This window comes from Pygocentrus nattereri, chromosome 6 (assembly GCF_015220715.1).
Source record: "Pygocentrus nattereri isolate fPygNat1 chromosome 6, fPygNat1.pri, whole genome shotgun sequence".
Lineage (NCBI taxonomy): Eukaryota > Metazoa > Chordata > Actinopteri > Characiformes > Serrasalmidae > Pygocentrus > Pygocentrus nattereri.
The window spans coordinates 27,018,058-27,079,869 of record NC_051216.1 but is presented as its reverse complement, the minus strand read 5'-3'; the positions used below and the strand labels follow the sequence as shown (position 1 = coordinate 27,079,869).

The window sequence follows — 61,812 nt, the reverse complement described above, 5'->3', positions numbered from 1 at the left end:
TGCACCTTTACACTGTAAACAAAACTTATTTAAAATACTCAGTTGGACCTTAAAGTCACTGTTGTACCTGTGAGGGAACATTTACGTTGTTTGTACCTTGATGGACTGTGCTGTAAGAAAGTCTCAGTAACACTAGCAGAGTGGTAGATACATAGAATGCCCATGACTTCTCTGGCTACACATTGGCCTAACACTTTAACCGAGTGCAAAAAGGCTTTTTACTGTGATCCACTGGCTTAGGAAGAGCAGTTATCCTCTTCACTGGGCACAGAACTCTTATTTTCTAATAGCTTTAGCAGCTGGTGGCATGGATAATAAGACCGTTTCTGAACACCACCGTCATGCCTAATGTGATTTAACTCTTATGGACTCAATGGTAAACCCCAACACAGACAGAGCACTGTTATGTAGCTTAAAGAGCCCACAGTTTAGTCACAATTTAGAAATGACCAGATGAAAATATCATTTGACATCATTAAGATAAAACTTGAAGCTACAATGAAAGCCAACAAGACCTCTGGACAAAAGCATGAGGGTGAGCTGATATCAGATAGTTTATCTCTGGTCTCAGCATTTGTTAAAGGTCTTTGGACATAACGTATTCCTGAAAGAAAATCTCAGATGTCATTTCTTTAATTCATTACTTCTCTAACTTTACACCCAATAAGTGTGACAATAAAATTTTATAAATGGAATAGAATTTCAAACATAGCAAGGTTATCCTTAAAGATACTGTCTACTGCTCAGCATTTGTGAAAGACTTTTTTTCTGAAAGAGCAGTAGGGGGCAGTGCTAATTAATATGAAAAATAGAGCCTACCTCTCACAAAGTATAGCAGTGTAGGTTTATGGTCACATGCATTCATCTAGTGTATACTTATAGATTTATGGCATGTGTATATTTCTTGAGGTATATTCCAACACATGATGAAGTACTGTTCAAAAGTCAGATACCATATTCCATTTAATTAATATCCAATCAAAATGGCCATTCAGGAAAATGTTTTCAGGAAAAGTTCCTGACGAGTTCAGATATAAGATAATCCACTTGCATAAGAAAGGGAACAGTCAGTGGAGAATAAGTGAAAAAAATCCAGAAGGTATTAAAAATGTGATTCCTTACAAACATGCTGCTAGCCCACTAAAGCTGACACCATCAGATTACTGGTATTTAGCTGTTGTCTTTGAGAGATCGGGTTTTTCCTTCCATTGTGAGAAGACAATTCAACACTATGAGTCTGAAAGGCTGCATAGCTGTTTAAGAAGCCCTTACTGAGAACAGAAAACCTGCAAATCAAACAAAGAACACAGCAAAAAATCCCATTTTTTCAGTGGACATTTTCTGTATATATATATATATATATATATATATATATATATATATATATATATATATTTCTCCTTTTGTCCTGATACTGAAAAATGAATGGTTTCTACTTAACAGCCATTTTGACTGGAAAGTAAATAAATGAATGGGTGAGTTTTGTACAGAACTGCATACACACGCATGTTACTCCAAGGGCAAAGCTAACAACACACATCAAAAACTGTAAATGAGTGTATGAGTGTAAATGAGACTACAATAACTTCTTTTTTTCTCCTTTTTAGCAGCTAAAAAGGTTTGATTGTAAAGTTAAAGAGATTTATCTATCAGCATTAAAATAAAAAAAACTTCTATAGCAAATGACATCAATAGCACACAATCCTCTCACACTGGCCTGTTAAAAATACTAAGAAATATGGCATATAAAAACTGAAAAAAATGCTCATCGGTGTTCCTTCAGTACAACAGCTTGGAATCGCACTTCAGAGCGTCGGATTGTCTCACAATTATCATCTCTTCCTCATAATCCGATTTTGAATGAATTTAACAAAGTCATTACATTTTTCAAACATAACACCTCATTTGAGCCTTTAAATACTTGTATTAGCCTAAAGCGCATGTATGTCAGACACAAAGAATGAGTATTTAACGCTGATCTGCCTCAGAAGGCATAGAGTTCGATGGGGTAGGACTGCTGGGGTTAGAGGGTGGGAATAGTTTAGCCGTCAACACACTTCAACTGGACTCCAATTCTCAGCAGGCCCAATCACGTTAATCAGTATTTGTTTCCTGTGGAGCTCCAAGCCTGGTTTTACAATGTGGCAATAATTAACCGCAAACACAGGAAAACAGCAACCCCACTGAAATGAATATGCCAAATGACTGAGGATTTATACCAATATGTGTGTTATTATGTTATCCTTTAGCCATATGTGTATGCAAAACGATACATTTACACGGCTATACCGATGTGCAGTTTATACTATACTGTGCTCTACTACAAGTATACTACACATGCATTCATGTTATTTTCTTCCACTGCTGAGTCCTTATCCCACTACTTTAATGACTGAGCCTAAATAGCAGGATTAGCGCATGATGCACAATAACCATCTAGTGTTCATCACTTCTGCACAAGGTTTGGAGAACAATTACCAGCAATTAAACCACCGCCAGTTATTCAAAGAGATAATTATGTCCTTGGTGTATTGCACCAATTAACTACTTTTATTTCAGCCTCCAAACTCTCTGCTTTGCAATGTGTGGCTCGTTTCGAAAAGCTTGAACAACAGGAATTCCTGCACTTATCCCCTTTAAATGCAGATAAGTACAGGGGAATATGATAGCACAGAAACCCAAAAGCATCCTCTTATCTATGAAAGGATTTTGTTGATTTTGTTAGCGTGCCATTTTGTTGTTGTCTAATTATGATGATTATGTTGTCCCAGGAAAAAAAAAAACATCAATGAATTGACATTTTATGTTTATCGTCCCAAATGAATCCTCAATTTTTACAAAGCATGTTTAAGGGCATCTGGTCCATCTTGGTTTGAATCCACTTTGCGATGTTACGTAACGCATGCACAGAATATCCATTCTAGTTTGATCATTAGATTTCCATGGTTCTGCAGCAGACTCAGGCACAGATCTTCTCTCTTTCCATCAGAGAGACGGTGCGGCTGTGTAAACTTAGCAGAAATGTGTATGAGCCCCTCAGGGAAGATGCCCGTACCTCTGATGACCTCAATACAATCTCCACTCCTGTCCCACAGACAAAGATCTGACCTTTGTCCTCACAACAACAACAAAGAGATTCCAATAGAATTTCAACTCTGGCTCAAGTGCATTCGTGGGTGACACATTTGACATTTTTCCGGGAAGATCTGAGACCAGCTGCAGTGTTTTATTTTATAATGCACTTCCAGAATTTCTTTTACTGGAGTATTTGCTTTTGGACAAGGACACATGTTATGGGTCTTCACTGGACGCGTGATACTTCCACACACCTTTTTCTTTTCTCTGTAGGCCTACAGGGTATAATGGCTAACTCCAAATACCTGTGTCCAATTGTAAGTAATCTATTAAACCACTGAGCCCACAGTCTATTTCCTCTGTGCCTCAAATCCTCTGGTTAATGTGATAGCTACAGCAAAAGCAGCAGAACCTTTCACCTCCTGTTCTTTACTTCTCTGCCTTTTATTACTCTACAGCTCTCTTCCTGCTCCATTCTCCCTCACACGTGTGTAGCACATCTACATGTATGCATGATGCTAATATAATGAGTTCAAAACCCAACCATATTCTGGATCTGGTGAAATTAAACATTTAAAAGGCTCTTCAGGCCCCAAGCAGTAATGCGCCTCTCGTGGATTTCATGGATTTATGTACGGACTGGCGGAGTCTCACTGTTAGCAGGGACAAGTTTGTTGCTGAGGATTTGCATGAGTGTTTATGTGCCCATTCCCTGCAGTTCCAGCCAGCGATCAGAGGCAGTGATGCGTTCAGAGTCAGCTCCCAAACTCTGGGCAGGTTTTGACACGCTGTCACCTTGGCTACTGCTGCCGGGGTGAGCAGCCTGCTGGGCTAGCTGACCCGTCCGGGCCTCGTGCCACTGGGTTGCAGCAGGTGTATGACAGAGGTGCCCTGACCACTGAATGAGTGCTTCAGTAACTCCACTAGACTCTCTCTGTCCACAGGTCAATAAACCCACCGGAATTTCTGGACAAATCTGTCATATATGATACAAATCTATAATCTCTTGATATTCTGATTCCCTTTGAGATAAGAAAGATTTTCACTGATCTTTAAATTGAAAGCCTGTTTTTTTCTTCATTTTAACTCATCATAGAGCACATTTTTATCAATTCGTTATGTTTCATTTTCTGTTAAAAACAAGAAGCATTGCACACACTGCACACATCCTTGTCAATATCAGGCGATCGCAAATCATTTTATTTTATAGACACACTGGTGTAAAACAGTAAACTAACAGTCTGCTGAGAGATCATTTATGTCCAAAAGATGGCGCTAAAGAAATAAGAGCAGTACCTTTACACGCGTAAAGACATTATATAATACATCTTATTTTACTGAGTTCTTCATTATCTATATAAAAAGCAGCCAATGGAATAATATGTGATGACCTAGGTTGTCTTTTTACACTGAAATGTGTAGTCCAGGTTTTAGAGTCTAAAGAGGAATGAACATCATTCTCCTTCTGAACTGGGACTTTAAGCGTTTTAACGTTTTAAATACGAACCAAACAAAGAAGCGACGAAAATGGAGGAAAAATGAAATAAACACCTACTTTCCGGTTTGAGTTGGTTTAGTTTAATATGGACTCAAAAACTGAGGCGTAACTATGTTTAATTGACTTTAGAAGAAAGTCAGAAAAATAAAACGCTTTTAAGACGTTTAAGAACAGTTTCAAAACATAGTTTATGGGTTGTTTGATTCTCTGTATTTTTACGGTTATTTTAGCAAAAAGTGCAAGAAAAAAGTTCCCCTATATTACTTAAAGTGTTATTCTCTACAATATCCTTGTAACTACTTATCACTTTAACAACAACAAACAACAACAATAACAATTATAACAATAATAACAACCGCATGCTTTTATTATCGTTGTTATTATTGTTATTGTTGCTGATTCGTTATTATTATTATTATTATTATTATTATTATTATCATTATTATTATTATTATCATTATTATTATTATTGTTGTTGTTGTTGTTGTTGTTGTTGTTACCATTTGTTTTGTGCTGTTACTATTATTATTGTCATTATAAAGCACTCAGACTTAGTGGCTCGAGTTTGTGTTTGTGAAGATCTTCGTTCATTGGTTAATTTCTATGGGACTGAGCTGCTGCGCGTGCGGGTACAGGTTGGGTTTGGTTGCCACGCAACCGGTGGGCAGTAAATCATCCGCGAAATTTAAATCTGTGTGTGTGTGTGTGTGTGTGTGTGGGGGTGGTTGGGGGGGTAGCAGTCAGTCGAAGACAAAAGTTCTTCAAGAAGAAAAAGAAGAAGAAAACAATAAAGGGAGCTGCTGCCTCCCTCCATCCACCGCAGACTGGAGTTCAGCTGCAGCTCCTCTGAGCTGTTTTCCTACATCCTGTTAATAATCTGATGGTGCACTGAGGTCGAGCTGTGTGTGACTGTTCTCAGCGTTCCCGCTTCTCCCCGAGTCCGTCTGATCCGACTCCACTCAACAGCACAGCTGACTCACTGAGCGGGGAGCGGAGCCGCTCACAGGCCGCGGCAGCAGGGCTGGATTCGGGCTGAGGGCCGCTGAGTGTCGGCGCTCCTGCTCGCTCCCACACTGCAATCTGCTGAAGGATCTCGGCCTGCTGCACTCGGCGCGCTACGTGGCCTGAATACGAACACGCACACAGCGGGCACATGACGTCACCACGCCGTGGAGGAACGCGCGTGCTTTTATTCTGCTGCAGCGAGTTAACGCGCGCGCTCTCACAAAACAGGCCATACAGATCAGAGAGACACGGGTAAAGCAAAAACACCCAGAGCAGTCACACACAGCTCGCCCTCAGCGCACCATCATATTATCGCATTATTAGGAAAACAGGTCAGCACCAGATAAACTCGACATTCACCAGATAAACTCGACATTCACCAGATAAACTCAACATTCACCAGTTAAACTCGACATTCACCAGATAAACTCAACATTCACCAGATAAACTCAACATTCACCACATAAACTCAACATTCACCACATAAACTCAACATAACCAGATAAACTCAACATTCACCAGATAAACTCAACATTCACCACATAAACTCGACATTCACCACATAAACTCAACATTCACCACATAAACTCGACATAACCAGATAAACTCAACATTCACCAGATAAACTCAACATTCACCAGATAAACTCGACATTCACCAGATAAACTCAACATTCAACACATAAACTCGACATAACCAGATAAACTCAACATTCACCAGATAAACTCAACATTCACCAGATAAACTCAACATTCACCAGATAAACTCAACATTCACCACATAAACTCGACATTCACCAGATAAACTCAACATTCACCACATAAACTCGACATTCACCAGATAAACTCAACATTCACCAGATAAACTCAACATTCACCAGATAAACTCGACATTCACCACATAAACTCAACATTTACCACATAAACTCCACATTCACCAGATAAACTCGACATTCACCAGTTAAACTCGACATTCACCACATAAACTCAACATTCACCACATAAACTCAACATTCACTGCATAAACACAACATTCACCACATAAACTCAACATTCACCAGTTAAACTCGACATTCACCACATAAACTCGACATTCACCACATAAACTCAACATTCACCACATAAACTCAACATTCACCAGTTAAACTCGACATTCACCACATAAACTCAACATTCACCACATAAACTCGACATTCACCGCATAAACTCAACATTCACCAGTTAAACTCGACATTCACCACATAAACTCGACATTCACCAGATAAACTCGACATTCACCAGATAAACTCAACATTCACCAGTTAAACTCGACATTCACCACATAAACTCGACATTCACCACATAAACTCAACATTCACCACATAAACTCGACATTCACCAGTTAAACTCGACATTCACCACATAAACTCGACATTCACCAGTTAAACTCGACATTCACCACATAAACTCGACATTCACCACATAAACTCGACATTCACCAGATAAACTCAACATTCACCACATAAACTCAACATTCACCAGTTAAACTCAACACGCCGTTAGACAGTGTTCACGCAAAGCTCTGCGGTTGACGAACGAAAGCGTAGCTTCATTCTGAATTAAATAACATGAAAAGCCAAATAAATTAGACCGAAGATCGTAAAATAAGGGGGCTGAATTGCAAACCTTGGGTGGTGGAGGTGGAGGAGTGACCTACACGACACAGCAGCAGCAGCTTATAATGACAGGATTACTTAATTCTGCACGGCACGGTTTATTCTTTCTACAGGACAGTAATAAATAACTACAGACGTTTTTTTTTCATATTGAAATAAATTGATCTACAGCATCTTCTTTACATTAGATCATCTCTGAGGTTTTAGTGCAGGATCAGGACTAAGGCTGGAGGGCGTGCGTTCGCTGGTCACCCTGTAAACACTATTACTCTAATAAATAATGTGGCAGTTTGTAGTGATTTTGATTGAACACCAGAAATGCATAAATAACAAGACAAATCAAAGAACAAAATAAATAAAGTGGGGAAAAGAAATGAAAAAAAACGACATCAACATCGCGCAATGTGCTTTCATTTAAGCCTGGGCCATTCTGAAAATATTTTAAATATAAATGCAGTAGTTCGTTTTCCCCTGGTGTCTCACAACTTTTCTCGTTTTATTTGAATTCTTGAATTGCATTCTAGTGATATTTTGAGGTGGTTCTAGGTCAAAGGTCAACGAGCCCGAGAAAGCGCACCATGAAAACAAATATATAAAAATTTACTTTAAAAATAAATACGACGGGTTGTTGATTTATGTACAGTCTAAATCGAATTAATCGTTTAAATTCGCTCCATGATTTTTTTTTTTGTTGTTGTTTTTCTTTCTTTTTTTGCGTCCCGAGTGAAATGAAACAACACAGAGCTGCGGGTCAGATCTATCAAATTTATTATTCTCAATCACCTCTGACTGACTCAATACTGAACTTAAATAACAACCACAGAAATGAAAATCAAATCAAATAAAAAATGTTTTGACAATGATTTGTCGGCCTATCAGATTTATCAGTGTGCTGCTCTGTAGGCAAATTTAATAACAATTGTGAGCCTACTAAGTGTATAGAATATCATCCAGAATTAAAAGAGGAGAGGGAAACGATGCACATGGAGATGCTACGTCTAAGAGAAAGATCACAGCTCGCCCACAGTTCGGGGAACTTCCGAAAATATTCCAAAGTGGGATTTTAGTGAAAAATATAAAGCAAGTCAATCACCACTGAGAATTCATATTGCCAAATGTACACAGACTTATCAAAATTCGCCAAAACTACTGCGTGGAAATAGCAGTAAGGAAAAGGGACAGAGTCCACGATTATTCAGCCAAAGACATGGAACTAAATAAAATAACCAACAAAAAAGCAAATCAGATGGAAAACAAAAGAAGGAGGGGGGAGTGTTCACAAGAGAGAAGGCTGAAGGATGAATAAGTGCAGTTTTAGAATCCTTGTTTTTCCCCCCCTTAGTGTTTCCCTGTGTGAAAACTATTCACAGAAGTGCGGTCCACAAAAAAACTAGTCTGTAATAGAAAAGCTGAAGTTTGCAGCACAGAGTCTTCGGGAAGTGGACTGGAGCCAATACTCGAGGCAATAAGACAATTCCCTTTTGTTAACACGAATAACGTTATTCCTCGTGAAACGGCGATGCGTCCGGGAGCTCGTTTGTTTTCACCGAGGGTCCATGTCTGTCATTTTTCTAAATTCTCTGGAGGGCCATCCATAAAAAAAAAAAAAAAAATCTAGTGTCGAGTTTGGTTGGAGTGTCAGTGGGCCAGAACCACCTGGCGATAGGAGCACGAAGAGATCCCCACCTGGTCCTCCGGTTCACCTTTCAAACTTGCATCTTTTAAGCAGTCTATCAGAAAACTCTCCTGCAAGAAGACAGAGCAGAGACAGCCATTTAGAGTTAGGGACATTGGAGGGCAGTAGGCAGATAAAGAGGAGTTTCTAGGGTGATTTTTGCGGATTCCTTCTCCTAAACGCACACATCTGCTGCAGTGCAATTCATTCATACTGGTAATAAATGATGTCGGTCCAGTTAACTGAACTGTACATGAAATGTGAGCTCTACGTCTCAGTGAACATACGTTTGCAGTCCATGGACGGAGGCGGTGTGTCTGCACTCACGTTGCCGGCCTGAGAGTACACGTCCTCCGGGCTCTGGCCAACCCCGGGTGGCGTCATCCTTTTCTCCTTCTGCCTGCGGTTGCAGAACCACACCCGAACGACCTCCTTCTCCAGCTGCAGGTTGTCCGCCAGGGAGGAGATCTCCTGCGCTGAGGGCTTGGGACATTTCAGAAAGTGGCTCTCCAGGGCCCCCTTCACGCTCACCTCAATGGAGGTGCGCTTCTTGCGCTTCCTGCCCTGCGCTGCTATCTTATCAATGCTGGTGGGGCTGCCTGTGGTCGAGTCAGCCTCCTCGAGCCACTTGTTCAAGAGTGGCTTCAGCTTGCACATGTTTTTGAAGCTCAGCTGCAGCGCCTCGAACCGACAGATGGTGGTCTGAGAGAAGACGTTGCCGTAGAGGGTCCCCAGGGCTAAGCCGACGTCGGCCTGCGTGAAGCCGAGCTTTATTCGACGCTGCTTGAACTGTTTGGCGAACTGCTCCAGGTCGTCGGAGGTCGGCGTGTCCTCGTCGGAGTGTGAGTCGTGGCTGCTGACGCCACCGTGGTGCTGCTGGTGATGGTGGTGTGGGTGTTGGTGTTGGTGGTGGTGGTGGTGGTGGTGATGGTGGTGGTCCATTTCTGGCGAATCGCCCCGCATCAACCCAGGGTGGACCAGGCTCCCGGTGGGGTTTAGCATCCCGTTGACAGTGAACCCACTTGGCTGGGAGTAAATGAGGGACTGCTGAGACTGCTGCTGCGCCCCAGTGATGGTGCTGATGTGAGCTGCAGTCGTGCCACCCCAAGCGCTTTGGTGGGACTGGTGAGCGCCTATGTGCGGAGGGCGGTGGTGCAGCGCAGTGCCCGAATGCAGGTCTTCTCTACTGGAGCCACCCTTGACGTCCTGTTGTTGGGGGCTGCCTGCCATCCCAGCAGGGCTGGAGGACCAAGGTGAGCCAGCTTCGGCTGCAGCAGCGGCGGCTGCAGCTGCAGCGGCGGCGGCAGCATGTGGCAATGAGGTTACCCACTGGTGCGCATGGCTTAGCATGTGGCCCCCATTGCTGGCTGCAATGCTCCCTTGCATAAAGTCACTCTGCACCATCTTGGCCGCAGGGTCTCCTCTGTATCCACCTGACACCGAAGTCACGGCACCACTTCCCGGCTGCATGCCACCACCTCCGGACTCCGAGGGCACAATGGAGCCTGATGAGAGAACACTGTTGCTAGCCAGGTAGGGATTGGAAGCCGCCGTGGCCATCCCCCCTCACCACTTTGTACCAGTCTACTTATTATTCCCCCTCCCCGTATGCTGTCGTAACTTTTTTTCCACCCCTGGAAGGGACGCTCTAGTTCATGAATTATTCAAACTGGGAAAACTATGCTCGGTATTTTGGTTTGATCCACTGAACGGTAATCAGAAACATCCATCAAATTTTACAGAGGAAATAGACTTTTGAAAGTAGAAATCCACATTTCCCGGCGAAATCGCTTTTACATCTGCTCAACTCGGCATTCCGTCCGTGAAGTCATAGCGTCCTGTTCAGAAAACCGCAACAGCAAGAAAACAACACAAAAATGAGCACGCGGGAGAAAGGTCTCACGTCCTGGAGGTTCAAGGTGACGGTTTGGTAAATCCCACATGGAGGCGCATCATCGACAGCTCTCTTTCTTTTTTCTCAAGGAGACATCAGGGCGTTTTTTTCTTTGTAAACTTCCCGCTCGTCCTGTGCGCTGCCTCGGCCTCCGCTCCGCTCACTCCGACTCGCTCCTCGCGTTCTATTTCATCACGTTCTCCCTCACAACTTCCATCTGCCCGCAGCCTCACCCGACTCTGACTACAGATCTGAAGCAAGTTTAGAGAGTTAAAGGCGCGGATGATGAAGAATCTCTCTCTCTCTCTCTCTCTCTCTCTCTCTCTCTCTCTATCTCTCTCTCTCTCTCTATCTATCTCTCTCTCGCGCGCGCTCTCTCCTCTCGTCCTCTGACAGTTTTATCCGTTCCTGCCTCAGTGCCACAGACTACGCCAATGTTTACGTTCAGTCGGGGCGTGCGCAAAACCTTCCGCAGCTCGTAGCCAATCGCGGCGCCGAATGCCACGCAAGGTGGACGCTCATTGGCTGCGAGCCGCGCGCGTGGCAGATCTCCGCTCTCGTCTTTAAGACGCGGAGCAGCAGCAGCAGCATCTCTTCACAGCGACTCCTGAACGCGGCTCTGAGCCGCGCCGGCAGCGCGATGTGACGCTGTGTTTGGGGGGCGGTAGGGGGAGAGGGTGTTTGGGGCGGGGGAGATGGGGGGATATCACTGAAGGGGCCGCTGCTAAACTCTGAACTTTAGAGCTCAGGACGGACCGAGTTCTTGTGTTTTGTCAGGTTTCGGGTCTGCGCTGGTTCTGCTTTTAGTCGAAGGACTAAAGCTAGTACTCGCTTATACATGATGAAGACTTTAGCTGATTACTAAAACAGAAAGAAAAAAAAGGACGTGAGTGAATTCGCAGACGGGTTTGATCAGACATATGAGTTCTAATAACCGCGGTTTATTCTACGATTGCAGCTGTTTCTCTTTAGACCAAAAACACGGAATAAACAGTAAAAAAGTACACGCTGAAAATAAACCGGCCAAATAATCACTTAACTGAAGCAGTTTAGAACAGAGGTGTCTATAGTGCACCACTCGCGTTTATTTAATCGGATTTAAACGTTATGGCCTAAATGACGCCGCTTTTCACTCAGTTTGATCCTTTCAGCTGCAGCGTATAGCCTGTGTAATTTAGCCGCGCAGCAGCGCTCCTCCTGGTTATTTAATGAGAGATTGTGTTTGTTATCCTGATTTTAAATTTCAAACCAAAAGTCAACATTTTAACTTGCAGATTAAAGTGTTATTTCAGTCCATCGCCCTGTTTACAATGAACTACTTCTATAATGTATTATGAACTCTATCGGTTATGACATCCACTCACTACCTAAGCTACTTTTTACAACTTAAGTGTATTTTTCTACAGTAGTTAATTTTTCTACAGTATTTTTACAGTAGGTCCGAGGCTCGTCTTCTCTTTATCTCTAATCCTGAACTAATTCCGTAAGGTTTTCTTCAGCATTTATTAAGACTTGGACACGAAATTGGGCAAACAGTGTGTCTCAGAGTGAACGACTGAGTTGGAAAGCAGGCGAATTTCTATTCCACTTCATTTAAATAAAGTAAAATGGAGGTGATTGATCTGAACGATTCGCCTGCTTGTTTATTTGTTTGTAGATGTTTCTGTAGGATTTCCTCCTCTACCATGTTGTGCTCCATTGTTTCCAGAGCAGCTCGGAGAGAGGGACTCTCCTGCATAACAACCAACTAACAGTTAGTGCTGATTTCCATTAGCATAAATTTTCATCTGTTTAAGGGAAAATAATAGCAGAGCGGAGGAGAGCGGGACTCAGTCGGTTTGAGAGCAGAGAGCAGAGCTGGAGAGCGGAGCAGAGAGCGCAGAGCCCGGACTCACTGCAGGAGGAGGACAGGAGGCCGAGAGCTCCAGCACAGCCAGCCAGCCCCCCGCTCTCTCTCTCTCTCTCTCTCTCTCTCTCTCTCTCTCTCTCCCTCTCTCTCTCCCCCTCTCTCTCTCTCTCTCTCTCTCTCTCCAATAAGGTGAGTGATTTAAGGGTAAACTGTAGAGGAAAATGAAACTATCCTACCTCGATGAGCGCGAGCTTTATGGCGTCTCTGTTCTTTTATACAGTAGATAAATTGTCCACCTGCCCAGGACTGTTCACTGTAAACCCAGTTCTGTTCACATAAAGCAGGTCAGAAGTATGTTAGGGGACAGTGGACCGGTCCTGGTGCCGAACACGCGCTAATATAAGCTTTGCGAGATTTCCGCAAACCTCGTGCCTCTCCTCTGAAGCCCGCTCAGGGCTGCTGCCTCGCCGCTGTGAGGGAGGCGTTAGAGGCGTCTGGCCCGCAGTGTGAGTGTGAGAACCTCATGAAGAGCTGCTGTTTAGCTGCTCGAGAAATCCTCGCTAAAACTTCTCTGAGGTTTTGTCGGAGCGGGAGAGCGACCTGCTAGTGTAGTTCGGCCGAACTCGGAAATGCCCGTAAGTGCAAACGCGTCCTCTGAGTTCTCCTGCGCTCAAATCTGAGGAAATGTTTCCGTTCGATCACTGAGTGTGTCTAAAAGTGCGTGTTTATAGCCGAATTCATTATGCTGAACTGAGCTTTTTCATCAAATGGGATTTTTTAAACCCGAACAGTAGAAAACAGAAGGAAATGTACATTTGATTGTGAATAAAAGTGTGAAAATGACATGCAGTCAAAACTCTCTAACTAGTACTGATAGACGTTTGTGTAAGGGGTCGCTATGCAACATGTGATCACTTTAAAGCAGTCAGAGCAAGTTCTGTGGCGTTTTCCTTCCCAAACTAAATGCGATTATCGGATATGATAAAAGATGATGGTAATCAGCTGTGTGGGACTGTCTGAGCCTCCTCTCATACAGCACACCTCACAGAGTGCAAAGGTAATTTAATACAGCACTCTTGCATATTGCCTTCGTGCAATAGTAATTGACCATAAAGATAAGGCTAAAAAATGTATTTATTTATTTATTTATTTATTTTTTATTTATTTTTTTATTTATTCATGTCGTTCCTTAGTTGTGACAGTTCAGGTGTGAACTGGAACGTTGGTCATTGTACTGAATGCTAAAGAGTGCCCCTCTGTTTTGTCCAGCTACACTGTCCTGTCATTTCGTTTACAGTATCTGGTCATTAAAGTGGGGACATATCCTTACACGTGTTCTCTCAGCATCCATCGTGCTGATGAGCAGAACATTCAGAATAGCCGTATGTCCAGCTGTGCTGTGTGGCCAAACCACAGCCTTCCAGAGAGTCCCCCGTCGACCATTTCTCCCACGTTATTAAGTTAATGTCTGTAAAACCTGATACACCCATGCGGTGCAGTTCCACTTGTCTGTACAAAGCTGTCCAAACTGAGACAGAGAACAGCCATCTCTATTTCCAGAGCCGCGAACTGCCTGGTGTGCCGCCACACTGTGTATACTTGGTGCTCTATAGCAGCTTATGGCCTCACGCATGTAATAGTAACAGCAGATATGAGAATCAGTGAGGCAGCATGATTTCAGCACGGCTAATAACACGCAGACTGAAACGCTGCTACTGATCGCTAAAATAAGTACACAAGGTGGGATTTGATTTCTAGAGGTGTGACTTAAGTGATGTCGCTTGTTTTACTTGTCCATGTTCTTCCCCAATGATTCCTTTTGCACAGCCTTCTCCTCCAGACACACACACACACACACACACACACACACACACACATACACACACACACATACACATACCTATTTCACCCATTCTGTGGGATTACATTAATCAAAGTATATATTTCCCAAGGGAATCTACTCATGGATCACAGCAAATCCAAGTGAAATTGAATCACACATAGGACTAGCTCTGTAACTCAGCCCTTATTTTCTATACATGATTTTTTGGGGGGATAGCTCCACTATATGAAAGCAAGAAAAATTCAGGATATAGAATAAACAAAACAAAATCTCTCTCTCTCTCTCTCTCTCTCTCTCTCTCTGTATGTGTAAGTATATATGCATGTGTGTGTGTAACTTGTGCTAACCCTAACTCTAGACTAGGCATAGCTCATGGTACTATAATGCTATAACAGCAACAGACAGGAAAACTCGCTCCTCATATCAGACTATATTAAACATCTAGCAAAACATTTTCTCTGTTGGGATGTTGTGACATGTTTGAATTGCATGTGCAACATACCACATACAGTACTGTGCAGACATCATATACCACCCTTTTCATTTTTTATCATTTCGAAAACAGTCATTAAGTACAAGTTATTCATTTATTAGCACATTGACAAAAGCAGAAAACAATAAAAGCAGATATTATTTTCGGAAATTTACACAGAAGTCTCAACACCTATCCCATCATTTTTTCAGTATTTGTTGTGCGCGTTCTTTTCATGAGACTTGCTTTCAGTTTTTCAAGGAAATCTACAGGGATATGTTTCGATACCTCAAACATTCAGTCTTAGAAGTTGGTTTCATTTTCTGGAAGATTCTATTTGATGCCTGCAGCAGCTTCTATGAGTTGCAGTTTTTCCTGTTTTCTTTTCCTTTCTTCTTAATTTTTCTCTGACCCAAAGCGATGAGTTGTCTTCTCACTTACAGTTTTGATGGTCTACCATGTCTTATTCAGTTGTTAGACCATTTTGTCTATATCTTTTATTGTTTTTTTGACTAGTTTTGGAAACTTCTTTAGTTATTTTGCTTTGACTTTAAGCTTCCTTCTTCAAGCGAATAAGTCTTTTATCTAATCAACTTAGAATTACAACTTGTACATAATGGCCATTTGACACCAAATGAAATAAATGAAGGGTGGTCTCTGACTTTTGCACAGCACTGTATGCTTCTAGTTTATTACGGCCTGAGGAAAAGTTTTGATTGTGCAGTCTTTTCTCCTTTAAGTGATTACAATTCAAATCTCTTTCTCTCCTGCAGGTGAGAGCCAGTGCTTCTTCCAAACACACAAGGCCTTCTTTCAAAGAAAGCTCCTTTTACAGAGGCAGGATGGCTAGGATTATCTTTCCTTTTGTCCTCCTCTCTTCCTCTCTCCTTCACAGCACCGGCTCACTACCCCGCTACTCCATGTCAGACATTAAAGCCCCAGTGAGGAGCAGCACCTAGGACGCCCCTGAAACTAGCTGTAGAGTTTACTGACAGAGAGCTTGGTACCTTTGTATTGTGGTCATGTTCAACAGCCTTTGTTGATGCTTTTGATGTATATTAGAGCTTTAAAGAAATATCTGCAACTCATTTTGTGAGCAGTGCAGTTGTTAATATTTAACGGAAACTGTAATGAAGAACCTGCAATGCTTCTTTTTTTATGGCACAACCAGAGATTTCAGATTAACAAGGCGACAGCCCCAGAGCTGAAGCGAAAATCATCGAAGGAAGGTAGAGCTCTTGTTCACCACCAACAATTCAAAGACAAGAGTTTTAAACACAAAACTAAGTGAATGACATTCAAGACAAGCTCTGTCTGGTTTGTTTTGGAGAGTGTAACAGATACACTTAGCAAAAAAAAGGCCTCTAAAATGCTACTTTCACAAATTACTGGTTGTATACTCTGCGTGAACAAAACTAGCTTTACAGATCTTTGGTTGAGGCTTTAATTTGGGAAAGTAGCACATTATAACCACAATTTTGTGCACTAAAAAGGTATATGGATCCCTTATACATCCAAGATTGTAACGCGTCTGCTTTCTAAGGATAGTGCCACGATTCAGCTCTGAGCTCTTCAGGAGAAGTGTTCCTCAGATATATTCAAGCTTTTCTGCGACTATGGCTCATACTAATAGGAACAAAACCACAGAACAGTCCTTTTCTCCTTTCATTCTCATCTGCTGCATTTGCATTTTATTCAGCCTACCAAAGGAAATAGCCTGCAGCGAGAAAACTCAAACCACTATGCATATATGAAAGAGGGGAAGAGAGAGAGAGAGAAAAAGAGAGAGAGGCAGAGGGAGAGAAAGAATATGAAAGATCAGGAGTAAAAGGGAGACAGAGGCAGACGGAGCGACAGAGCAGCCTGAAAGGAAATGACAGATTATCTCAAAGCTACTGTCCATTTCCACTGTAGTCATAAGCCAATCATTTTGCAAAAGAGGGGGGAAAAATGCATCAGCATGCACACTGCGATATGAAGTGCAATCCACTCATCCTTTGTCACTTAACTATGGATATCTTTACTTGAAAGCCTTAAATAGTCTTTTGATAGTATCTGGAGTCCAATTTACAAAAATCTCCATGCGATTATTACTAGAGAGCGGAGGCACAATGCTCAGCTGTCTGCGGAGGACTGGGTCAGCCTTAGAGGAGTGAGCGTTCATGGAGCGTATCCTCCATCGTTACCTAAGGACACACCACAGGCGAGTGATCGTCATCAGACCTCGATAACTGCATGTGGTCTCAGCTCCTCTGACAACTAAAGGGACCCATCACACGTTTAAGTCCACAGAGAGTGCCTCAAAAAGGCCTTTAAAGTGAGTAAAACCCATTCTCTTTAATTCTGATTACACTCTGAAAGTGTCTTTAGCATGCAGCGGCTAAATTGGGCTATCAGCGCTAAGTAGCGGCAGGGAAGAAAAGAGCCAATTATGCCAGTCACAGCCAGATGATGATTCTCATCTTTACTGTGTGTGTCTCTCTCTCTCTCTCTCTCTCTCTCTCACACACACACACACACACACAGACACACACACACACACACACACACACACACAGACAAGAGGAAGACGAATATTACTCCTTTTATGCTGAGATAAAGAGACCACACACACACGTCAGCTGACACACTTTCACACACTCAGACGTGTGCACACACCGCTGTATGTTACTGTATGCTCAATTTAGAGCCCTGCGGAAAATATTAACATTGATATCTCTTCTCAAATATCACAAATCCCCTTTTCATATAAAGACTGAGTACTTTTTTCTCACATCTCAACCCTTGGTTTCATTTCTGACAGGTAATGTGCACCATACTGTTCACTTATATGTATATTTTTAATACAAATTGTATTTCAGTGCAGTGTTTAAGTATGAACATGTATTGCTTTTTATTGGAAAGCAATGGAAAAACAAAGAATTAAAAAACACTTATAAAAGCCATTATATTTATTATCCATCAACAATGTCGCATATTACTGTCATAACAAAACCTTGTATCTCCAAAAGAGTAACTTCAGAGGAGGCAAGAACATTCTTAATTTTTCAAGATTAAAGATTTCATTCCACATCATTTGGAATCATTTCTATTGGTCCAATCCTGATGTAGTCTTCACATAATGTAAACTGCAACTTGTGTGTGTTTTTTTTAACTATTATGGATATACAAGAAAGGATATGGAGGCGAGTACATGCTGTATGATTTATAAGTTAAAGTTCCTGATCCCTGACATCTGTTAGGAGCATTAAACCTAAATCCAAAGGACCTGTGTATTTCAGCCCATCACACATTTATACCTATATACACTAAATATCTAGAGATTTGTAGACACCTGGAATGAGATTTCCCCTTTTTGCTGCAGTAACAGCCTAAATGTGGTCTGTCAATGCTTTACACAAGATGTTAGAACATTGCTGTGAGGATTTGACTACATTGAGCCACAAGAGTATTACTGAGGTCAGATACTGATGTTAGATGATTAATGCTGAATCACAAACTCAAGTCCAACTCATTTCAAATGTATTGGTTTGTGCTCTATCACTCCAGAGAACAGAGTTCGACACTCCACAGCCCTATGCTGGGGGGATTTATACCCCTGTAGTTTATACTTAGCATCGAGTGTTGAGACCTTAGGATGTTAGAGATCTAGGCTTAGGCTGTTCCGTTCTATTAACAATGCTTTTCTATGGAGATTATAGTTGGGTGTGCGCAAGCAAGCACCCGTGTCAGAAACTGATGCATCTTAACCTTTTCTGCAGGCCTTCTGGTGGCCATTCAGCCAGCGGAATAGAAGTGGCTTAGAAATATTTCATAAATATCATTAATCAAGCGTTTTTTTCCAGTAACTTTGTGTGAGAAATGCTGTTACTCAGTGTTGAGTTGCTAGCCAGCAATGAGGGGTGAAAAGGGAGGGATGAGAACCCCTTGCCTTGAGAACAATTCACACCTCTCCATGAAGATGGCAGCGGCGAACAGCACAACTACAGGTTTAATGATATTGAAAATTTGAAACAAAATGTTGAAAAAAAATCTTTTAAACACAATAAAATCACTTTAATAATTGTTCATTTGTATGCTGACCAACAAAGATTCAAATCCAGCCTTTCATCAAAACATATTTTATCAATGTTTTCCAAGAAAATAAATATACATATTTCAACTGGACTCCCAAAACAGGTGGGAATTGTATTTCATGGCTGCTGGGGTTAAAGTAGCTGAATTGACTAATTAGACGCGAATACATTTGAAAACATAGTGCATTTACTGTACGTATTAATGGCAAATACCAAATAAATTACATCAGTTACCGAATAATAGGTTTTAAGATTAATGACAGAACAATAAACCTAGCTTTCATGGGGTTAAGCCTGCCAATGGGGGAATCATAATGAATTAAGGCTCGCTTCTACTAATATGCATTCAGACAGCAGGTGACCAAGAAGACCTGAGGAAGAATAACATAAATGAGAGTTTGGAGGACACAGCAATGGGGTAAACTGGTCAATTTTGACTCAGTCATTTTGCAGGTTAAAAAACACCTCTAGTTCTGACTGCTGTCAAGGAGCAAACAAAAAAGCAAGATAAGTGTGGTGAAATCTAAATCAATAATGTCAATGTTTTCCTCCATTAAGGCAGTGTGGGTAGTGATGGCTGTTAAAAGAAAAGTGCTGCGCGTCACTCCCAGGCCAGGCAAGCTGTTTACCTCTGAAAGTCCCTGCGCAGGAGCTACTGCTTACACTCATTTACCTTATACTGGACCTGCAGTAGGAGGCTGCCGCTGGCAATGTGAGCATGTCGGGAAAGTTAGCATTAAAAAAGGAGTTTTAGGAAGACAGACAGAAGAGACAGAGAGAGAGAGAGCGAGAGAGAGAGAGAGACAGAGAGAGAGAGAGAATGAAAATACAAGTAAATCATGGGAGAGAAACATATAGAGGATGTTGTCTTATGTATAACATCCCCTTACACCTTACAGCTTTCAAACGCTGGAAGACATTAAAGAGCGTGTAGACGGACCGAGGAAGGTAGCGAGACACAGAGAAAGGGAGAGAGCAAGAGAGAAGGAGAGGGCCCTCTGTACCTTATCACTTCTTCTTTAGCGAAGAGAAAAGAGGCTTTCAGGAAGCCTGGCTGTTCTTCTAAACACACCCCAGGCACACCATGCAGCAGAGCACATCCTTAATGTGCTCCATCATATCCTTATCACCTATAGGAATACATTCCATTATCCTCACCCTCTCACCCTCTAACCGAAAATCTGAGTGAGCCAGCCTCATACCTTACAGTGCCTACCATCATTATCCCCACACATTCTCACAAGCCTGGAAGTTCTCCAGAGAGCAGCTCGAGTTAGCCTGCTGGAGTTGAACTAAAACCCTCTCAGTATCTCCCCCTCTGTCCTTCTCCTCCTCTCTTCCTTTTGTACTCCATTCTCCCCTGTCACTTCCCTGGGTTCTCTCTCTCTATTCCTTATCTCCTTCTCACAAGAGCTTCCTCAGTCTGTGGTGTTTAACAGACTGTCACTGCTCAAACACCGCTTCAGAAAAAGCACCCTTAGACAGAATGATACACACATACTAAAATAAAACCTCTGCATATCACAGAGACACACGTGTGGAACTCCACTCCCACAAACCACCAAATTTGTATATTTTAATGATATTTAATGAGAGATTTAGATCTCTAATCATATTACAGCTTCCATTAGTTTACAATCCAAGTAATCCCAAACACATTCAGTAACGTTGAGGCCTGGACTCCATCGCTCTGAGAACATCAGCAGCTTCTTTGTTTGATTTGCACATAATTTAATTTTTTCTCGATTTTCTTTTCCCAGCAACAGCTTCTTGGCAGCTACACACCCTTTTAGACCCACAGTGTTAAGCTGTCTTCTCACAGTGGAAGGATGGACAGAAACACCTGTGTTTTTTTTTTCAGATGTGAAGCAGCTTGAATTTCTCCTCTCTCTCAGAGATAAAAGCTTTATATACTGTTTATCTGATGGTGGCAGTTTTGCTGGTCTACCAGGTCTTGCCCAGTTGTTAAAAGCTCCATTTTCTCTGTATCTTTTAATAATATTTTGATCAGGTTTATTTTTTTTTCACTTAATTTGCTTGGACTTTCTCCTTCATTGTGTAAGTGGATCATTTTATGTCTAATTTTCTTAAATATATCTCCGGAGAAATGAATAACTTGTCCTTTAAGGCTGTTTTGACTGGAGATTAAATAAATTAAGGATACTCTCTGACTTTTGCATGGTACTGTGTATTGACCAAAAAAAGGATCTAAATGAAGAAAAATTTCGAGCTGCCATTAATCTTCACCCTCCCTCTCGCAAACTCACACACTAACAGCCTGTGTGAATGTGAGCTGTCCTCAGGCAGTGAGTGTGTTTCTCAACATCATGCCGAGCGCGGAGAGCACACACTACTGAACAAGAAAAGAACGCTCAAAGTCACCTCAGTAATCCACATTGACAAGAGCAAGGGAAGATGAAGTTCAGCCCCTAAATGCTCAGCCTGTTCCCTCCCTGCTCCCTCTCTGCACTCGCCTGATGGGACTGCTGTTACTATCAAGAAGAAAATGCTGTGCTGGGTCTTTAATTGCTTCTCCAATACTACATTCCCTACAACTTTCTCTTTAAATCATCACTGTCATAATAAAACCTTATCACTCTTATTACTACATATGATGACATTTGCTGGCCTTTGAATTGCGGAAACATTTTGTGAAGAATGGACCAACAGCGCTATAGGATTTTGTCATGATGATGATGATGATAGCACTTATAAATCAAAATTTGTGAATGGTGGGGAAATAGTTAGAAAGAAATATCTCAGATATCTCAATGCTGATGTTGTCCAGAACAAAATACCCAACAATACCCATGAAGATAACTTTACTGGAGATGGCAAAATGGTCTTACTTTTTAATGTGAGTGAGTGTAAAAAAAAGATTTTAGTTCAAGTCATTTAGAGCCCGTCCACTGTTTGAAGTTTCACACAATGTGAGGGACATGTGTGCTCAAATGATGGAGACAATAGTGGATTTTTTTTTTTTGTGCTGCAAGATATGATTTATTTATTTTAAATCCTGTCATTTTTTTATGTAGTAAAAACAGATTCACCTCAACAATAGGAAGCCATGCTATTAGACATTATAATACTCCAGATACTTAATTATGAATACTTTCAACAACAGTGACATCCACGGAATACCTTTAACATATAACACTGTGAGTACCGATGTCTTAGACATGGATTTAGTCTTGGACTAAATAGCGGTCTTTGTTTATAGTCGTATAGTCGTATACATCATTTATCCTAATCTAAATTACATTATAATAAGTTCTCTGCCAAACACTCAGTATATCGAACTCAATTGCTGGTCCACCAGTCTTTTTTCTGATAACGTTTGCTAACTTGGCCAGAATGATGTTTCATATTTAGTCCCATTAATTTGATCATAATTTTCATAACTCTTGTTTGTTTACAGTAAATCTGCTGTCTGGAGGCAACAACAGGAGGATAAGTTTTTCTGTTGGGCCTTGGTGCTTCTCAGTGTTTCTCTTGCTCTTCTTTTCCTGCCACTGTTGCCCTCAGCTTGCTCATTAGAGACTTGCGCCCGGATTACTGTAAAGCTGCTTTGTGACAACGTCCGCTGCAAAAAGTGCAAATAAATTTGGACTGAATTGAATTAAATTGAAATGAACTGATACTCAAAGGATGTCTTCTCCAGTGGCTGTCTCATAGTAACTAAACTGTCCTCTAAGCTCATGCGCTGCTCACTGTCCCATAATTTTCCTTCTCAATCATACAGCGCTGGAGCAGAGGAGGTAGATGAAACGCGTATGGTTAGTGTGTGTATGTGTGTGTGTGTGTGTGTGTGTGTGTACTCCTACTGCTCCTCTCCTCTTTGCTGCCAGTGCTGGTGGAGTGTATTAAAGTTTGATAAGCTGTGGACACAGGGTCTTCTTTCATCTCTCTCCCTCTTTTCCTGTGCAGGAGACTGGGGGTCACCTTAAAACTGTCAAGCAGCCTCAAAACTCTTTTACAGTCTACACCGCAAGCCTTCTCAAAAGTACCATTTTACGATTCTTCCACTGCGAGTCTGCAAAGGCCTTTCCACACAACTCACATTTATCCAAAACCAGAGGAGTGGATGAATCTGCTTACCAGCATTTACAAGACAAATTGCCTTCGCCAGTGTTGAAATGCGAAGAAGCCACTGATATTTCTCTATTGAGTACATGCCATTCAGTCAGGTACAGTGTACAGTTTGCATAAGTAGCCGCAAGCAGAGCACCTGCTGGGCTAACCATCACGGCTCCAGTCTACACGCACTGGCACGACACAGCAGCTCTGCTGAAGTCGCTTTACGGGTTGCCAAGTCTTTCCCAGTAATCCCTAACTATGTGCCACTGGATATAGAACAGTAAACGGCAGCCACACAGAGTGCCTGGCATCATGGGGCGCTGTGGAAAATCCTATGTAGGAATGTTAATCTTTCTGACTGCGAGTGATGCTAAAATATGTGTACAATCAAATATAAAAATATTTGCCTTGAGTAAAAATTACCAATGGAAGAAAGGTGAGAGCACAATCAGCCTGTTCAGGGGAGTTTAAGAGTGGAACATATGATTGTTTTGAAAGGTTGTTTACAGGAAAAAATCATATGTGTGTGTGTGTGTGTGTCTGTGTCTAAATGTTTGTTTTGGTATATTTTCAAGACAAATGTCCAGACTTTGTAGGAAACATTTTTTTGTAGGACATTTTTTAAGCAGTTAAAGCCATTAACATTTCTTTTTTATTCCTGAGATTAATGTCAGGGTTATTTTAGGAAAATTATTATGCAGCATAATAAATGTATGATTAAATGTATGATACATATTGTGACTGTCCAAACTTTTTTTTCTGCAGCTGTTGTTTATATGATGTCAGAAGTTGGAAAATGGTCTAATGTGATGTGATAAAAGCTATTTTCATCAACTTTCACTGAAAGTGACATTTGTAAAGCTACTGTTTTGGAGATAAAACAGCAGAAATATGGAACATTTTGCATTTTATGTAATTACTGCATATAGAAATGTATATATATATATATATATATATATATATATATATATATATATATATATATATATTTACTACATTTGAGGCATGTAATTGTTACAAATGGATAATTACTACAATATGTAATACATATTGTCACTGTTAGAACAAAACCTCATATCTCCAAAATAACATTTTAGTAGAAGGAAAAGACATTATTATTAAACTTATAATGGAAGTTAATGTAATGTGATTTTTGCTGTTGTGAGTTTGTATTATTTGTCCTTTTCAATTCATTTTGAGATTGTAACACACTGTACAGGGGAGCTGTACATTAAAACAACATACATTAATAAACAAAAAAATGGAGATAAGGTTTTGTTGTGTCAGCAATGACATGGGACATAATGTAAAGTATACTGATACATACAGTACTGGGCAAAAGTCTTTGTAACTTGCGAAAGTTATATTTAAGAAGCTATTCATCTTGGTTGTATGTGTTTACTGCCCAGAAAAAAAAACACTAGTAATGGAATAAATACAAATAACACTTAAAATGATTGATTGATTTTTATGTATGTCAGTGCTTTTTATTTAATGTAAAAAGCTCTCCTCAAGGAAGCTCAGTATTTACAGTTACTATCTCATGGCTAGTTTGGTTAATCAGGTGTGTTGGAATTTAAGAAGTCCATTCAATGGCTGGTGGCATCTGGAACTAAATCTTTGTTCTTTGTATTCAGAAAATAATTCATTATGTTTTTTGTAAGCTAGAAAGTCTTCTTACTTTTATTGCATTATTGTTTGTTTCCATTTATTCTAAATTAACATGAACTTTTTACAAGCAAAAACGAAGTTACTTTCAAGATAAGTAGTTGTAAACAAATTCCTTAGGTGCCTAAGACTTTTGTATGGTATTATATGTAATCCACATGGAAAAAGTATAAGCATCCACGTCCTGATGTTGCATAGAAACAAACCTGTGTATGTGTGTGTGTGCATGTGTGCATGTTTGTGTTTCTCACAGAAATTACCACTGAAAAGCCCTCTCTGTGGACCTGAGCAGCCAGCTGGCCGTGGTAGCCGGTGCTGCGCAGGGACTGGAGAGGTCCAGGCTGGCAGAGGGAGGGCAGCTGTGGGGCAGAAGACGACTGGCAGTTCGAGGCCTCCGGGGGGGGAGAATGGAGATGCGGTGAAGCTCACAGAGCAGTCGCAGAGCTCAGCTGGGTGGCTCTGGAGGCCCTGGCTCTGGAGGGCACCTCACTGCTCCTGCCCCACCGCTGTCATCTTGACCCACTGACTCCCTGTAGATCCTGGCGCCGTGCCAAGCCGTAATGGCAGCCTGCACACAAAGGCACTCTGCCAGTGTCCTGCTGCGAGTCTGTGACTGGCAATGAATATAAATCAGCTACACACGCGTGTATGTGTGTGTGTGTACGTGTGTGTGCGCTTTTGAGCTGTTTGTGTCTTAGTCCATTAATCCGCTGAAACTAGATATATGTGTGTATCATTGTGAACGTCAGTGTGAGTCACTGCTGGGTAGGTTTAAAGGGGGTGGGTTGAGCTGTAGACGCAGTCAGTCAGATATAACCCATAACTAAAACTTTCTTTAAAATAAAATCACTTAAATACGAGTAATATTAACCTGGGAAATGAAAAAAAGGAAAAGCATAGTAGTGAATTAATTACATCATTAGATGAATTAATTAGATCGTTAGATGGTTTTATTCCAATTCATCAAAAGGGTAACACCATAGCATAAACAGCATCTATCAACATCCAAACTGGAATATGTTAAGCCCTTTTTTTAAAGATGTGGAACCGAAATTGTTTCCCATAAAAAAATGGTTCACTCTAAGACTGTATTTTAAATATTTTCACTTTTGCAATCCAACCTCAAAATGTTCTTTAACACGTTTAAACAAAAATTGAAAGCTGCTTTATTCAATTTTCTTATCATAAACATATAGAATTAAATGGCAATTTGGGGAAGCTATAAGATCTGGTTGTTGTGCTTGTATTGATAGACACACACATACAGCACTGTGCAAAAGTCAAAGGCCATCTTTCCTTTTTAAAATTTCCATCAATTTATTAAATCTTCAGCGACAACTCATCTAAATATAATGCTGGAATGTTCTATATTTAATGCATTCACCCTTTGCCTTTATTACTTGCTTTAAAAAATCCATTCACATTTTCTGATTCTCATGAGCAAAGTAATCCTAGGCACATTCAATGATGTGGAGGTCTGGACTCTGGGGTGGTCAGGCCATTGCTCTGAGAACACCAGCAGCTCCTTTGTTTGATTTGCAGGTTTTCTTTTCTCAGTGAGGGCTTCTTTACAGCTGCACATCCTTTCAGACTCATAGCTTTGAGTTATCTTCTCACAGTGGATGGACAGAAACAGCTGTGGATCTTTTCAGATCTGAAGTAAGAGTGAAGCTTGAGCTTCTCCTTTCTCTTAACGATGAAAGCTTTAAGTGCTGTTTATCTGATAAGGACAGTGTTGTTGTTTCATTTAATCATTTAAACTGCAGTTTTTGAAACTGGCTTTATCCTTCCTAATTCAAGTGGTTCTCTGACACAGATTACAAAATCTAACTGTAAAACTGTTAGCTGCTCCAAAATATAGATCAAATCCTTAAGTATTTTTCTGATAAGTATGCATTCTTTAACATAATGACATTTATGTCATCATCGGTACTTTGCTTCATTCATCCATGAGTTACATAGATAGACTTTATAATATAGCTATACATGCTTTTCTAAGGGTTCTTAGCAAAGAAAATGGCATGACTGCATGATTAAAGGGTTCTTTGCATCATGAAAGCGTTCTTCATGTTGATGTAGAAGGTCATGTAGATTGTTCTACATAGAACCTTTTTGGTTTTATAAAGCACCAAATAGGGGTCTTCTATTCGTACAAGCTTGACAATGTAAAAATAGTGAAAATGCTTTTTTGTGTATAAAAAAGGTTCCATATAGAACTAGCAATAGCACCTTCTTGATCAGTCTGAAGAACCCTTTTATGATGCAAAGAATCCTTTAATCATGCAAAGGGTTCTTTGAGCATTCCTGGTTCTATTAAAAACTATTTTCTTTATTAAGGACCCCCTTGAGAATCCCTCATCCATCATAAGAGAGTAGTTGTGAACTACTTTTGATTAAAATGTGATGTTTTGAATTGGTAAAAGAGGTTTGAATTTAATATCTTGTTCCAGAACAATTCAGCATGATTACTTTGTTGGTTTTGTTTTAGCTTCCAGCAAAATGCTGCTCGTTTTCAATTTTTGGTACTGTTCCTCAAACCAGTTTGAGGCACACAAAATACTTTCATATAAAAATATCGGTAATGCTTTCTATGAGTCCTGTGTTCATAATGCATTCACAAGGAATGTGGCATACATTATACCTTATAAATCTGGGTATGAGCTTGTATAGTTGCTCTTAAGTAGTTATAACTACATGCATAACAGTTTATAAAGCAAGAGTATATGACTCCAAAAAAATCAGGTTCCATAATGCATTATAATGTCTGTTCATAAGAACTTCGTACACACTAATGTTATAGAGCATTATGCCAGATGTTTAAGTAAGATAATCACATCTAACTCTGTTTTCAACATTTTGAGAGAAAGGCTCATGCCATGAAGTGAGGAAAGCTATACTAAAGCCATTGCTATATTTAGCTATATTCCAACATTTTGTTTTAACTCAAATAGTTTATAAGTATATAAGTATATATAAGTATATAAAACTGAATATATCCCACATATTACTCAACTACATTAAGTTAAGGGAAAGTTTTTGATGATTTTGTACACTTGAATGGAATTTTTTAATTGAAACAACTTATTAAAATTTAGTTTAGTGAAATACAGTGACAGGTTTGTTTTTTTAACACTATTTTGTTGGGTAAAACATATTTCTTTCCAGTTGGCTCCTGGCTCCATCTATTTGGGTGTTTCTTTCTTTTTTACTCACCAGGCTACCTTCCTCAGGTGTTTATCATATATGTTTTGCTCAGTTGCCTGATCTTGTGTTGTTGGCTAAAAGTGCAGCTGTTTTGTATGCTGCTGGTTGTGGGTCTGTGCTGGTGAGTGACCACATTCACACTAAAGGCCATGAGTGTCTGCCAAAGTGGTCAATATCCCATAATCAAAAAGAAAGTTTCCTAATTACTTAGTAAATGTATAGTAAACTTGAGATTTTAGGTTTGACTAACTCAAAAAGTTAATTTAAAATAATTTGAATTACTGAGCTGCACAAACCTGCATTTACACAAAGCTTTTATTACACATTACTTAACTTTTTTGGAGGCACTGTAGTTAAAGCAAATTCAACTGACTCAGGCTTAAAGTGTAAACAGAGCAGCTGTAATTCACTGTTGCTATTTGTTTTTGTCTACTGGCTAACGTAAAGTGTGCTAGCACTTGTAGCTAGATAGCCTATTATTAGGGTTTCCAGTTAACTAAAAATAAACAAACATATTAAATTCACACTACATATAAAAGGTTAAGCTTTTTTGAAAAATGAATGATTTTTTCAAGAATTTTAAGCAGTTAAAAAATTGTCTTCTCACTCCACATCTTCTCTTACATGCCACAAGTGATTCCACGCCTGGATGCGTTCTGATACAGACAATATACCAGATACTTGTTATAGCATTACAACATTCATGTTTACAATGTTCTTAAGAATGTTATAATGTCATATAGTGTATATATATATATATATATATATATATATATATATATATATATATATATATATATATATATATATATATATATATATATATATAATGTTACATGTTATAACGTATATAACATATTCTTATTTTATAAAGTGTTATTCATGTCTCTTTTACTACTTCTAAGCAATCACACAAGCTTATGACAGGCATGAGACACAATGTATGCTGCATGACACCTTATAATTGGATTTTAAAAACATTGCGGATACTGACTTCATAGGAAGTGTTTTATGTTTTATTTTTGATGTTTTAATTGTATCCAGTATGTTGAATTTAGCAGACAAACAGTAATTGTGCATTAAAATGTATTAATAAAACTTTACTTACGTGAAACAAAAAGCAAAACGTGAATATCTTGCCATGTGATGGCTTTTGAATCAGATTCAAACACATCAACAGACATATGCAGTTTGAATATTATTCAACGTACATAACTCTGCTAAAGGTGTGTTTCAGCTACTTTTACTTCAGACTGAGCCTTTTTGTCAGTATGGAACAATGAAACACAGCAAGTATGTGATGTGCATCCACCACTCTTCTTCCTCCTCAGTAAATCTTTAACCAATACTGTGATGTGCATAGATGTGTGTGTGGTTTATGTGATGATGTTCTATTGTGAATACAGTTGATATGAAATTAATTGTGTGCATGCTTGTGTTCCTTGTGTTTGTTGCGAGCATCCATGTGTGTGTGTGTGTGTGTGTGTGCGTGTGTGTGTGTGTGTGTGTGTGTGTGTGTGTGTGCACTCCTGGAGTGTTGGCCTGAGGCCCAATGCTGCGTCTCACAGATAAAGCCCGCAAACTTCTGAAAGCCATGCTGTGAGTGGGCCCTCTCTATCACCGTGGCAACCCCGGAACATTCCCGTGGTTTTCCTTTGCCACCTCTTTTGGGCTTTCATCATGGCACTGAAGAGATTGCCTACCCCATCCCCCCACACACAAACACACACACAAACACACACACACACAGACACATATCACCCCCCCCCCCACACACTTCTCCATCAAAAACTACTCGATATGAAAATAAAGAAACTGTTTGCCCGATCCAGAGGAAAGAGGCAGAGAAGGAGCGTGAGCTTTTTTAAAGTAGAGCTTAACAACTCAGCATGACACAGCACACATGAGAGCACTCCCTCAGTTCAAATCAAGTGCTTTTAGATTATTTCTACTCCATTTCAACTCCACAGAGACTGTAAGATGGTGCTGCTGAAATTCACTTCAAGTGAAGGTGTGTGCGCATGTATAGATGTATTTGTGTGTCTTAGCAGTCATTTGTCATAACCCACCCCTCTCCCCCTTTAAATGAGAATGCTAAGTGTAATGTGCTTGTGCACTGAATCTGGATAGAAAGCATTACATGTGTGAAATAGTGTCTTCCCATCCGGCCGTAGTTTCTAGGCACAGTGGGAGTAATTGCATTGTGTTTCTCTCAGCTCTCTGTAATGGGTCGTCATTGTGTTTGAGCCTGCCTTCCGCGATCTTTTAACTCAGGGAGTTTTCTCCGCAGAACAAGTGCCCCCTCTCCATTCAGCTCGAGGTGACCCTGGGACCCCTTCTCACACCCCTCTCTCCTCAATGCCATCTCTCTCCCAGGCCCCCATCCACCCCTTCAGCTCTCTCTCCAGAAATCCCCATGCACCTGTTATGTGTGGCAAAGAAGAAAAAATGGGTTTATCCCAAACATTCACATACTCTTCATCTTAATCTTTAGAAACTGCTATTGTCTCACATAAAATAATTTAAAATACTATATAAAAACCTCATATCTCATTGAAAAAATGGAGGAATGCTGCTGAAAGGAGAAAGTACATTATGCTTTTTTTGTAATCAAAATGTTTTCTGCCAAATTTTTGTCATTTGTTGACACAAAAATATACAGTAAAAACAGGCTTCAACGTGTAGAAATAGAATATAATTGATTTCATTTATATCTAGTTACAACTTAATTACTTTGTAATTACAAAATTCCATTTGAAAATAATAGCAAAATGAAAGTAATAAAGCTCTGTTTCTAAGGGTTTACCCCTTAATGTCTAGTCATTTTACCCAGTTATCATTCTTAAGCCCTATCCATTAACTACTATGATGTATTCAGCTACTACTTTGAAACAAATTTGTAAAGTGTTAAATTGCAGAGTGAGGAATGTAAATCTGGACTCACTGACAGATCTTTAGAGTTTTAGAGGTTTCTACTATAGACCATTTCTCTGAGTACTAACCAACATCCCTCTATCTCTCTTTCTTGTCCTTCTTGCTGGTTTGTTCACGGTCGGGAAGACTTCAGGCGGCGTGACCTATTGTTCTGAGGCTGTGCCTTTGACCCGGTGGCTGAGCGGGGGCATTCCCCTCTTTGTCCCCTCGTTATAGCGAGCCCCTCTTTAAGCAGGGCCGCAGCACTCCTCTGTTCCCACGGCAACCCCTCCGCCCAGGCCCCGCACCCTGCCAGGGCGAAGCTATGAGGTAATGTTTACCGAGCAAACCCCTGATCACTCTGACAGCCTCTCCTCACTGCTAATTAAAAGATCCTCCAGCAGCCAGCAGCAGCAGAATGACAAGCTAAGCCCTGTGTGATGTTCAAAGTAAAAGAGTAAGAACTACAGTAGAAAGAGGGAGGAGGGATTAAGAGATAGAAAGAGTGAGTGATGGAATGAGAAAGAGAGAGAGAGAGAGAGAGAGAGAGAGGAATGAAAGTAGCAAATGAGGGAAAGTGGGTTGGCACATCAAAAATGTAGCCTTGTAAAAACACCAGTTTCTAATTGTATACACAGTTAAGTATGTAGATTTAAATAGTGAAAACATGTTTTTTACATATAAAATTGCAATAGTTATATAAAATATAATATATTTTACATATAAAGTTGCAATAATGCAAGTCTTTATTATTTCTCTACATGATTTGTATATGGCAGCTGTCCTTTATGTTGTGTAAACAATTCTTGATGAATGGACCAACTGAAATGGAACAAAATTACTGGGAATAAAATTTTGTTACATCAACATTTTTTAATTTTACATATAACATATTTTACATTTAACATATTTAACATAGTTGCATTTCCTGTAAAGTTACCACAAGCTTTTTAGGACAGTAGATTAAGTCAAAAAAGTAATGTTTATGAATGTAAAATTAAATGTGTGTGTTTCCCTACATCTGTGAGTGTACTGATTGCTTTTAAATTGATGTATACATAGATTTTCAAATCTCAGTTTCTCAAACCTCAGTATGTACAAATCTTAGTAGATCAGTATGTGTAAATAAAATAATGCAAATAAAATCAATGGTTAGTAAATCCGCTTTTACCTTCATTTAAACATAAACAGTACAAAAACAAGATGTTTACTGTTTTACCTTACCAACTTCATTGTGTAAATATACACTCATCCCAATGCCTGAAACATGTTAGGACAGGGCAATTTAAAACTAGAAATGTTATGAAATATTTATAAAGCATCTTTAACAGTTGATGCAGTCTGTATAAATAGGGCATCCTGGATGGGTTGAGCAGGGATGGGACGAGGCTCACCACTTGTCAAAAATTGCATTAGCAAGTAATTCAACAGTTTAATATCAATGTTCCTCAAAAAGCAATTGCGTGGATTTTCTAGAATGGACAACATCAAAGATTCTGAAGACACATCTGCATGAAAAGAGCCAGGCCAAAAACCACAACAGAATGTCTGTGACCATAAATCCTTCAGGCGGCACTGCAATAAAATTGTCATGTTTCTGTGATGGAAATCACAACATGATTTTTGGGAATACATTGTCACAACACCATTCATTGCTGTGTGGGTGTTAGACTAGCCTTAACAGAATTTACTAATCATGGTTTTCTGTTTTTATTAGTGTTTTACTCACTGCAATGATGAGCTACAAGTTGCAGTTATCATCTCACACAATTCAAAATAATACTGTTTCTAAACTATACAGTTCACTGAAACAAGTGGAAAGATTTGGCTGAGGGTGAGAACTCTAAACCTTCAATAGAGAGCATGTGTTTGTAAAAGTAGATGATTTCAATTAAAGGAACCAATTTTTTTACAATGGCATTTTTTCACATAAAATCATATCGAAAAAACATCTGTAGTGCAGACTCCAGCTTCTGTGAAAATTAAATATAATACACTGTGTGTGTAATTACTATGTAACTACTATGTAATTGCAAGATTAATTTTAAGCAGTATGGAAAAGGGACCTTTGAATGATAACCCCTTAAAATCTAGGCATTTAACTCAGTCATTAATTTTAATACTTATCCAATAACTATTTTGAAACCTAATATGTATAATATAAGTACAGATCTTTAATGGATTAACCTTTTGGCCATTTGCCTGAGCACCAACCCACATCTTTCTTTCTCTCTTTCTAAACACTCTTGTTGCAACATTTTTGAGAATGTGGGGATTTCAAATGCTCCGGCAACACTAACTTCATACAAGGATGCCATTAAAACTTTAAGGTGAAGAGAAAGAGAGAGAGAGAGAGAGAGAGAGAGAGAGAGAGAGAATGAGAATAAGAGAATGAGGGCAGGTGAGGTTACTGCAAAAATATTTGCCGTGGTGTTCCAGAACAGTTTATATACACAGTGCACTGAATTACTTACCACATATCAGTGTATCATGAGCCTGAAATATTGCTGCCATTGAAAGCACTCACATTAATGCTAGTGTGGTCTTATCAACTGTGGTTATACGCAAAACAAAGACACACACACATACACACACAAACACACAGAATATTCCCTGGAGGAGATGTGAGGAAGACGGGATGAGAGCGAAAGGAAGGCGCACGCCTGCGAGACAGAGAGAGGAGTGGAGCGACTGACACCGCTCTCTGCGTCGCGGCCTGCTAGATATTTTTAAAATGTTGATGCCTGGAGCTCAGACTCACTCTGCACAGTTCATCTGGAGTTTCAGCAGGAAACCACACAGCCATCTAAAGCAGCACTGCAGCCATAGAGACAACAAGCGCAAAGACACCAAACATGATAACATGACTTATTTATATACAGGCTACACCTACTGTAAACCTTAGCAGTTATAGTGCAGCTATAATAGAATATTCCAGAAGTGCATTTCCCTGTTTTATAGCATGACAAGACATGAGGTCATACATGTGTCCCATTTTGCTGCTATAAGATCAACCTTGTAACTCTCAGAAACCCAGATTTATTTACAGTAACACTTTATTTGCATAGTCCACTTTAGATGCTTTGTAGATATTTAATTTACTTTTGAGGTTACATTCAATTAAATATCTAATAAATTGACCATCATTATCTTTAACTCTAAACCTGGAACTAATCCTAAACCAAACCTTAACCTTCACCCCAAACCTAAACCCAACCCTCACCCTAGTCCCAGCCCTAACCCTGGTCCAAATCTTAACCCAAACCCAACAACTGTTTAAAATCAACTCAGCTTCAGCAGATTGTTTGTTAACAATTCAATAGATCTATAGACAATCTGTAGGACTATAGTGGACTATTCAAATAAAGTGAGATTTTAATTACTTTGTATGTACTCTTTTAGAAAACCTCAGCTTCCTTTTTCATTAAGTGTCCATTTCTTGATGAATAGAATGACCAATAGAAATGGTCCAAAATTATAGTAGCACCATACTAAAGGGTTCATAACCCTGCATGACACCTACACAACCAACATAAACATTTATAAAAGAGCATAGATCTCTGAAGTTGTCTACTATTAAACTTCAGCGCTATTATATAACAACACCAACTACTTCTTATATTCCTACTGCTAAAGCAACTTAACTACTACACTTGGCAAAGCTTGCAGGTTTATGTGGGAAACTTACGTATGTCCTTGGATTTCAATTCAGTGTGCAGCAGTGTTAGCTTGCTTGTAGTAAAATTCATATTTTGGTTCTGTAAGGACCTCATGACTCAGAGGATCCATTGACATTCAATGCATATAGAGTAAACTGTGGTGAGTTTGGAAGTATTTTATTAGCCACAATGGGTGATAGAGGATTTCAAAAATTCCATTAATTTTTGCCACAAAGAAATCCAGCTCACACCCAGAGTTTCACAATTTCAGTAGACTGTTCCAGCAAGTATCAGGTGTCATAAATGCTGCTATTGTCAATTTCCCATCATTTCATATCATCTAAGTGCTGACAACATATGCATGTTGGAAAAAGAAACTTTATGAAGGTCTATATAAGTTTATGTCAGATGTCATGAAAGGCTTATGAAGGCGTTATGAAGCATTATAAATGCAGCCCTTCAGTAAAGTGTTACCATTACTTGGAAATGTTAGATTGACATATATTAGAAGGTCAGAATGATTTTTCTGTCTTTTACAAAACTACTATTTCTGATATATAAGATTTTCTCAGGACTGCAACAATATCTTAAGAAAATAGTCTAACTGTAAACCTAACCCTAACTTTAACCTCAGCAACACAAAGATGAAAGTTGTAGCTTCTGTAAAAAAAATACTTTAAAAAATTAGAGGCATGCTGTTGGTCTTACCAAGGTGGCTAAACCCACTTTTTCCCTGGTTTTTCTGCAAGGTCAGGACTCAGGACATCTTACTGCTGAAAATGAATGAAAACATCTACACATCATGAAACCATATAAAATATTCAAATGAACACAATTTTCTATTGAATGCGATCGATCATTTGCCTTTTTGTACTGTAGCTACAAGGCGAACATAGTTAAAAAGTTATGGAAGTCTATGTCTCAAACTCAAACTATTTATGGCTGACACAGACTGCTATTAGATTAGCCTTGTAGCTGCAGTGCTTTTGACACCAGATATATCTTGACCGTTTGATAGTGTTTGGCAAAAGGAGAAAACTACAAATTTGTTTTTTCAGTGAACTTTTGCTTTAAAAAGAAAAGATGAACTGCTAACATTCATTGTCTGTATCCCAAAGAAAAGGCCTTTAAGAGAAAGAAGGACAGGAAGCCTGTCACTCATACACAATAAACACATATAATAGTGACAACCTCACCAGCTTCCTGTGTGTTTTCTCTCAAAATCCTAAACATGATCATACTCTCAAAATAAAGTGGTGAAGTGAAACGCACTGTCAGAACAGAGCAGCAGCAGCACTGCAGGACAGAGAATATGCCTAAAGAACAAGCAGACTTAAGTATGAGAGGAGCAATCGTCTCTCTCTCTCTCTCTCTCTCTCTCTCTCTGTCTGTCTGTCTGTCTCTCTCTCTCTCTCTCTCTCTCTCTCTCTCTCTCTCTCTGTCTCTCTTTCTCACTTTGTGTGTGTGTGTGTGTGTGTGTGTGTGTGTGTGTGTGTGTGTGTATTATATTATGAGCACACAGACGGAAGATGAAACCCCTGAAAGAATAAAAACTACCAGCATGCATTATGCTTATGAAAGGGGGTAAGCGTAATCTTATAGAGGGGATTGTGTGTCAGTGTGTCTGAATTAAGAGGGCTCTGAACAGACATAATTAAGTGCAACCTTATTAGAAGGAAACTCATTATGATGGTAATTACAGTACAACTAGAGCAGTCACCTGCTATATCATCTACTTATTATGACCATCCCTGCTCCTTTTATTCACTCTATTGCTCTCAGCACAGCCGCTCTACAGCTATGAGCAGTGCCTTGTGGAAACAGAGCCTTGTTTTGTAGCTGTAGCAGGAAAACATCATTATTGATACCCTCCTCTAATCTGTGATAGAAAGAATAGCATTCTTATGTCTTCAGACAATCAGTTGAAAACCTGAGTTTGCACAACACAGACATTTCAGCACCAATTTCAATGAGCTTTTTCTTGTTTGCTCAACTTCTGTATATTATTATTATGATTGACACTGTGTTGTCAGCACTAATAGAAATATTGAGCTAACATAATAAGAAGCAGTCAAAATTCAACTTTCCTTATTTTACATTAACAGTACATTACTAGCACTTGGCAGATGCTCCTGCCAGAGTAACTTACAGTTTTATTTGTCACGGAGACATATGAATGTGGTAATGGGTATCTAGATGAGAGGCACTTATTGGTGTAGTGTGGTGTGTTTGCCAGGGCAGGGTATTGAACACCAGTCTGTATGGAGGGTAGTTGGGTTATTAACTACACTACAGATAATCCCCACATTAGTGCAAAGCAACTTTAAAATAATAATCATTTTAAAAAATTGAATATATGGTGCTTTCAGTTCAGACTTGATTTCAGTTTTCAACGAACTCTGCAGGGATTTATTTCACATCTCCAAAGTTCAGTCTTAGAAGCTAGTTGCATGTTCTGTTTCTCATAAGTCAAGTAATTCCAAGCACGTGACACTCAGTGATGTTGAGATCTGGACACAAGGGCAGTCCACCCATTGTTCTCTTTTTGGTTTCTTTTTCTCAATACCAACTTCTTTACAGCTGCACATCCTTTCAGACTCATAGTGTTAGGTTGCCTTCTCACAGTGAAAGATGCACAGAAACACCAGTGGATTTTTTATGATTTAAGAGTGAAGCCTATTTGTCTTCTCTCTCCCAAAGATGAGAGCTTAAAGTACTGTTTATCTGATGAGGACAGTTTTGGTGGTCTACCAGGTCCTGCACAGTTGTTAAGAGCCCCATTTTCTCTATATTTTTAATCAATGTCCTTTGACCTTCTCCTCCTTTATGCAGGATAATATTTAATCTCCTCAGAAGTATCTATTGAGAAATGAACAACTTATACTTAATGGCTGTTTTAACTGTAAACTCTAAAAAGTAAATAAAGGTCTGGCTTTTGCACAATAATGTATTACTTACAAAAGTACACTCTATGTGCTAAGCACAGCTTTTAAATGATGAAGACAGGCCAGGTGACTTGTGATATTTGTACATTATAGGGTTTTGATCTTTACATAGTAGGAAGATAGCCTTTGGACTTTGGAGGCAGATTTAATTCAGTTTCTGCACTGTTGTTATTTAAGAGCTATTTTATTTGTAATGTTTCTAATCTAATAATATAACACCAAAAATTAATATTTAACCCAAGATGATAAGTTGGCAGAGTAATTTATTAGATATTGATATTCATTAGATACAGTTAATCAGATGTGTTTTCTCAAGCAACTTAATAAAAAAACACTTTTTCACTGTGTAAAAACCCTTTCTGTGGGTCCTCTAATCATGAAATGTTCACACAGTTTAAACCTTTAAGACAGCTGCTGTTTTCAAATCCCAAAAATTGGAGTTGCAAGGCTTTGAAATTGCAGTAATGATGTATTGATTGGTCTGGCTGCAGTCACAATACAAAAAAAGGGCAAACAAATCCATGTATTTATGTTTGACATTGAGGTAGTGCTCTCTGTTCTCTTTTAGCCTTACAGAGAAGACTGCTGCTTAAGATAGGCCCTTTCTGAGTATGCCCTTGTCTTCTTTCATGATATGGAGAGAGAGGGAAAGCAGATGAGAGAGATAGAGAGCTTTCCCAGCATGAGCCAGGTCCTATCCATAGCCCCCCGCAGACTGTTTATAACCACCATCTCAGGGGGAGGCAACTGCATCAGAGCAAGAGAGAGAGGGAGAAAATGATGAGAAATGTGGAGAAGAGGGAGGAAGTCATCAAAGAGAAAGGGGAAAGGGTGAGCAGAGCAGAGAGGTGAGAGAGAATACAAATAGATGGCAGAGGCTGGAAAGGAAAAAGAATTATTAAATGAGATCGAGAGAACATAAAAGAGAAAGAAAGTACAAAAAGAGGGTCTCTATATCGCTCTATCTCTTTTTCCACGTCCCTTTGTGGGCGTGAGGAGGGGGTGGCAGTGTGGTCTCCGGTGGTACACATTTATCTACTTCACTCTGAGATTTACCCATCATGCTTTTCATACAGCTAAACACTGCATTTCACTCAGCAGTGTCTGTTTACAGTAATTATTGAGGGTACATTCACAAAGCTATAGTTTGAGTCTCTATAGGCTATAAACATCCACACAAAAGTGTCTACACTTCGAAACTACATCTGCAGTAACAATTGCCATTAAGAAAAAGACATTAAAAAAGCAGAAAACATATATTTAACCTAAAACTATACTAGCCTCCAACACTGAAAATAATAAATGTATCAATTGCACCCCACTGCCACTTTAACTCTTTCATACTACCTTTCATTCTGTATTAAAACCACCGACCTGTCTTTGATGTCCTCCCAACTAAAGCTCTTACCAAAGGAGTCACTGCAATTATATTACCCCTGAAAAAAGACACCAACATTCACACAAGAAACTACCCCACCACCACCATGTAAAAAGTCTTTTTCATTTGCATCTGAAATAGATGAAGGAGATATTTCTAAGGGGATTTAAAAACAAATCAGACAAAACAGGACTTATAACAATCATGTAAGACCTGGTAGAACACCAAAACTATAATGGTCAGATAACCATTAGTTAAAGCACTTTTATTTTGTGAGAAAAATCAAGCTCCACTCTTGCTTCAGATCTGAAAAACATCCACAGGTTTTTCTGTCCATCCTTCCACTGTGATAAGACAACTCAATGCTATGAGTCTGAAAGGATGTGAAGCTGAGAAGAGGCTGTTACTGTGAAAAGAAATAGACACATAAGAAGAAAATTGCCCTTAAAACACTGGACATCTAAAATTTGAATAAGGTTTCACAGACTGATGAGTCTAATTGGGATTACTTGAATCATGAGAATTCGAAAATGCCATCAATTTCTAAGAATGAAGTCTAGAAGAAAAATATGTCTGAAGTCTTTGAAAAACTGAAAGCAAGCCTTCAAAAAATGGACGGATGGTCTCTGACTTTTCTCTGTTCTGTGTGTGTGTATACACAGAAGTATCTGGTACAAAAGAGGTAATGAGAGCAATACATGCCTTTTCAGGAAGCAACATCTATAAAAATAAAGGCTCCAAGATTGTCTTTGATATTTAAAAAGGTTCTTGACATTTCCACATCTCATTTACAAAAATGCATTTTTGAAGAACCGTCCACTGAGAGTCCCTTAAGGAACCAAAAGTGTTCAATGGCATCACGCCAAAGAACCCTTTTTGCACCTTAAGTGTGCATGCTGCTAAAAAAGAAAAATTACAATAAAATACAACATCAACAGTGCCAATAACAGTATTTCCACCACAAGGAAAGAGTCAAATAATAAATCATCAGGCACTAACAAAAGCTCACCTCATAAACACTCTGCTCTCCATTTTCCACCGCTGTTCACTCACAGCCCACTGACTGTTTATTAGACACTTACAGTCCATTTTAATTAAACACACAAGTGTAATTTTAAAAAAGGACCAGCAGTGATGCTTCAGAGTGGCGGGTGAAGAGAATGAGGATGTTATTCTGGCTGCTTAAGACAGGAGCTGATTCACTTAGTTCTAGAGGACAGCAACCCTATAAAATGTCACAAAATTTATCAGCCTATAAACAATGGCACGCACACACACATGCAGAGTGTGTCTCCCACTGTCTGTTGGCACAGTAGCAGCATTATTTGACAGAGAAGTGGGGCTGGCTAATTTCCCTCAGCCACTCTTTTTCTTATCATGACAGTGTGGCCTCTCAGCTAATAGCATGTTTTAATTAGCCCTTAGTCCCCCCATGTTCCCCCCGTCAGAGATACGGCAAGAGGAAATCCCTCTAGACCTTACTCACATTACAACACTGCTACTGCCTCATTCACTCTGCCTCTACAGATCACTTATGTTCAGTACAGTCATTCATACTGTACATAAAGTACACATTCATTGACTCACACCAACTCAACTCACCATGCAGTTTGGACACCCTGAAATTTAAGCTTTCATGTGGTGAAGAAAGCCTATTGCATATTGTATAAACAGCGTGTCACGATTGGCCCCTCCCAGTCTCCCCACGTGCTTTTTGTTTACTTTTGATCTTCCAAGTGTATTTGTTTTGGTTATCAGTCCTGCCCCCTTGTTTTCTTGACTCTGCCCCAATTTGTTTCACCTGTTTCCCATCTGTCCCTCGTCATCCTTGTGATTATTTAAGCCCTGTGTTTGCCCCTAGTTTTCGTTGGTCTTTGTTTGTTTGTGCGGTTTGTTGGATGTATGTATTGTATTCTCGTGTTTGGCTCTTGTTTGAGGTTCTGCGTTGGTCATGTATGCACCCTGATCTGTTCGCGTTGGCTCTCTGAACCTGGACTGTATCAACCATGACCCTGGATTTGCCCAAAATAAAAGTCGCTTATCTCAGCACGCACGTCCGCCTCCTCGCTCTGCGTTACACAGCGTTCACAGAGTTTCACTACAGTTTCTACCTTTCATATCACTGATGCCACATCATCTGGAAATTTTCCCCTTTGGGATCAATAAATTATATGTCCAAAGGTATTGCAACCATTGCTCACACAGGCATTCAATTGTAAACATACTCTGATCCTAAGGTCACCATGCACAATGCCAAACATGGGCTATAAGGGTATAAAACCCCCAACATAGAGCTGGGGAGAGTGGAATTGTGTTCTTTGGAGTGATGGAGCATCTGTTCCAACATCTAGTGGTAAAGCCTTCTCAGAAGAGTAGAGCCTGATACTGCAGCCAGGGGTGGTGGTGGTGGGGTCAAACTCCCTATTAATACTATTGATTTTAGAAGAAAGGTTGAACAAGCAAGTGTCATCATAGTTTGTATATCTATCTATCTGTAAACACACACACACACACATATATGTATATATATTAAAGAGAGACAGGACACAAAGGAGATGACCACCCCTATTTACACTTTCCTGACCTCTGACCTCAGCCAGCCTATTCATCAATGCCTTTGGCAATTATTGAGCATGAGAAATTAGACCAACACATTCAGCACACAGCTGACACACACACACAGTTGCATACTGTACTAATAATAAATAAAATCTTGGATTTTTTTTATTTAGAGTTCTATGGTATAAATTGGGTAAGTCTGTGCTGCAACCTTTGGGTAAATTATGGTAACAAATGAGACAGTCAAATTAAATTACACTGCAATGTCACATGTTTAAGCAGGAAAATAGATCTGAAAACTTGCTGAGTACTACATAGTTATATGGGATTAAAAAGGCAATACACAGATACCTAAAAAGTTTTACTGGGTCCTAACCATTTACTTAGAGATTATTCCAATTTATCGTCCTGCTTTAATGTGTAACAGTAGAGTGAAATTTAGTGTGTTCGTTCAATTATTACAATATTTTTCATTTTAATAACTAGAACCTACCTGTTCTGCATTTCAGTGTCCTTTAATTAGAATGGCTTTCAAAGTACCATCATGTTACTCCAAATAATTACCTAGTACTTTGGAATTAGTAGCTAGTACACAATTACCAATTACCTGTTGGTCATTTTGAAGTATTTTATTGAGATTGCCTTGGAACTCATTTTTTTACCCAAAATATTTATTTATTATTTTGGAGTTTGTACCTAAGACCTACCTGGTTTATACCAAGAAGTTGCTAGTGAGGAGCAAATGATAAAAATTGATATTTCATATCACATTTTATGTCATAATGTCTTTTTAAATTTCTTTGAATCCAACGAATCCTAAGGGCCCATATATACCTAGTTTACATATTATCTATGTACTAGACAATTAACAGTTGTTACTGAATAATAGCTAAATAAAAATGATAGTGTTCCTTTCAGTCTGGGGTTCATTTCAATTTTCAGACAAATTGTTTCAAATGAAGAGAGAGAGAGAGAGAGAGAGAGAGAGAGAGAGAGAGAGAGAGAGAGAGAAGCAGATTCATTGAAGAATCTGTGCTTTGTTGTGATGTAGCCAGAGAGCAGATAAGATGACCAACCTGTTTACAGCTCTGATTGGAATTACACAAGCAGAAAGCATCCCCCCCGCCGAGGCCCAAATGAGCAGGTCCAAAGGACAGGGAGAGCGGTTAAACGCTACTGAGGGGGAGCTCATTATCTGTGAATGGGGGTGATTAATGTGCGAAAATGAGGCACGGCGGGATGTGGCGAGGGGCCACCGCTGCCTCTGACCCCCATTCACACCCAGGCATTCACCCAAGTGCTCCACAGGGAGGGAGCATCCCAACAAACACACACAATGCTGCCTTTTCTGGGTCTGATCTGCTCTGTGTGCGAGTCTGTAAATGTGTGTGTGTGTGCATGTGTGTGTGTGAGTGAGTGTGAGTACGGGTGCCCAGACTGAGGGGTTACGTCACTCTGTGAGGAGAGGACAGACAGAGGAGAAAGAGGGGAGGAGATGGGAGCTGCTAAACAGTAATGCAACTCCACCCAGCTTCACTACACTAAAAACAGAACAGCACCACCTGTTGGTTGTTTACTAGGAAAAGACATTGAGAAATGCCAGAATAGCCAAGAAAACATGTTTTATTGTAACTACAACATTACAAAACAGTTGTTCTCAAACTGGGACCCCCAGTTGAGACAGTCCATATTTTTGCTCCATCTCCATATGTTGGAGGAGAATTATGGACCATGTGGGGTCCCTGAGGACTGAATTGAGAGCCATTGATATAAGATGTTGTATTATGTCTACTATATACTTATCTAGCATATTAATACCACTATTTGATACTGGATAAAGACAATACAAAACAAAATGTGCAATTATTCACCTCAAATAATATTATATTATCATTCAGATTAGTGCATTATTACCTGCTTAAGCCAGACTGTATTGGAGATAGTGCAGAATTCAGTATGTGTGGGCTTTAGCAGGCTGGTAAATATGTGGCTATATAAATAGCACAAAAGGTTAATAGGTGGCGGAGAGGAGCGGGGAGGAAGCTCTGGTAAAGTCGAAGGTCAAATGATGAGCGAACACAAAGCCATTACAAAGACAGCACTCAGCTGGGGTCTGTTTGTGTAGGCAGTGCCAGGGTCAAGCACAGAGAGTGACTCACACGCACACACATACACACAAAGACATTGCCACAAAGACACACAAAGACCGCTTCCTGCTTCCACTGGCACACATATTCTTGAAGAAAAAAAAAATGAACACATATACACAATGCCCACCCCCCAACAATAGCTCTTTGTGCATCATGCATGCAAAATGAAAATAAATCTCCTTTAGACACCTACAGTAGGTACCGCAATATGTACTGCAGCACGCCCAGAAAGAAACTCACCACCACCACACGCACACGTCTGTTTTCTCCAAGAGTCATGAAGTAATGACCAATTGCTTTGGGATGTGGGCTGACCAAGAGCTGTTATGAAAACAGTATCACTGTGCATCCATTTGCATAATAGCAGGTTCATGAGCCTCTGGTTTCTGCAGTAAACGAAAAGTGATTGACAGGGAGGTGCACAGAGGAGGCAGTGTGGAGGAGGAAGCCCTCATCATACTCAGCATTAACCCAAGAGCTGCATGCATATTAGCACCGAGCAGCAATATGACAGATCACTGAGGGCAGTTGGCTCCGACTATATTTGGGCATGATTTATTGCAGGAACGCATATCAATCTGGTTGAATAAAAGATGCTTTGTTACTGCAGAAAGGCAGCAAAAATGCCACATGTTTGTGGATGTGGATCCACATGAAAGAGAATACCAGGTAGACCTCTGAATTTGAAGCTTAGATGCCCTCACTGTAGAGATCACGTCACCATGTAAACTTCCCTACATTCTCTCAGCGTGCGTGGTCATCGCTAATAGCCATCTCTGGAGAGACGACTGACTAATCGCTAAGTAATCAACAATGTTGTCAGATTGGTCTCCCACTGCGTCCATGGCAATGTGTCAGACACAACAGGCTAGCTAGAGTTTTTGGCTCAGGTTCCAGAAGCCTGTTTCCGCTGCACCCAGAAGGCTTTGAAACTACAAAACCATGAGGCTTTGGATCCAAGCCCACGTCTGCGCAGCTAATCCGCTAAATAAGGGACCCCATGCCAGGGGCCAGGGACTGAACATGAAGCCACATGGCACTGTGGCACAATGTGAAACACTGAATCCACCACAGAAGACACAGAAAGAGAGATAATGACTTTGTACATATGTACAGAGATTAGGTACACAGTAGACCCGTGCTGGGCTCATGCAAAAAAAAAAAAAAAAGCTAAAAATGCTTTCCATTTGTTCTAGGGTAGGATAATCACATAACGGACAAAACTGATTCAAATTAGAATGATACAAAGTCTCCAAAAAACATGGGCTAGACTGCGGGATTGTTGGGGGAAAATTGGCCTATAAGCTGGAACTTCATTTCGCAGAGTGCTTTAGACAATTTGCAGGTCAATAACAGTTTAAAAGTACTCCAGGTGAGTCTTATCAAGAGAGACAGGACGGGTTGTCTTAGCCAGGCAGGGCTAGGGCAGCCAGTGCACGGTTCAGATCCTGTTAAAGAGAATTTTGTGGTCAATACTTGGAGGCTATTTAAGTTCAATCTTCTTTTTTGCTTGTGTCTGAGTTTCTTAGTTTGTATTCTGTTTCTCAGTGTGTTTGCAGCACTTTGCATCATACCTCTGCCTGAACTGTATGCTGAAATATTGCACATGCACTGTACAAGTGTGGAGTCACTTCCTAATGCTAACTGACACAAAACCCACAAGTATATAGCGGGATCTGCGTGGATGTGGGAGCAGGCATACAGGTGAGCAGGTATACACACACACACACACACACACACACACACACACCCACCCACACACACCTACACACACACACACATGTGCACACCAGTCCTGGGAATTCATGCCAAAAACCACAATTTCCTGCTGCTCCGACATGCATATTTCCCCAGTCCCACTGCAAGCCTACAGGGAATGCAGAGACAGGCAAGTGAGAGAGATATTGAGTGAGTTATAGAGCCAATGTGTGTGTGTGTGTGTGTGTGTGTAGTTTTATCTCTATAACTATACGTGTAAGACCTTATTTGTATATTTTTGGATCTTAGATAATAAACTTCATCCATTAATGCCACTAAGGAACAACCTTACCGGTTAAAAGAGGAAATAATAATATTTAAATATATAACTTTATTTTACTAGGTACATAAGGTTTCATTTTATATGTGTTCATAAAGCATAGTTATCATAGTAACCTGAGATCATAGCCAATCAGAAATGCGGAAAAGTACAGTGGAGAAAAAGCCCTTGACCAGTTGAGTGGCAAAATTAACACACTGCTTTAAAATGGTGGCCATATTTTCTGTAATCCAAAACTTTAATTGCCAGCTTTGGTAAATTAACATAGCAATGCCTGCTAATACAGCACTAATTTTAAATCTCTTTGAGAGAGCCCCTGTCAAAAACAAAGGTTTAGTGGACATAAATCAAGTTGTAATGGCACAAAGACCAGCTTTGGTAAGTTTTATAATTCTATGCTATAGTGTTTTCTGCGGTATGTATTTTAATTATTCTAGTTGTTATGATCTTCCCACTCTGATGTTGATATATATTGGCATTAAATTTGTTAGAGTTCCATCATCTTGTTTTTGGAGATTTCATATCATTAGTTGAATTCTATTTGTTAAATGTTACGCTTGACTGTATTTTTGAACAGGTTGCTTGTGATAGGGTTCAGCGGGTCTTGTGCTGTGTATTTCTGGGTTGATATGCCAAAAAATGAGCTGTCATCTTGCTTTTTTAAGTGTTTTCATTCGTCTGTCTTGTAACACACGTTTCCTTAGGTTTATGAGGCTGAGGGTTCTCAACATGAGGGAAATATTAGTATTCAAGTAGCTTTGTGCAAATCTTTACAATAAAGGGCCTTGCTTAAATAATAGTTACGGAAATAATTACAGTTATGAAATGAGGAACATACATTTGTGGATGACCACCAGCAAAAAAGCAGCAGAGTTACTATGAGAGAGGTGTTACATGAGACTGGGCCACTGTGTTAGAGTGATGAATAACAGCACCGCCCTCCCGGGTTGGCAAAACCGCTCCATGGCACTGCTATACATTAAATATCTATCAAATGTTCAGAGATGTTTCATAAAACTTCTATATTAATGATCAGATTACAGTATCACACTATCAGAAAAAAGGGGTACTCTACAGTTACATTTTTGTTCAAACAATGTAAATTTAACCTTACAGCAATGGTTGCCTAATTACTATTCACTTTCCCTAAAGAAAAGGGTTTTCATAACCTGTGTTTTAAAATACAGAAATACAATAAAAGAGTCAGAACAGGGTGTATGGTGTTAGTGCAACATTAATAACAATGACAATAGATGGAGTGTTGCTGAGAATTTATTGATATACAGATTTTTTGTTGTAGAAACGTTGATGAGATATAGTTAACACTCATCTGGGCCCAGTTTACTAAATGCTTTGTAGTGTTAAGATCATCTCAACTGGTTAAAGACAGTGCTCACGTTCATGCTTGCTCTACAATTTAAAAAGAATCTTAATTGGTAAGATGCTTTTGGGAAACCCTACCCAGATCATTTATATGACAGAATTTGTTAACACTAGACACTAGAAGCTGGTGCTTATGTAGCAGGTGTGTGGTTTCATTGGTAGCTAATGTATAATTTATTATCACAAACAGACCAACCAAATAAAGTGTTATCACAAAAAGTAAAAAAAAAAAAAATGTCCATCCATCCATCCTCAACCGCTTATCCAAGTCCGGGTCAAGGGGGCAGCAGCCTAAGCAAAGAGGCCCAGGCCTCCCTCTCCCCCCGCCAACTCCTCCAGCTCTTCCGGAGGGATACGAAGGCGTTCCCAAGACAGTCGAGAGATATAATCCCTCCGTGTCTTGGGTCTTCCCTGGGGTCTCCTCCCCATCGGACATGTCTGGAACACCTCCCTAGGGAGGCGTCCAGAGGCCATCCTTACCAGATGCCCGAATCACCTCAACTGGCTTCTCTCAACATGGAGGAGCAGCGGCTCTATTATGAGCCTCTCCCGAATTACAGAGCTTCTAACCCTGTGTCTAAGGGAGAGCGTGGCGCTTGTATTTGGCCGCTTGTATCCGCAATCTCGTTCTTTCGGTCACTACCCAAAGCTCGTGACCATAAGTGAGAGTTAGAACGTAGATTGACCAGTAAATTGATAGCTTCACCTTCTGGCTCAGCTCTCTCTTCATCATGACGGTCCGGTATAGGGTCCGCATTAATGCAGACGCTGCACCAATCCGCCTGTCAACCTCTCACTCCATCCTTCCTTCACTTGTGGACAAAATCTCAAGATATTTAAACAAAGCATTCCACCCTTTTCTGACTGAGGACCACGGTCTCAGATTTAGAGGTTCTGATTTTCATCCCAGCAAACTGGTCCAGAGAGAGCTGGAGGTCCCGGGCCTGATGACGCCAACAGGACAACATCATCCACAAAAAGCAGACGTGAAATCCTGAGGCCACCATACTGGACACCCTCCACCACTTGGCTGTTCTAAGAAATTCTGTCCATAAAAGTTGTGAACAGAATCGGTGACAATGGACAGCCCTGACTGGAACCCAATCTGACTTACTGCCGGCTATACAAACCAAGCTCCTGCTCTGTTTGTACAGGTACTGAATGGCCCGTAACAACGAGCCCCTCACCCCGTACTCCTGGAGCACTCCCCACAGGATCCCCCGAGGGACATGATCGAATGCCTTCTCCAAATCCACAAAACATATGTACACTGGTTGGGCGAACTCCCACACACCCTCCAGGACCCTGGTGAGGATAAACAGCTGGTCCAGTATTGCACGACCTGGGCAAAACCTGCATTGTTCCTCTTGTAGCTGAGATTCGACTATTGGTCGGACTCTCTTCTCCAGTACCCCTGCATAGACTTTACTGGGTAGGCTGAGAAGTGTGATCCCCCAATAGTTGGAACACACCCTCTGGTCCCCTTTCTTAAAAAGAGGGCCTCCTTGGTGCTCTGCCACCAAGGAGTTTTCCAAACACCTTGGCTACCTCAGCCCGAGTGATGGACAGACCCTCGCTTGGATCTCCAAGCTCTGCCTCCTCTAGGGAAGGATAGGTGGTGAGATTGAGAAGATCCTTGAAGTATTCCTTCCACAAGTCAGCAGACCCCAAGCCCCACTGTACACAATGTTGATCGTGAACCGCATTCCTCAGCCTGATGGTTTGCCAGAACCTGCTCGGTGCCTGTCAATAGTCTTTCTCCATGGCCTCATCAAATTCCTCCCACACCTTTTTTGTTTTTGCCACAGCAACCGCAGAAGCCATGACCCACTTTGCATTTTGCCTCCAGAGTTCCACAAACCCACCAGGCCCGATAGGACTCTTTCTTCAGCTTGACAACTTCGTTTACCTGAGGTGTCCGGGTTCAGGGATTGCCACCATGACAGGCACATACAACCTTGCGGCCACAGCTCCGATCTGCTGCATCAACAAAGGAGGCACGGACCAGGGCCCACTCTGACTCGATGTCACTGGCCTCCCTTGGTATACGGTCGAAGCTTTGTCGGCTGTGGGAGTTGAAGATCTTTCTGGTAGGTTCCTCTGCCAGACGTTCCCAACAATCCCTCACAACTCGTTTGGGTCTGCCAGGTCTGTCCAGTATTTTCACCCGCCATCTGATCCAACTCACCACTAGGTGGTGATCAGTTGACAGTTCCACTACTCTCTTCACCCGGGTGTCCAAAACACATGGTCACAAATCTGATGACACAACTACGAAGTCGATCAATTAACTGTGGCCTAAGGTGTCCTGATGCCATGTGCACTTATGCACACCTTTGTGTTCGAACATGGTCTTTTTTATCAACAGACTGTGGCGAGCACAGAACTCCAATAACAAAACATCACTCAGGTTCAGATCAGAGAGGCCGTTCCTCCCAATCACACTCTTCCAAAAAACGTTCTTAGCTTTAATGCAGGTTAATGTGACAAAATTCAATTCTTGTCATGGGGGGTTGGTCCACAGTTCTGTCCTGGACTCAGCCAGACATAATTGTTTCCACCTCTGTTTCTCCATATTTGTTTGTGTTTATCCTTTGCAAAGTCATGCCACAGTTTACTGAGTATGTCTGAGCCAGGTCTAGTTTATGTTGTTTAACTCAAGGCCAGTCTCAAGTTGCTGTCTTGTCTTAGTCTCAACATCATTTGGACTTTTTTTTGACTCAGTTTCACAATCATTTGGAATTAGTTTTAATCTCAGTCTCAAATTCATTTGGACTTGGTTTTGTCTCGGTCTCAACATCATTTGGAATCTGTTTTATCTCGGTTTCAATATCATTTAGAGTCAGTTTTCTTTCAGTCTCAAATTCATTTGGACTCGGTTTTGTCTTGGACTCAACATCATTTAGACTCAGTTTTGTCTCAGTTTTAACATCATTTAGACTTGGTTTTGTCTTGGTCTGAACATCATTTAGACTCTGTTTTGTCTAGGTCTCAACATCATTTGGACTCGGTTTTGTCTCAGTCTCAACATCATTTAGACTCAGATTTGTCTCGGTCTCAGCATCATTTGGACACGGTTTTGTCTCTTTCTCAACATAATTGAGACTCGGTTTTGTCTCGGGCTCAACATCATTTAGACTCAGTTTTGTCTCAGTCTTAACATCATTTAGACTTGGTTTTGTCTTGGTCTGAACATCATTTAGACTCTGTTTTGTCTAGGTCTCAACATCATTTGGACTCGGTTTTGTCTCAGTCTCAACATCATTTAGACTCGGATTTGTCTCGGTCTCAGCATCATTTGGACACGGTTTTGTCTCTTTCTCAACATAATTGAGACTCGGTTTTGTCTCAGTCTCAACGCCATTTGGACTTGGTTTTTTCTCGGTCTTCATTTGGACTTATTTGGGTCTTAACACTACAAAGCTAGAAAGCCAGCCAAGTGCAATGACTCTGTCTGAAGTGATTAGAAACATTTTTTCTATCATTACTGATAAATAAAACAGTCCTTTCTCTACATCATGGGTCTCAATGTACCAGCCTGCAGGTCTGTTATGTGCCTGATTCATTCATTACACAGTGATCACCAGTCGTCATCACCAGTAGCAGTAGTGGCCTATAGTGACAGAAAACTTGCTAAGCATTGACTAAGATGTGCTAAAATGAGACTGTAGTAAAAATTTGTACTTGTAATGAAAAAAATGGAACAATTTTCCATTTTTCCATTTTTTCTGTTGTAAGGACATAAGTTAGAGGGGACACACAATAACCATTATTTGTTTCCAAAAGTTACAGCACAAAAATGGATTAAGTTTATAAAATAATAACAATAATAGTAATATGTGTAGACTATATGTTATTGAAATCTATGTATTATAGTAATATATACAGTGGGGCAAAAAAGTATTTAGTCAGCCACTGATTGTGCAAGTTCTCCTACTTAGAAAGATGAGAAAGGTCTTAATTTTCATCATAGGTACACTTCAACAAAATGAGAAAAAAAATCCAGGAAATCACATGGTAGGATTTTTAAAGAATTTATTTGTAAATTATGGTGGAAAATAAATATTTGGTCACCCACAAACAAGCAAGATTTCTGGCTCTCACAGTCCTGTTACTTCTTCTTTAAGAAGCTCTTCTGTCCTCCACTCCTTACCTGTATTAATGGCACTTGTTTGACCTTGTTGTCTGTATAAAAGACACCTGTCCACAGCCTCAAACAGTCAGACTCCAAACTCAACCATGGCCAAAACCAAAGAGCTGTCGAAGGACACCGGGAAGAAAATTGTAGACCTGCACCAGGCTGGGAAGAGTGAATCTACAATAGGCAAGCAGGTTGGTGTGAATAAATCAACTGTGGGAGCAATTGTAAGAAAATGGAAGACATACAAGACCATTGATAATCTCCCACGCAAGATCTCTTCCTGTGGGGTCAACATGATCATGAGAACAATGAGCAAAAATCCCAGAACTACATGGAGGGACCTGATGAATGACCTGCAGAGAGCTGGGACCAAAGTAACAAAGGCTACTATCAGTAACACACTATGCCGAGAGGGACTCAAATCCTGCAGTGCCAGGCGTGTCCCACTGCTTAAGCCAGTACATGTCCAGGCCCATCTGAAGTTTGTCAGAGAGCATATGGATGATCCAGAAGAGGATTTGGAGAATATCATGTGGTCAGATGAAACCAAAATAGATCTTTTTGGTAAAAACGCAACTCGTTGTGTTTGGAGGAAGAAGAATGCTGAGTTGCATCCCAAGAACACCATACCTACTGTGAAGCATGGGGTGGAAACATCATGCTTTGGAGCTGTTTTTCTGCAAAGGGGACAGGATGACTGATCCGTGTTAAGAGAAGATTGAACGGGGCCATGTATCGTGAGATTTTAAGCCAAAACCTCCTTCTATCAGTGAGAGCATTGAAGATGGAACGTGGCTGAGTCTTCCAGCATGACAATGATCCCAAGCACACTGCTCGGGCAATGAAGGAGTGGCTCCGTAACAAGCATTTCAAGGTTCTGGAGTGGCCTAGCCAGTCTCCAGACCTCAACCTCATAGAAAATTTGTGGAGGGAGTTGAAAGTCCATGTTGCCCAGCGACAGCCCCAAAACATCACTGCTCTAGAGGAGATCTGCAAGGAGGAATGGGCCAAAATACGAGCTACAGTGTATGCAAACCTGGTGAAGACTTGCAGGAAACGTTTGACCTCTGTCATTGCCAACAAAGGTTATGTTACAAAGTATTGAGTTGGACTTTTGTTATTGACCAAATACTTATATTACCATAATTTACAAATAAATTCTTTAAAAATCCCACAATGTGATTTCCTGGATTTTTTTTCTCATATTGTATCTCATAGTTGAAGTGTACCTATGATGAAAATTACAGACCTCTCTCATCTTTCTAGGAGAAGTTCTAGGAGAACTTGCACAATCAGTGGCTGACTAAATATTTTTTTGCCCCACTGTTAATAAACTTAGCATGTAAATGCTAAACTACTACTAAAGTATACATTATTATTATTATTATTATTATTATTATTATTATTTTAATACATTAATTATTTTTTTTCTTCTTTTTATTTTCATTTGACCACTGGGATAGGCTCCAGAAGGAGAAGCGGCTTAGAAGATGTGTGTGTATTTTCATATTAAATAAAAATCTTAATCTCGTCTTGGTCCTGGCTCTGACTCGTCTTTACTACAACACTAGTTCTACTCTTGTTTCTTGCAATTTCTTACTTTGCCTAGTTGTGCTTCTTGTTTTTTTCTGGTCTTTGTTTTTAGATTTCTTCTCCTAGTTTGGTCAGTTTTTCCATTGTCTTAGATTACTCTGCCCACGTGCATTCTGACCTGTACCAGTGACCATGGCTTTTTGGAAAAATCCTTAATTAAGACCTCAATCATGCACTTGCCTCCTGACTCCCCCTCACATATGTTACAATCATTTTCAACCATTTCTATTGGTCCTTTCAAACTTTGACACAATGTGAATGGCAGATGGTATTTTCAAATTTATGTATAAAAAAAGTAAAAAAAACAAAAACAGGGTTCCTTTTGTTCTGGTGGTGACAGTATTCATTTACAGAGGAAACTCACTGTTAAATGTGAATGCAAAGCATTCTGAAACCTGACATTGTTTTGCTACTTTTTTTCAAAATTGAAATCAATTAATTTTTAACCTGGCAGAAGAAATGCATCCTCACGTTCCACTAAAAAGGTCTTACTCTCTCTCTTTTACTTATGTACCCCACTGTCACTCTCTCTCTCTCTCTCTCTCTCTCTCTCTCACACACACACACGCATACACACACACACACACACAAATGAACAAACAGACTGTTCACACAGCTCCCTCAGCCCCCGCAGCAATGGTGTGGTGGTGTGTGAGGCTCTAATTGTGTGTGTAATTGCAGTGCATGGACCCATCACAGGGACACAGAGAGAGTGTCACTCTGCTTTAAGAGCCAGCTAAGTGCCTCATCTACTAAAAACGATTTTAATGTGTGTGTGCGAGAGTGTGATGCACCTGTTTTTCTGCTGGTGTTGCCGGTGCTGCTATTGCTGCGCTCTCTATCAAAAACTTCCCTGCGCTGGCAGAAGAAAACTCTTTTGCATGTGTTGTAGAAAAGCATGCGTGTCAGTGTGGGTTATAGCTTAACAGCTAACACAGCTATGCCACACTGTGACATCGCTTCATCACCATGATGTCTCTCCTCACCTCTGAGTTCTGCTCCTCTAGCTTTTCCTGGAGAGCCGCTCGCTGTTGCTCAGCCCTGTTGAGGCAGAATAAATGTTACAGAGACAAGGCAATTAGGAGCTCAGTTCAAGGCCCATTAACTTCATCTAGTGCTGCTGCTTTAACGCTCTGCTCATTATGTTTTACTGCAGAAGGACCATCAGGTCACACTCCACAGTTATATTTCCATTTGAAACCAGGCAGAAGTTATTGGCCTTCTTAGGTCTCTTACTCGTACTGTGATATATTACAACTGTGCAACTAGGAAGATGCAATGAGGGAATTCACAATCGAGTGTCAGTGTTAGAGCTGCATTTCAAAAAGAGTGGAAGGAAGAGGACAAAGAGTTAAAGTTATAATAGAATTAACTTATTTATTTTCTCTATAGCACTGTTTGGAAATAATTCCTTATTTGTCAGGCTCAGGTCAGGTTCAGATTTCATGCTTGGGTTTCTTGTACCTCACCTTAAACCCCTTGGTCAGGCTCTCTGATGGGCCCAAAGCTCAAAAGTTTGTGTTGAGTTCCCTGTAATAACTGAATAATAGGCCTTAGTAAGTAATATGTCTGGGATTTTAAGGCGTTAACAGATGCAAACTGCATTTTCCCTAATTTTGTTTTTATCCATACTTTATCCTTTCTCCTACTGTCTACTACAGTTAAACAAGTTTTGATCTGGCACACAACTCACATTACGGCAGCGAGGTGTACAAGGCCAGCATGAAAACAACACATTACGGTGTGTAAAAAATCTATTGGAAAGTCTATTGAAAGCATTAAATGATTAACCTATTATTATTATTATTATTATTATTAGCCTTTTAATTGTCGCCCCATTTTTGCCTCAAATGGCATACCCAAAATAAAAAAGAGCACTGTTGCCACATACTTTGGACTACTGTCTTATCATTTGAACAATAAACTTTCATGTTTTCCCCCAACCATCAGAATAACTTTATAAATTACTGACACAGACTAAAATATGCTAGAATGGAGTTTATTTCTACCTGACTTATAGATCTCTTAAGTGATCTCTGACTCTTGCTGTGCTATTAAAACCAAATGTTTTGGATTATGATGTGTCTGTGAATAGCTGCAAGACTTTGAATGCAGGGGTCCACAGCTTTGCTGGGATTTGCTCCTTTGGTGCTTATGTTGCAAATGAGATGATCATAACTGCTGTGAATAACAGATCATAAAATGGTTGGTAAGAATCAAATCCTGAGATTTTGAGTTTACTAACAGTGTATTGCACCACTGTATTGCTGGATGATTTAGTGCAAAAAAACAAAAACAAACGTGAATTACTATTTGTAAATTTGCTAATATTTAAGATTTTAATTTCATTTTGAGTAGCTGATTATCAGGCAAGTCATGTTTTAAAATATTGTTTGTCAATGATCTGATGTTGGTTCTAATTGTCACTAAGATAACTATTAGTACCATTAGAGTTTTATTCAGGCTCACATTAGTTTTGTTTAGGTTCAGTTAGTTTCAGGGTTTCTTGAATTCACAAGCATTATTGAATGTCTATTGTGATAACTGCACACCTGGAGATGTCAGATAATATCTCTATTGAATGTGCCTCTTGCCAGTTGATGGCTCATGACGAAAAGCCATCTTTCAAAAAAATTGAATTGCTCTCTTGTTGGTTTTAATCATTTTTTCTTGATGAAATTACTTTATATATGCGAACTAATTCATTACAACTGTATTCTTTCCATGAAAGTAAGTGAGTTGAAATTAAGTGAGTTTACTTAATAAGTGTTTGGTCAATGCAATTTTGTTGAGTAAGACTCAACATACTTCCCATTAAAACCTGACATCTATTTGCATATTCTTCTATATATATTATAGTCTTACAGACTTTTCCCCCATCCTAACTTTCCTTCAGTGTGCATATTTACTCCATAGTCAACTGCCTAGCCACTTTGTTGATTGTAAGCAGTCATTCTACAACAGCTAAATTGCACAGTAACTTTATGAAATTATGCAGATGTAACTTACACTTATTAACTTTATATTGCAAGTACATGAATTCACTCATTTTTGACTAACACAGTAAAATAAGTTAGCACACACGTACCACACACACACTATCTAAACTGCTTATGCTTCTGGGTCGCGGGGAAGGTGCTGGAGCCTATGGATGGAAGGCAGAATACATCCTGGACAGTTCGGCAGACAAACAGACATACATCCACAATGGCCTGATTGCATGTCTTTGCAATGTGGAAGGAAACCAGAGAGCCCAAGCAATAATCTGATGCAAAAAATCACCTTAATTTTGTTAAAGTAGACCAAGCACAATATTTTAACCAATTTTGATTCCATAACACAAAACACACACACACACACACACACACACACACACACACAAAGACGCATTATCTAAACTTCTTGTCCACCAGAGTCATGTGAAGACTTGGGCATCTTGGGCAGAAGGCAGGAAAACCCTGGACAGGCTGCTAGTCCAGTTTGAGTTTGAGTTGCAAAAGTATTAATAAAATAACATACTGTCTCACAGCAAGCTTGCTAGGCTCACAAATTGGCCACTTGATGGTTGCATTTACACAGGTCAGGTTTTACAACGTCTTTCATAACTTGCCCTATGCTTGAAGGCATAACGACACAAGAAAGCTGAGTTTCATGGATGATAATATGCAAATGTAAATGTGATCTATGACTGACATTTTCCCTAAAGGTGAGATCAACTCTCTTGTTGATGTCATTTGAACTATATGATATAAGATTTGGCCATGTATTCATATACTGGTTATTTACGTACAAAACTAAAGATGTAAATTTTGTGCAACAGACAATTAGTCATGGCTGACTGATTACAATATGAGTTTAAAATGATTATCTATGTCACGTGCACTACCAAAAATAAAGGGTATAGATAGCTATTGCTCTGAATTCTTAATTCTGGATTATTTGCTTATCACTGAACAGAAATTAGGAAATGAATCCCCCTCTGGGATGAAATTGGAGCAGTCCACTTTTGGATTTGACCCAGAGTGTTTAGCAGGTAACTGCCCACTTATCATTACACAGGGGGTGGAGGGGAAAGTAAAACAGAGTGTCAGCAACTCTTGAAAGTCCTTGAAAGTTGGTGAAGCACTCTAGGTGGGAGACAGTAGACAATGACTGCTCTCATACCAGGAGTGATGCTCTGTCTAGGTCAAGACTTTAGTGGAGAGTCAAATAACATTTGTATTTGCTTTTACGTGTGTGCGTGTAAGAGTGTGTGAGTTGTGCGTGCGCGCATGTGCACATACATAAGAGAGCGGGTCAAGGATATTTCACACGACAACTCTGTAAAACCAGTTTGTAGCTGTAATAACTTTGTTTTAAATGTCCCATTAAGAGAGACTGTGCAGAGTGCATGTTAGCCTGTTAACCCATTCATCACTTCCATTGCTGAGCATGTGCTAGAGTGGCAGCTTCAGTGCAGCTGATGAGGATATATACATAGGCCAGTGATTTAAAAAATACAAATTTTGATCATTTTTTTGTTTACTTATATGTTTTTAACTGAATATACAGTACTGTGCAAAAGCCAGAGACCACTTGTCATTTATTGGATTTCCAATCAAAACAGCCATTAAATATAAGTTTTTGAGACATTTCTGGGTATATTAGATACAAGATAATCCACTTGCATAAAACTGGAGTTCATATAATGTTAAAAAATGAAGAGAAAAAGTGTGACAACTGTGGAAGACCTGGTAGGCCACCAAAACTGTCACCATCAGATAAACAGTACTCAAATTTTTCATCTTTGAAAGAAGGGAAAAAAATCAAGTCCATCCTTCCACTGTGAGAAGATAACTCAAGTCAAGTCTGGAAGGATGTGTAGAAGTCATTACTGAGAAAACAAAACAGACAAAAAAGAAGAAAAGTGTTATGCTACCTGTTTTGACACTTTTTGTGTCATAATGTTTTCTGATTTAACACATTCTATGTCAAAAATAACACAAAATGTGTTATCCATTACTGGGCACAGAAATACTTCAAAACTTTTGCACAGCAAGTATCTATACACCAAAGAGTATGAGAGCCGGTCTTTGGTTCAATTGGGGGCAATACACCCCAAAAACCAGTACAGGCTGTCTTTTAACTTTACATCCAAAGCTGCCCTCAGGGTTGCCATGAAAAATTGGAGTGTAAGAAAAGAGGGACAAGGAGCCACAGAATGAAAGCACAAAAGAGCATTATGCAGGTTTTAAGGGTGCTGATAACTGCCTAAGACAGGTGCTGGTGGAAAGTGTGGGGGGAGGGGAGTTGTAGAGAGGGAGAGAGAAGAAAACAGAAAGAAAGAGAGAGAGAGAACTGCTGATCCACTGCAGCCATAGAGCTGGAGGGGGCAGGTGGTTGCTATGGAAATGCCACTGGGTTTGCCCAAGGGCGATAAGTCTGCATGAATCAGACGAAGGTTAAGGAGGGAAGAAGAGAAAAGGGGAGGAGAGAGGGAAAGAGAAAGAAAGGGCAGATGAATGACAGCCTCATGCCAAGGTTTATAATACAGAGTCTGAAATCACTCCTTAGGTTAGCGATCTTAAAATATCTATTGGTTTACTGTTTTGGTTAAATATACATATTTGTTGATAGATTTAACAAACTTAAAACAAAGGATCACAGACTAAACTGAATGGTGTGTGGCCACAGCCCTGAAAGAGGAATTGCAATGATTTTTTAAATGTTTCTGCATTATTATATTATTATAGTAGACATTATTATATTATTATAGTAGACATTATTATAGTAGACTATATTATTATAGTAGACAAAGTCATTCTGAGTGGTTTGATGTGAAGTGCTTCATTTTAGATAAACTTGCCAAGCCAGAATATCACCTCAGTGGAGGTAATAGGAACCAGATGTCTGAAGTGTTTAATAGTGTTCATAAAAAGTTATATTAAATGGTAATAAACACATTGCCTCATGCATGATACATTGTTTTACAGTAGTTTTCGAGGAGATTATGGCCTAAAACATATTTGTTATGTGGTGAAAGTTAAGAAATTGACCATTATTTTATCACAGTAAACTTTACGTATAAAAACTCAGAAAACGTGTCGGTTCACTGTTTGTTTTTTGAAAAAGTAAATAAAATGGCTATATTTGTGTTGCAACCTCTGGCTCCTTTCTCCTCGACTGCGTAGAAATTAGAGTCAGTATTTTCTCTACAATTTATTCCACATCAAAACATTCTCAATGACTCTCAATGACTCAATGTAGAAATTTTAAAAAATTGGTGAAATTCCTCTTCAAGCCAGTGCTGGTTTTGTAAGCAGATTGCAGACACCAAATATTGCCAAAATCACTGAATGATGCCGAAATGATAAGAATTATCTTCCCTGGTACTGGAGGATCTCAGAAAGGGGTGAGAAGCCTAACAAGATGGTATGTAATCTCTGGCGCAATAAGATGCAAACCTAAGAACTCTTTTTTTAATCTTCAAGTATCAAGAGTGATACACTAAAGGTACACTGGGTACACATGAAACCATGGCCAGGTGGTTCCTGACAGCCAAGCTGGAATGAAGAGCGAGGGATGCAGAATGAAAAAAAAAAAACAGAGATGGATAGAATCTCAAACGGTTCGCTCAGTGGATGAAAGTGTAATTTATTACAGGCTACTCAAGGGAGACTGAATATTCTTCCCCGGCACTTTTCCCGTCGTCTGGTGTCTGTCGAGATGAGGGATGGGGATATATTAGTGGGAGTCGCTCTCTGGGTATTCCTGAAAATGTGCAAAGCACTGCCCTGAAAGAGTGTCACCAGCTCACTGTAGGTCACACAGGTCAAATCGGCCTCTGTGAAACCTGCTCAAGCATCTATGAATTTATTTATCTTCAAGAGCAGTGATGGAGATGGGTGGTTTTTCATCTCTCTTGTGCACATTGATGCCTTTATTGTGGCCCTGAAGTGGAAAGATCTCTGGGGATGTCTATCATTGTTTACAGTAGCCCTCAATGTGTTTGAACTACAGCAGTAGAAGAAAAGTGATGACTTCCTTTCTCACTTCTGCATATGATAAGCTGCTTTTACTTTGACGTGTGACCAGTCAGTTATCACCTCACCTGGTGCAGTCCCAATAATATACTGTGAGAACTGTGAAGAATTTCTGAAAAGTTCCTTTTTTTTTCACAGCCAGAAACAGATGGCATATGGCACCTATATACATTTAGAAATATTCATCACACCAGCTAAAGACCTTCCCAGTCGTGCCTGCTAATATCTTCAGGTATCTGAGGTGTAGCTGGCTAGGCTAACAATTCATCTCTAGTGTCAGTCTACGGCTTCCGGAAGCTGGTGGAATGACCTCCACCATGGGAGTTCTCATTTAACCACAGCGTTTCTGTGGAAGCCATCAATAAACAGTGGTGAGGCTCCCTCTAGACAAACCAGCGCTGATGGATGAGAGCCTGCACTTAATTGCTCGGCAAATTAAAAGCTCACCATAGTGACAATGAAGTGCGGTGGTGATATTTAAAAACTCATTAAGCATGTGGATGTTGCGTTAGTTAAGAGTCAAGGAGAGCTAGCACATCAGAAAGTGATGAAGAACTCCAGGAAGTAGTTGGTCCAGAAATATGCACTGACAGCCGATATGTTACAGTCGAGCTCTCATAGGTGCTGCATACACCCAGTCTCAAGGTGATAATTATTTCTTTCAGACTCGGGAATGGGGCATACATACAGGCAAGTATATGTAAATACGTACACATGTAACATTTACCATATATAATAGAGCAAAGTGATTATTTACACTTCATATCTTTATATCAGAATTATATATAATACTTTTCTTCTACATTTTAGAAGTAGTGCTGCTTAACTCTAACATGGCCAGGGCCTGCTGGCAGGCTCAAAGATTTATTACACATTTCTATAACCTAAGAATAGCTCAGCCAGTTTGCATTGAAGTCTATGTATTTACTCAATAATAAGCCTTAAAATGTAATAAGCCTGGAATGTTACAGGGGTTACTGACTGTTTAGTGTATTAGGCTCAGAAGGTTGGGTACTTTAGGACTCTCAAGGTATACATTAAAAAGCCCAGGTCTGGCAAATGTTATAATCCATCCAGACTACTGTGCTCAGTCAGGCAAGCTTACTGCAAACTCCTAAGATCACTTACAGCTCAGTTGGTGGAAGAATATTTTCTGATATGGATGATTCTGGTTTCAAGTCCAAGCTTGGCTTGGACTAAAAATCTTATGCTTTGAGTGACCTTGTGCCTTAACTATGTTTATTTTATTAAAATACATGATTGAACATTATATTTTGTCACTACGAAATAATCATAACACCACTAAAACATTACCAAATGTTTTGCAAATGCAGTCTCACTTCTTGCTTTAAAATGGAGAGATGTGGCTAAAACATGGCTCCACCTACAGACTAAAACTCTTTGACCCCGTTTACACTTGGTCACTTCATGCATCTTCAGTATCAGGATTATATAAATGCAACTGTAAACGTACCCAAAACACATGGAAAACAGATACAAATCTGATTGCTCAGACCACTTCAGGAGATGGTCTGAGATGCATCCGTCTCTTCAAGACACATCCAACAGCCCAAACTCCTCTCAGTACAACCCAATTACCTCCCCATGCAGTGCATCACTGTGCATGTGATCCATATCTGCATGGAAGATAATCATAAAGAATGCACATGGTTTGGGAATGGACAAAACAAAATGCATAATAGTAATATGGACAGACACTACTTTGTAAAATAAACTGCAGATGAAGTGGCCAACAAATAAACAGTAACTGGTTCCTGCGTAATGAGCAGATTTGCATATTCAATCCCAAGCAATCGAATTTCAGTCTGACCAACTGAAGATGCATTTGTGTACCAAGTGTAAATGCACGTGGCTAAAATCTTATCAGGACACAATTCAGATACTAGTTACATGAAGCAATAAGGTGTAAACAGGGTTCTGTGTTTCAGAAGTGTTGTAAAAAAAGGTGGAACAGGATTTTTCGATGGGAATTTTTTGTTTTCAAAAATTTGATGGAAATTTTTTTGTATTTGAAAATTAA

General features: G+C 39.9%; 1 protein-coding gene and 1 long non-coding RNA gene across 3 annotated transcripts; one reads left to right on the top strand and one right to left on the bottom strand.

The window, feature by feature from the left end:
* Positions 1-7,983: 7,983 nt before the first annotated feature.
* On the bottom strand, positions 7,984-11,400 carry pou3f3a (POU class 3 homeobox 3a). 2 transcript variants are annotated; one of them, XM_017704665.2, is made up of 2 exons: positions 9,195-11,400; positions 7,984-8,978 (listed from the first exon to the last, which is right to left on the bottom strand). In XM_017704665.2, exons 1-2 carry the CDS (start codon positions 10,465-10,467, stop codon positions 8,932-8,934), a joined length of 1,320 nt encoding a protein of 439 aa, XP_017560154.1. In that variant the 5' UTR covers positions 10,468-11,400; the 3' UTR covers positions 7,984-8,931. The 2 variants fall into 2 exon arrangements, with proteins under 2 accessions (XP_017560154.1, XP_017560153.1); XM_017704664.2 differs by having other exon boundaries at positions 9,235-11,400.
* On the top strand, positions 10,303-18,040 carry LOC119263621. Its single transcript, XR_005130392.1, has 3 exons — positions 10,303-10,440; positions 12,598-12,839; positions 15,739-18,040. It is a non-coding gene; the product is annotated as an uncharacterized LOC119263621 (long non-coding RNA).
* Positions 18,041-61,812: the final 43,772 nt, after the last annotated feature.

Excerpts from the sequence above, each read along its gene's own strand:
- pou3f3a (XM_017704664.2), bottom strand. The coding sequence starts at position 10,467 with ATGGCCACGGCGGCTTCCAATCCCTACCTGGCTAGCAACAGTGTTCTC. Across the intron at positions 8,979-9,234 it reads TGTACTCTCAGGCCGGCAAC|GAGAGTTTTCTGATAGACTG; the intron begins GTGAGTGCAGAC and ends GTCTTCTTGCAG.